This window comes from Vanellus vanellus (assembly GCF_965231255.1).
Source record: "Vanellus vanellus genome assembly, chromosome: 8".
NCBI lineage: Eukaryota > Metazoa > Chordata > Aves > Charadriiformes > Charadriidae > Vanellus > Vanellus vanellus.
In genome coordinates this window covers 1,483,828-1,555,513 of record NC_138913.1, presented here as the reverse complement: position 1 = coordinate 1,555,513, position 71,686 = coordinate 1,483,828, and the positions used below count along the sequence as shown (strand labels likewise).

At 44.2% G+C, this 71,686-nt stretch overlaps 2 protein-coding genes across 2 annotated transcripts in view; both read left to right on the top strand.

Annotated features, from left to right (window-relative positions):
* Nucleotides 1-25,668: 25,668 nt before the first annotated feature.
* GPR149 (G protein-coupled receptor 149) lies at nucleotides 25,669-58,887 on the top strand (the record flags this gene model as incomplete). The annotated part of the gene is made up of 4 exons (XM_082487296.1): nucleotides 25,669-26,634; nucleotides 27,661-27,853; nucleotides 30,755-31,212; nucleotides 58,315-58,887. 4 exons carry the CDS (start codon nucleotides 25,669-25,671, stop codon nucleotides 58,885-58,887), a joined length of 2,190 nt encoding a protein of 729 aa, XP_082343422.1.
* A 6,234-nt stretch (nucleotides 58,888-65,121) lies between these two features.
* The window catches only part of DHX36 (DEAH-box helicase 36), a gene marked incomplete at its 5' end in the record, with an annotated part of 20,347 nt that continues 13,782 nt past the window's right edge, over nucleotides 65,122-71,686 (top strand). The window contains 8 exons of the mRNA XM_082487244.1: nucleotides 65,122-65,337; nucleotides 66,073-66,194; nucleotides 67,016-67,217; nucleotides 67,897-67,935; nucleotides 69,084-69,254; nucleotides 70,196-70,275; nucleotides 71,143-71,217; nucleotides 71,356-71,522. Coding sequence (XP_082343370.1) covers nucleotides 65,122-65,337; nucleotides 66,073-66,194; nucleotides 67,016-67,217; nucleotides 67,897-67,935; nucleotides 69,084-69,254; nucleotides 70,196-70,275; nucleotides 71,143-71,217; nucleotides 71,356-71,522 — 1,072 coding nt within the window. The remainder of the gene's footprint in view (nucleotides 65,338-66,072; nucleotides 66,195-67,015; nucleotides 67,218-67,896; nucleotides 67,936-69,083; nucleotides 69,255-70,195; nucleotides 70,276-71,142; nucleotides 71,218-71,355; nucleotides 71,523-71,686) is intronic.

The window sequence follows — 71,686 nt, the reverse complement described above, 5'->3', positions numbered from 1 at the left end:
TGAAGACAGAGGGTGGCTTTACAGCCCAATGGTTTGGACATTCACCTGGGAAAGAGGGCACCTGCATTCCACTGCTCCCTAAAATACCTCTCAGTATGTGAGGATAAGGACTCTTGTAAAATGAGCTTTGGGAGAATTTGTCGGCTACCATTATAATCTGTGCTGTGGCTTTACTGGCTGGACTCCTGGGAGATACCAGACTATTGCGTGAGTACCGAAAGAATCATGACTGGACTTAAAACTGGAAAAGAGAAGTAAAGAGTTATTAATGATACATGTAGAAAGTCGAGATTCATTTACCTAAATCCCCTTTGGTGTAACAATTATTCTCTCGTCAAAGAACAAAGCCCATGCTGCCCTGTGTAGCTGAATTTAAACAAATTTAGAGTAGCTGAAAAATTTGACTGATTCTGATGTACTTGTCTTTTTCCAAGTAAGTTATTTTAAAAACTCTATTTCTTTTCCACTGCATGTCTGATAATATTTCTTGTTATACAAATGGCAGCACTGTATACTCTTCCTGGTGTCCTGAAATTCAATTACGTTAGAACATTATTTCATTCTAAATTAGCTACCAGAGACAAGAAGATGCCCGTGTCCCAGCCGCGCAGTAAGACTGGCTTAGTGGACTACAAAACACAGTAAAAACAATAATAACCTTGCATTTATTGACTCTTTCCTCCATTAGTTTAGTGGTTTTTAATAAGTGGCTGTTAAATTGATCAGCTTTTATATACTATGGGGTCTGAAATAGTATGTGATGAATGAGGGTGACTTGAAATGGGGCAAATCAAATACCTTCTGTGATTGAATTGACAGGAGGCCAAATCCCGCAGTTTATTAGACTAGAGAAAACCTTGCTTTTCTACCAAGCTACTAGAGGGAGCTTTGTCTACCATTTTTATTGCTGAGCAGAGCAGATGAGGTAGAAGTAAGCAGCACTGAAGTGCGTGGCTGGCGGTCACACATCCGCCCAGTCCTCCTGCGGGCATTGACTAGCCCTCAGAATGCCTGACTGCGTTTTGACTCCAACAAATTCAATTGCCTTAATATGACTCTGAAAAAAAAAAAAAAAAAAAAAAAACCTAAAACAAAAAAAACCCAAAACTTTCAGGGAGTAAGTCCTTGAAATTGAAAGCTCTGAAGCGGAAGTATTTTGGAGTTGCCAAAAGGCCGGGCATGGTTTGGAATGTGAAACACTATGCTCTGAGAGATTCATTAAGCTGTGTTAGCACGCTGCCGAGTCTGACATTGGGGAGATGGTGTAGTGCTTTCTCAGTCTCTTAGTTCTCCCTAGGTTATATTACAATAAGTGAAAAAAGTAAAAAGAGTCTGACCAAAACACTAAAGTGAAACCAGAAGAAGTTATAGCGATTAACTGTTTTTCCTTATTCTCATGCAGTTGTATGTTTCTTTGCTCTCGTCTTGTGTTGCTCTCTTGCTGCGGTTCTTGTTGCCTTTGTTATGTGAGTACGTTTGTCCAAAACTTTCTTTACAAACTTTTACTTTAAAGACTTTCTTCACCTGTAGGTAAGGTGCTGCTTTGCTCTTAAAACCGACCGAGACATGACTCCGTTGCGGCGTGAAGAAAGAATTTGGAGACATAGGGCATGACGTAGCAGTGAAGGGTACCTGCTTACAGAACAACATGTCAGGTGCCGGCCGTATGCCGTCCTCGTCTTAGAAAGCAGATATTCACTGCGGGTTTTTTCATCTTTCTCTGCTCGTTCAAAGCCTTCAGCCTCAGTTCTTGCTTCAGCAGTGAATGGGTGATTGCAGTCGTGTTTCTGTCATCTGCCTCCTGATGGTTTTCTTTGAAAGTATTTTTCCAGTTGTCACCCACACTACTGACAGATTTTTTTCCTCTTTAGACACTTGATGAAAAAATATTTTTGTTTTGATAAAAAATGGAAAGCTCTAAATTCCCGCTAACACTTTTGTTGTTCCTTCGCATTCCTTTGATTTTTTGGTGATGTCCTGTTGACTCTGATTAAAGAGGCTTTTCCCCTCATTATCTTTCTCACAAAAAAGTTACTGGCTGATGGAGATGAGAGGGCTGCAATATTTCAGAGCTTGCTGCGGGTACACCTGCCTCCTCGCGTGAAGCACAGTGCAGCTGCCTGGGGCTGGGAACAGTGTACGGCTCCAGCCACTGCGCGGTGGAAAGCTGAATTTAGAAAAGGCACTTAGGTTTTGGGGTTCACGGCGTTGCACAGCGGGACTCTGCAGTCATTCCTGGGCTTTTAAAGACAGCTCCTGTGCTTTTGTTTCATGGTCTGCGTTAAAGCAGTGTAATTCAATAAGACTACCACAAATTTCATGCGTTTAACTAATAGAGTATTCATGTCCTTTTGACAATTTGGCATCATAATAACACTCTAAATCAGAGAAATGTCTAACTAAGCTTCAAATCTGCAGTCATAAGGCTCTGCAATAAGCTTGATTTTTACTGGCTTTGTCTTCTTAATTCAATCCTGCTTTTATGAAACCTGACCATCTTGAGTATTTTTCTTGTTTACCCACATTAGAAAATCATGTTTACTAATATAAGTCTTCTACCTTTTCTTACAGTTTCTTTAAACAAGTGTGAGGATTAGGAAAAAAACTGTTTCCTTTTTGTGGAATGGTTAATATTTTGTAAGGTTGTCATATGGTTTAATTTCATCCGTAGGAAAGAACTGCATTCCTCCTCCCCAATGCAGACATACGAAAAATAGACTCAACCCTGCAATCTGCACTGAAATTAGTAACCTTATTTACTTTAAAAATAACCAATTCATTCATCAGTAGGGATGGAAGCGTGGTTGCTGCATCAGGGGTTGCAGAATAAGGCTATAAATCATTCTACCCAATTTCTTTTTCTAGAACTGTAAATGGTGCGTGGTGTTGGATTGTAGTATTGTACTGTTTTGTTGTACGTTGATTTAACTGAAGAGGAATGTTACCGGTTGCTGACCAAAGGTAACTGCAGGGTCCCTTTGTGCAGATGAGTGTGTTTAAATTATGATAAGGTTGTTCAGTGCCATGAAATACAGGTTGTGGGGAATTGGAATGTGGAAAACAGGGAAAGAGAAGAAAAGGCAAACAGAATACAGAGAGGCAGAGAAAGAACAAACAAAAAAGAAAAGGTGAAAAGGTAAAAAGGGAACAGGAAACAAAAAACAAAAGAGGAGAACTAGATGTGTGGAAAAATGAAACGGAGGCGTAAGACCAAAAGTTATTCAGAAGTGAGTAATGGAAAATCTATGGGAAAACCACTGTAAAAAGATGAAAGTAAGAAAGTGGAAGGAAAAAAGGTCTGTTAGTATATAAGGCTGAGAATAAGATTTTTTCTTCTTCCTGTTTCCTTTCCTGTCATCATCCCTGTCTTCTAAAGGTTCCTCTTACTATGTTGTGATGTCTTCTGTTCCTTTTTCCTCTCTCCTCCGTATATACTGTCTTCTAAGAACACTCAAAGCCATGTTTGATCGAGGCACATAGCTGACAGCAGCTTTTTCACTGCACAGTCGAGCTGGGAAAGCAGCTGATTCTTAGACCTTTTTTATTGCAGTTCGAAGACTGTTTATATTCATAACAGAAACAGAAAAAGCTATTGGTGTCTGTCAGTCAAATCATGAAGAAATAGAATCCTCGGTCTTTTCACTGGAAAAAACTGTTGATGCGTATATTACTCTTTATGTTGCCAGCTTTGACTTAAAATATAAAAGGTTTTAATTGAAAATACGTGTAAGAGGAGTCGACACTGCTTGGTCTGTTTCCTTGGGAAATGTAGTGCTTGCATTAAGCTCTTACCAATCCCAGTGACTACCTATATGACGTCTTAAACGAGACTTTAGCAGCGAGACCTGGTCTAATGCCTTCCAGACCAGAAGAATTATGTGAAAGTAGGGAATGAGCTATCTGACAGAGGGAGAGACCTGAGGAAATTGTCAGACTGCTCCAGATTTGGGGTTTGAAAGAAAACAAACAAACAAAAAAATCTGAAAAAGGGCACCTGTTTTTGGACCATCCCACGTTTCCTGGGCTGCATGAGGAGTGTCACAGCAGGTGGCGGGAGGGATCCTTCCCCTCTGCTCAGCACTGCTGAGGGCACACCTGGAGCACTGGGCTCCCCAGTACAAGAGAGACGTGGACGTACCGGAGAGAGTCCAGTGAAGGGCTGTGGAAGAGAGGTGGGACTGTTCAGCCTGGAGCAGAGAAGGCTCAGGGAGACCGTATGTCTATAAACCCCTGCAGGGAGGGTGCCAAGTGGACGGGACCAGGCTCTCCCCAGTGGTGCCCAGTGACAGAACGAGAAGCGATGGGCACACACTGAAACACAGGAGGTTCCCTCTGAACATCAGGAAACACCTTTTCACTGTGACAGCGACCAAACACTGGCACAGGTTGCCCAGGGAGGTGGCGGAGTCTCCATCCTGGAGACACTCAGAAGCCATCAGGCCCTGGTCCTGGGCACCCGGCTCTGGGTGCCGCTGTTGAGCAGAGGCTCGGACCAGATGGACCTCAGAGGTCCCTTCCAACCTCAACCAGTCTGTGATTCCTGGGCACCAATATGGCATCTGCTGTGGCTTTTAAGTCAAGGACATTAACTGTTTTACTGATCATTAAAAATTAATTAAGAAACAGCTGATGAGGCTAGCCTTGAGCCAGTTCTTACGTTAATTACAGTGTATTTTGTTTCTGTTTCAATCCAGAAAAACCCTGTTGTTGTACTTACTGAAGAGAAACACGATGAGCAGACAGTGAAAGTCGTTGTTTTTTCTCATTAGATTTGAACGAGTGTTTGCACAGACGACTGAATTAAAGTAATTTTTTAATATTCCTTCAGAATTATTTTAACAAATGAAATTAACAGTAAAATGCATGTGAGAAAAGTAAATAAGAGGAGCCTTTAAGTAATTTCTTGTATAACACTGACCCTCCGACTGGGATATTTATATTATATCAACCAAACCTCAACATTTAAGGCATAATAGACTGAAAATCAATCTGTGGGAAACTGCACGGCCCAAGGGACTTTTTAGATGAATATATCCCTTTTAAATTCTGTGTATTTACAGGAGGGTTTTCCCAGGTTGCTACTGCCTCACAGTCAATATTATGACTTTATCTTGAATGTTTTCTTACTTAAAAGAAATTAATTAGGGCAACCTAAGTTTAATGCATTCTGAATAAATGATTGCATAGAAGTGGCTATGGTTTTGAACAAACAGACCTTTTCTCCCCTATTATTACTGTTTCTAAATATTTGTACTGATCTAATTCACAGGCTTTTGGTAAATGATTTTGCCAAATATAGTTTATGTAGAATAACTCTTGAAGATAATTTGGTATACGTTAAGCACTGGAGTGTTATGATAATGCTTTGCTGAATCTATGATGGTATGATACTGTGCTGTATATTTACAAACCAGTAGAAAAAATACACTCTGATTTCTTTCATCTCAAAAATGTGAGTTAGCGTATAAAGTAGGCTAGCTGCTACAGAGCCACAGGCTACACAGCCATAAGAACTTGACTGCTTAGAGCTTATTAAATGATACTAGATTTTCAGTAGTATCAAATAAGTACCTGTCGGTGTAGAAAAGAACAGTCTTTCTGCCAACAGACTGAAAAAGTCTGTGAACGGAATTGCACTTCCTTCTAAGCAAAATCTAGTAGTCAAATAATTAAAAATTACGGATTTACAGATTGGTGTTTAATCAGTTACTGTTTCCACAGTGGTTGAAACAGTTCTTAAAATGACTAGTTAGCATGCTGTACTACGTGAAGGCGTTCTGATTGTCTTGCCTGGATGTTTCGTCTTAATACCTTCAGGGAAAAGAGTAGCAAACATCCAGCGGTGAGAAATAATCATTCCATTCCCAGAATGACTCTTGGTTGATGCCTTTCTTGTATTTGCAGAGCACAAGCACTTGGGTCCATTTTTGTCAACCAGATAACGCTCACATGAGACCATATTAGGCATTGAGCTTACTTGGAGGAATGGCTGTTCTCTCTCTCGCACCTGGAGGTAGTGTAGAAGAACCCGGCTGCATTTTGTGTCAGATAGGAGAGGAAGCAGCAGAATCTTTAGGTACGTACATAATACATACATTCCAGAAACATACTGAAGTTGAGACATCTGCCATAAATTGGGATGTTAGTCTGAGAATCCGTGACACGAATCACAGGACATGAGTGAACGAGGGGTGAAAACCACTTTAAAAAGAAATGAACAATTCTCCAGAGATTAGATTTGACATCCAAAAACTCTTGATGATTGTTTAACGCAAGGGAATAAATGAGAGACTATAACAGCTTAGGTCGCTGAATGTATGAAAAAAACTATTTCTGTAATATTGGGTAATGTAAGTGTTCATGGCATGATTGAGTGGAAATCAGTCTTGTGAGTCTAAATGGTTCAAGGGTCTTTTAGGTTGAAAGTGACACTGATGAGTCCTGATAATACAGATGGTCACACTGTTATCTTCTGGTGCGTGTTCCTTTATTACCTATATGAAATTTAGTAGGAAATGAAAGAGCTATTTTAATACCTGGTAGATAGCTTGATATTGCTATTATGAAAAGCCCTGCCAGTACTGATGGTGGCTTCAGGAGAAAAAACAAAGATATAAATCAAGGCTAATGATAACTACCTCTCCACCTGCTCTTAGGTGCTGACCCTCCACGAGTCCCCTCTCCTTATCTCAGCAGAAATTAGATCTTCCGTCACTGTGTAGGGTCAGGAAAGTAAAAGTTACAAGCGAAGGTTTCTTCTGCCGTCGGCAGAATAGCAAACTATGATGGTGTCCATAGCACGCTAATTGTCTGAGTCGTGAACTACAGAAAATCCTGTGCTGTTACTGCAGGCGGCTGCCACTCTTCGGTGCACTCGGGATGCTAAGAGAGCCGACGGCCAGAAGAGCGGGTCGGGGGCCCTTGGGGTCACAGTGCCTGCCTGGCAGGAGATGAACCTTGGGGTCCAGTATTTGGACAGGTGGAGCTTAGTCGCAGCTGCACTGTAGATGGTAGCTGCTGTCCTGCTGCGTTCCTGTAGCCTTGAATTATCACTCTCATGTAATGATTCTGCTCACATCCCCTCAGCAAGCTTCTGTGCAGCTTCTCTAGTGCCTCAGGAGGATGCGGTTTTCCGTAAGATGCCAGGAATGAACCCAAATCATTGAACGCTTCTGAAATGGAAAGTAGTATTCACCAGAAGTTCGGTTGCACACCTTGAAGTGCTTTGCTTTCCTCTTAATTTCCTATTTTCTTTCACATTAATAGGAAGGGTTCTAGTGCTCTTTCTCCTCAGAACACAGGTAGACGTTCTCACACAAAATGAATTTGATGGGGTCAGCAGAACCTAAGAACCCGATCCACGCTTTCTGTGATATGTTTTTTACTAGATGGTGATAAATAAAATCAGTTATTTTATGGACTTTACTGAGCAAATCCCTCACGTGTTTCACTGCACCGTTTGTGTTCATGTGTAAATCTGAAACCCAAACAGGAATGGAGAGCATAGCAGAGGGAAGTACTTGTAGCTTGTGATTGCAATCGTGAATGTGTTTAATTTTTGCATTAAAATTATCCGACGATAGTTTTAAAACCACTGAGAATGTGAGATTGAGTGCGGAGGGAGTTGAGACGATTTATTCCTATGTTATTATTAAATTAGTCAGTGAGAAGTCTGCTCACTTTACACCTGATTAATATGCCGTGCGCCGTGACTAAGTGTGCTTAATGAACCACACGTGTTTGCACTAGGAGAGCATGACTCACTTATACCGAGATCTGACTTTCCCAAGCTAGTCACAAGTGTCTGTTCACTAGAAAAGTAGATGGGTTATGGGCATTTTTAGGATGTGTATCCTGGCTTAAAGCTCCGCAAGCGATTTACCTACTCCTCCTGTGCCCGGGCACCGTGGCAAAGCGATGGGGATTTGGAGCATCTAGAGGAGAGGCCCGCTTTGAAATCCCTGGGGTGGGCAGTTGCATGAGGAGTGCACGGGCATTTTGAGAATTTGGTCACTTTTGGTGTATAAATGCAGACTTTGGGTTTTGCAGCCCTTTGCGCCTGATGCCTCCCAGTGAGCCAGGGCCGCAGAGCACAGCGCCCGGGTTTTGCAGTCACTCGGCGGGAGATACTGCAGAGTTCTGCCACAGTTTGAAAGGACCCGGCTGGGGCTTCTGGCCGTGGTTTGCGGCTGTCCTCCCCAGCACCTCTGCCTGTCGTTCGGCAGAATCGGGCTGGCGTCGGCTCGCCTGCTGCCTGTTTTCCCTTGTGTTGCCAGATCGGCTGCGCTGAAATGCGCTGTACTGACCTCAAGCCGGGACGGGGGGAGGCGGGGGGGGGCGTCTTCCCAGTTATGGTTGTTATACCAATAGCACCACTAGTGACAGCTCAGCCTTGCCCCATGAATACCTAGTTATGTTTTTCATCAGTCCCAGGGGGTAAGGTAAACGTACGAATCGAAAAGATTTAGTGTTTGAAAATAATGTTCTTCTCAAGCGTTTTTTCTTTTCTCTTTCTGTGAAACCTTTATCTCTGAGAGGAGTGATGCACGGCTTCCATCTAGCCTGGTAAAGTAAGATTTTTATGGCAAGACTTTCCGTAGTATCTTAGTGTCTCGCTGGCATGCTGTGTCCAGTTTATGTTGGCGCTAAGCCTGGATCCTGCAGTCTCTTTATCACAGTTTGAGTCTCAGAAATGGCAGATCAGAGAGGCTGGACCTGTCACTGCCTTTGAAAGGCTGTTTTCCAAGTGTGATCTCATCTTGTGTGGTAGGTTTGCTTTCACAATCTTGTTAAAATATTCATGAGTTCTTTCTCTTGACTAGAATCATTAAGAAAATGCTTGATGCCCGGTGCTGTAGCTCTGCACTTCCCTTCTCGCTGGATCTTTTATTATTCCTCATGTTCCTAATCCGATAATTTTTTTACTTCTGTAAATTAGCAGTTTTAAGTACCCTTACTGGGAAAGATCAAACTGCAATATCAAAGAAGAAAGCTTCATTATAAGTGTGCTGAAAATTCTAAGAAATATTTATACCTTTGTTGTCTTGTTTTTCTTGGAATTATTATATCCATAATTTGCTAATAAACATGGAGTTTAAAAGCCTGCTGGGCTCTCCTGGCTCAGATTTCACTGAAGTTGGTAAACAAAACGTCCCTGCTTCAGCATGTGCAGAATTGAGCCAAAAAAAAGGAATTATGACAAAGAAAGCGGAATTTCCATACCTAAGATTTAATTTCTTTTCATTTATTAGCTTTATAACTTGTATAAACAAAAGTATATTGCTTTGAGCAAGGCAGAGAAATAAAAGCCACTCCTCGCTAATGCCATCTTCTGGAGGACACCATAAAAGTACGCTATTTTGCATTCTAGATGTGTTTTAGCTACACAGGTAAGTTGCAACATTTAAGTGAGGAGGTGATTTCTTACCTGAGACCAGTGCTGAAAATCCTCAAGACGAACCTGCCAAGATTTGTGGCAGATAGTTTGCAGCGTGGAACAGAACTGAAAGTTTATAGGATTTCTTATATTTGAGATGTAATGCCCTTAGGGCTTATTGTCACTGGGGCTGAGCCATTACTAAGAAAACTTCTTTAATTACTTCCAGTTTACTCTTAGAAAAACAGTTTGCAGAATCAGCATATAAGTTTGGAACGTGCATCTGGAAAGACCTGCTCCTTCTTTTACAATGCTAAAGAGTTTATTTAATAAGTATATGGATTTAGGGTATAGTTTTATTGCCCATATGATGTCTTGTCGCTGTCCTTGCCAAACTGAATTCTGCAGAGACTGTTAAAATGTATTTCAATTACTCAAAATTTAAAACATTGAAATATTGAAATAGATTTCAAGGCTGAATTAAAACATCCACGTAACCTATAATTTTGTGAACGGGTGGTAAAATTATCCTGTTAGGTTAGTCAGACATTTTAAAGCCTCTGAAACTCCTTTAGTATTCTTTATCTTGTACTCATTATTCAGTAGTTACATCCAGGACTTTGTGGTTTGTTTACAGTACTATCATTCATTATTTGGGTTTATTGCTGTGCTACGAATTCTAATATAGGGTGTACTAATTTCAAAAGTACGTAAGTGAGGTAAGATCCTGTTACCTTTTTTTTTCCTGTGTTTTTGTAGAACTTTGTTTTAAAGTCACTCAGATACCTTTTAAAATACCACATCAGATACAAAAACTACATAATAAAGAAGTCAGTTCTTCCGTGTCATCTCCTATTAAGTTTGTTAATTGTGTTACTGAAGTAGGCTGAGTAGCTGAGCCTCATTCACCTGTTTATGTTGTTTAGTGCAGTCTGATGGCGACAGCAGGATGACTGTGCTAAGTGACCAAATTGCGTGTGTCCTTACAAATGCAGGAGATCTCAAGAAATACAGATAGATTTGTGCCTCAGTGATAGGAATGTGATTTTTTTTCAGATTTGAAAATGACTCTGAACTGTGAGGCAGTTCTCCATCCCTCATTCATTGCAAGTTCTGTGAGCGAGACGACTAACGAGATCTGACGGGTAATGGCTACTTGTCAGCGCCTTTTGCAAAAGAAGAAGAATCTCTTGTGGTTTTGTATCCTTCTTTGCTGTAATGAATTTTTACTCGGATTCTTGAATGGCATTTAGCATATTCTGTCATGGCCCACACTTTCTGCAGGTATTGTAGGATTAAAAATGACCCCCTTGTTGCATACATTTTTAGGATGCTTTATTTATGAGATAAATGGACTTGGGGAATGCGCTGGTGGCCTTAATTTCCTGTTTCACTGGAATTATGAGCTTCCAGGGGAGCAAGGGTACTGGCTGCTTGTCTTGTGTTCTGTGGTTCGTTTCCGATGGGACGTAGCCGTGCTTGCTACCTCGAAATGAGCTCTGTGAGCAGAGCCCCGCGCTGGCACCAGCGTGTCGAGTCTTGCAGCAGCAGCAGCTCACAGAGCGGGGCCGAGTGCCAGAGCGGTCGCTGTCTCGGCCCTCCTTGCCGCAGGGATCCTCGGCATGGCTTACTTAAACAGCTTCGTAAAACATTACCCAGTCCACTAAAGTACTTGTCGTAGCTATTAATTGCCCTGCTGCATTCCACAGAGAGCCTCCGAGCCCCGTGGGAGCCGGCAGGCTTCGAAAATCCCTGTAAAAACAAGAAATACCAAAACAAGGGGTTCTGTACACTCACAGGGACGGGCACTTTTAGGAACCAGGGTGTGACAAGGAGTTTGGTTGGATTTTGTTCTGCTTTAGGGAGCTGGGGAGCCCAGCTTCACTCCTCACGAGTAACTTAGTGGAAAAACTTGGAATTACTTATATGAGCGGCAAGAACAGGTTTTGCCTTACGGTTTTGTGTTCGCACTGTGTCTCTGAGAATCTGCCCTGTTCATTAACACTCATCTACACCCTATGGGTTCTGTGCCTGCCCTTACTGTACAAACAGGTCCCAAGAGCTTTTTCCCTATGTTTTATTAACAAAGGGAGGGGAAAAAATACTAGAAGAGAAAACTAGTACCTACCAAAAGCTTCCTTTTACTGACCGTTAGAGAAAATTATGTATCACAATGTGCTAAAATGTGACCATCCGGCTGCTACGTTGCAACAAGCCGCAAGCGTAGGTGTTTGTCACCTACCCTGTTAGATTAATGTGTATATAGCTTTTTGTGTCCGAACATATAGCCTGAGCCAAGAGTTGATGGCGGCCTTTCTTAAAGCTCTCTGAACGGATACCTGCAGTAAGCTGGGCCTTTCCTTCCCTGCCGGCTGAGGTAGGGAATAGCCCCTGTGTATGATGGGCAGGGTCCAGCGAAACCAGACCCTCGCCCTAGGACTACCGTAATTCAAATCAGAAAAAAGACGAAATCCATGACATCGTGGCTCCATGTGCTACGACTTTGTTGTGGTTCAAAACTTTGCCTTAAATAATTGTCAGAAATGGAGGAGAAAGGAGGTGGCGAAGAGGACAGCAAAGGCAGAGGTGCAACAGGGAGCGTTCCGGGCCAGTCCAGACAGACGTCGTTAAAGCACTTTCCCGAGAGGTGGGTAGCCCGGGTTCTGCTTTTTTCATACGTTTTATTTTTATGTAGCAAAATAGTATGTAAAGCAACTCGTGGTATAGATATTAACAGGTATCCCGTGAATACTTCCTTAATAATATAAACATAAATAAGTTTAATCTTTGTTATTAAAGAAACGTGTTTTGTATGTGTGTGAAAAATACTTTTAACTTTCTCCTTTTATTATGGCGGACTAGGTGCCATGTCTTCCATGTTACTTACCTAACCATAAAAGTTAATGACTAAGTGTGTAAACTGCAGGTGGGACTTTGCAGGTGTGTGACAAATTTTGAAAATCAGTCCATATTTATTTCATACACAAACAAGGACTTTAGATTTTACTTTTACTTGAAAACTTTTGTGACTGTCTGGTGTTAATTCAGTTAAGTAAAATTTGGAAGATTAAAGGCTTACCCCCTTTTAATTCTGCAGTTCAACATTTGAATAGGTTTGTACACAAAATGTTAAATGATCTCGTTAATTTCAGCAAGAAACCGTGGCCTGTCTTAAGGGCTGTTTCACTGGCTCGAGTGCTTTGTACATGTTAACAGCAAGTGACTTGCCGTTTAGACACCGTTCAATTAGTGCAACTGAAGTGAAAGTAACTTTCCCAGAACCCTTTTCTGAACCTCCACTATGAATTTGCCAACAACTGATATCTCCTATCCAGTTGGGACGGACAGATGGGTATTTAAGTCTTCAATTAATCGTGGCATTTTACCTAGCTAAGTAAAGATAAGGAAACTTCTTATCCTTGGTCTCTCTTCCTTACGTCTCTCCTTAAAGGAAAGCATATATTAACAAGTTTATGCAAGCTGGAGGGACTTAAACTGTGCTGTTAAATTAGGAGGTAAAGGTGACGATGCAGGAGAAAATCTGGGGCAATGTGATTTTGTGGAGGATTTAATTCTGAGGGAAACAGTGGCCCTTTTAAAGTGTCTATCACACAGCTGAGAGAGTAAAGCTGACAAATTGAAAAGGTTAGCAAACTAATGACTCAGAGTTTTCCCAACATCAAGAGAAATTCATTATCAGCTGAGAGGTTCAAAAGACTAACCCTGAACTCCTTTGCTGCTGATGTCAATACAAAATTGAAAAACTTTCAATTCCTTCCATCCACAGGTACTTTAACAGAGGCTGCATTCATCCATTGTGAATACTTTCACCTCTAGGTAGCTCTCCAGAGTAAGAGAGCTCCCTGACGATCACACCTACATCCTCAGTTGGGATATTTTGCTTTTTTAGACATCCCTATAAACTTATTTTTTCACAAGCAGATCCATCGTTGAAAATTTTGTGGGAAGGGCTGGCTCGAGGAGTGGAGACCATTGTTAAAGCCGGTAGAATAGTTTTCAAATAGATTATGAAACGCAAATATGATACGAGAGAAAGTTCTCTGTCATTCTAAAAAATCTAGCGGCAGGAAGATGTCTGATAGACCTTCATCCAAATCCCACTGAAACCGATGGGGATCTAACAGGCTTTCACCACATGCTCACTTTGGTATGAATTGGTACACAAGTACAAAATAATTTCTGACTTGACTTTATAGATTTGACTGGAGCTATCATAGGTAACTATTTAGGTCTCTACTTTAGTGTTGCCAGTTAAAACATTTTGCCATCTGTTCTTTGTGAGAAAGAAAAGGAAGTCATTGTTATATATTGAGCTAGTTTTGGTAAAAATCGCGCTACATAAATAGCATCACAAAATATAAACCCGAAAACAGTAAAGAGGAGGAAATACAAGTTATATCCATAGCAATGCAAAGAGCTTTAGGTGGAACTTGTGGTACCTTCCCAATGAGGAGAATACAAAGATACGCACAACTTGCACTGGCTCCAGTGGGGCAAGGAACAAGCTTTGAGCCCGTCTCCGCTTGTCGCTTAAGACTTCTGTCAGACTGATTAAATGTTTCCATGAGCGCAGGTCTGGTGCTGACTCACTCTGCTGTAACTGTTACGTGTCACTGGAAGCCGCACTGATCATCTGGGAATCCACACTGACAACTCTTGTTTTGAAAGTTGCATCTGGTTTGCATAATATATTTGGTTTCTTTGCTGGTGATCAGTTTATTTAAATTATTCAGTATTACTGCTTTTAAAATGAAAGATGAGTTTCTTCGTCAAAAAAGTATGGAAGTGCTCTGTGACTGCTTCTACCAAAATCGCAGCCTCAGCCGGAATAGTTTTTTAAAAGGTTGAGCGTACAGTTTAGGTCACTTAAAGTTCAGCTTAATGAGGTACAACGCACCCGGACAGAGAGTTTTGTCTTACGCTTGTCGGTGCTTGCAAATCAGGGAACCAGCAAACAGCCTAGTGCATTTTTTCACACTGTGAGCATCCCTTCCTCAGACAGCATCTTGGAGTTAGACTTTGCCGTGGAGAGCAGTGACACTGACCACGCCAGCGTGTTTCATCAAGGCACAGAATCCCGGGAGAGTCGAGGCCGGCTGGCAGGCAGCCCTGGAGCTCCCCATCCCACCCCTGTGCAGGCAGGGTCGGCGACAGCCGGCTGCCCAGGGCTGTGTCCGGTCGGGAGCTGTGTGTCTCCAAGGGTGGAGATCCACAGCCTTTCTGGGCAACCTATGCCACTGATTGACCACCTGCACAGTAAAAAAGCTGTTTCTTCTTGAAGCAAGAATGGAAAGACAGAGATACAGGGACTAACCCTGTTTGCAGCCAGAATTGGAAAAAATAATCAATTCAAATTCTTTTAACTGTTCCATTCTGTGCTCTCTCAGGTCATCGCTTTTCTCTCACTGAGTTTAAACCGAGCAGCTCGGCGTGTTGGGAGATTGGAGGACATAGCATGACAGATTGATTAAAGAGAATGAAATAATACCTATGGGGGTTGCTGTTGAAATACAACTCAAGTCCTTTTAGGTTTTGTTAATGCAAGTGAAAATACAGCTCTGTATTATATGACCATATATACACTTCACAGGGACGAGGCAATCAGCGGATTAGCAGCGCGTTGCCTCTGAGAAGACTTGGCTCCCAGGGTTTCCTCAGTTTCAAGAACGTTCTTAATCTCCGTTCCATAAAGCACGTTATAAAGAGGGACGCTGCCTGTGCAAGGGTTCTGGTACCTGTTCGACATCTCTTCTTCTTGCGCTGTGCGTGCTTGCTTTTCCTACAGCTGCCCTCCCTCCCCAGGTGGCAGTGGCAGGTAGCATTGCTTCAGTAACGCCTGCTCCGTGGCACTGACCTACCTTACCCTATGGAATCGAGAGCGCGTTGGCTGGAGACCCATGGTGAGACACCTCGCAGCCCTTTTGACAGTAGGCGTGAAGTCGGCTCAGTAACACGAGGCCTTTGCAGCACCAGTCAGTGGTAATTTTTGATACTGTTCAGCAGCTCCCACAGCGGGGTTGAAGGTTACCCGTCAGAGCCATGTGATCGAGAGTCTTTAAAGCCGGTTGTAGTTCCTGGGTTTTGCCTTGCAGGCCTGCGGAAAGCTGACTGTGTAAGCACGTGAGCCTGTATCCCTCCGTTGTCGGTATTGTGCTAAATTTGCCATGATCTTCTTTGAAATTATTCCGAGGTTCATGAAGGTTTGATTTTTATTTTTTCCCTGTCTTGTAAAATGTACTATTCATATCAGGAGTAAAAAAAGAAGAACATTTTTCTTACGCTGTCCCAAGACTGAACACAGAAAACATCAGACAGCTGACAAAAGAGATGGATTTTGTGGTAACTCTGGTGTTATTTTTCAGCTCCCATATATTGCTATAACTTGGTCTGACTTTAAATAATGAAGTTTCTGGCTGAATCCAAACAAACTCTTTGAAAATTTTGAGGTTCAGTAATCATCATGCATAAGGTGAAACAGTTCTGAATGACCTTCCTCTTTTCATTCTGTCTTTATTGCGAAGGCAGCTCTGAAGTTGATGGGAAAATGCCCCACTATCTCAAAATTGGGTGTCTCGTCCTTTTCTATACATTTCTTTTTCTCTGATTTATTCTCAATGCCAAAATATATTCATGGATTTTACAAAACAACAAGTGTCAGATCTTTCAGGTCACAATGCAGCAGCTTTCTGCCCCTGCACTGGAAACTCATCCTCTAGTTAGAAACGACCTCAGAACCTGGTGAGCAGTTGACAAAAATAAGAATTTTTTATGAAAACTGAGTAATGATGAGTGCATTTACAGGACACTAATGTGTTTGTTTTGCTTCTTGTTGTAACACAGGCTGTTAAACTACTAATTCAGCCCTTACTTGCGTGAAACATAACCTTATTGAGAACCACTAGGTCCGTGTGAGGTAAATGCTCACAAATGATATTGAACTGGCTGGAGAGGGACATGGGGTTTGGGAGGCATTTTTTCTTAAATGATGCATTTTCTTAAGCTCAGCTAGTAAAGGTTTGTTATCAGTGCCCATCTCAGTTTACTTAGTTTGTGCAAATACCAAACATCAGATTATACTGCGCAGTTTAAAAGGGAAGGTCGTCTGTGTGACCTGAACTTTGAGCTGATGGTTACAGATAGAGGCGCTCGGGCAATTCCCAGCGTCTCCGAAGCAAACTGTGATGCTGTTGCTGCTCTGGGGGTAGGATCAGCCCAAGGTCGGAATATTAAAATTGGTGGTGGTTTTCATAGGCTTAGGGGAATATTGCTGAGGAGTGAAAGTAACACTAGATAGCTTTGGGGTTTAACTGTTTGTGCTTTAGCAAATGCTCTGTGGAACTCCTGGGGGAAGAACGATAGTGTCCATTACCCAGAATATTAATGCTGTGCAGAAACACCAGAGCTAGAGGTGGGTAACCAGCAGAGCACGACGCAACTGCCTTGGCAGAGTGCCACATCGTGCAGCTGCCCCGCTTCGGGTACCTGGGGGGGCTGACAGAGAGAAAGCCCAAACCTCTCTTCGCGCTGCATTGCCTCGTGATCTGGTGACCTTTGGCCGTGCACAGTGGTTTTTATAAATTCTTTACAAACAAAAATCCAATTACTGAAAAGTGAAATTTGTTTAGAAGGATCTGAAACTACAATGTATCATAATCTGAAGTGAACATTTTCTTTCTCAAACACGTACCGCCTAGGGAGAGATTTCTTCTGTCATCTGCAGTATTCCTTCTTTGCCATTCGTCACATTTGATGAAAACACTGTGATGAGCTCATACTTCAATTAAATCTTTCCATTAAAAAAATAAAAAATTTTCCATACGAAGAAAGATTTCATTTTGTATTCCAGTGTCCCCCTTAGCTACCTTTTTTGCCCTTTCCAATACAAACTCAGTCATCCTTTACATCAGCAAAGCTAATAGACCTTTTTACAGTCACTCAGAATTAATTAGCGGCCCTTTCTTTATTCAGTACTCGAAAAACACTTCAAAACACATACACATTTGGTTAGCCTTTGGGGAGGAAGTTAGAGGCTACGGCTATGTTATGGAGTGTGATTTTTAGGGATTCCAGAACACAGCTATGGCAGAAGGCAGTGGCTGCAGACGCCACATGCATTCTCAGCCCATATGACTTTTCATATCTTTTCAAATTTATTAAAGCTATGGAAAAGAAACACTTATTGTATTGTTCAACGGTCTTGTACAATATCTGAAATCCATCAAATTTGCTTTGTTGCCTGTATTTCTTTTACAATATCAGTTGTGGGTTTTGTCAGCTGCATGCCAGCCTCTCTTTTTTCCTATTTTTCCAAACTTTTCCCGTGCTCCAAGTCAGAATAGAAGTCTTCCTAAGGAAGTCCCAGAACATCACTACACTCTAAGCCGTAGCAGCCTTCCCTGATGGGTGAGCTGAAGCAATTTTCCTGTAGTCTGTGCTGCCTCATTCAGGCTGGCAAAAGGCTGCCACCTTCCTGCAGAGCTGCTCCTCTCCTCGGGGCTCCTCCTGGGAAAGACCAGCACGTTTCTGCTACTCTCTTTATTAGGAGGAGGAGTACTGGTCTGCTGCACAAAAATCGTCCCCGTCTCTGTAACATATGTGCAGAATAGACAGGATTCCCTGTTTTTTATTAAAAAAAAAAAGATGTTTTCTTTGTTTTTACATGCAGTAGGCTGTGTCCTTGCTTTGGCCACATTCTTTGGGTATCATTTAGGATAGCATTTATATTTGAGGTTTCAGGGTAAAGCAACGCTTAAAACACTGGCTTCCTTGCGCAAATGTTTAGTGAATAATAGTATCTTTTCAAGAAACAGGTCAGTGTTAGAAAGATAACAGTTTTGTTGGTCTGCATAAAAGCAGTGATAACCAGCAAATACAAGTTCTTAGTCCTTTAGAGGCAGTCTTTTCAATCTTCGCTCATTAAAACTCGATTTCATCCTAACTCCTGGGGCTGAATCTGCTCAATCAGCCTTCCTTGAAGGTGAGTGGGAGAGAAGACGATGAGGAAGTAACGATGGAAAGAGAAATGGAGGGCTGAGACAACCCACTGCAGAGCTCTTGAGACTGTACAGCAGGCAGGGAAATGTGCAAACAGTATTACAAATGGCTCTTGTGGTCATTAATTTTATTACTATTGGAGAAAGTTCTACGTATACAGCTGATTTTCGTGCCGCTTCCAGATGGGGTCATAGCTGGGTCACTCAAAAGCATATGCCTTCTTCCTTTTTTCCCCTCCCTTCAGAAAGGGATAATTGTTTCTGCCCAGCTGTTTGGGTTCTCCAGTTAACTCTCTCGGCGCAGTTTTCCACCGCTCCTGCCAGATTGCACAGCATTTGCTTTTCCCCAATATGCTACATTCATTTTGCAGCATCTAAAATAGGAGTGATTACCAAGCACAATGCTACATTTACTGGATTTGTTCAGTGATTAGGTATGATCGCGCTAATACAGCTGCATTACGGGTGTTCTACTGCTAGTAGAGCTGCGCAGCAAAATTAAAAGCATTCATATCATGCTGTTCCATGAATTATATTCACAGCCTGCTGTGCTCTCTATTAGAAAGCAAACAGTTACTGTGAGGAGGTGTACCGAAGAATTGCCTCCCTGCTAGCTGCCTGTCTCCTCCTATCAGTTTGGTGATCCAGCGGCTGCTCAATAAAAGTGACATTGTGAAGTGTCTTGTGTCAAGAGAGCAATTATGCCACACCTAGCAGAATGTCTTACTCTCCCTGCTATCTAGAATTGAGCTTCTCTCCACTTTGGTAGCTGCAGATTTTGCTACCATCTCTCCGCCTTGCCATCCACTAGAGAAATAACACTTTCCCGACTAGAACTGTCCCTTTCTCCTCCTTGTATACGCTGCATACTTAATATCTCTTCCCTTTCAGCACGGCCATCCTGGAATTATTACGTTATAATTGCTCGTTTCTCTTCTAGTTGGTCCCACTTTGGACATTTGGTGAGTAACAGCACATAATCTTCTCTGGTAGTGTGCATACAGTGCAACCCGGACGGATTCATTCTCGTCTCTCTGCCATCTTGTTTATTGCCAGCCTCGCGGGGGTGCTGGCATGGCTGTCGTTTCCCATCTCATGCTGTTTATCGGCTTCTGGAAGTCTTGGGGAGAGGTGCACGCCGTGACTATACCTCACCCAGTGGACACCTTGGGCCACACTCAAACCTTGTCCTGGTTTGAGGTAAAACAGAACCAATTTTGTTCAGTAACTTCGCTTCTTAGCTGGGCCTCTTCTAACAACTGAAATTAACTGCCTATTGTGCCGTCAGCGTTCACTCTCTCAGAGAGGTCAGACCAATGGTTACAGCCGATGCCCGGGCGTGGGATGCAGAGAGGCTCTTGCTTATACTCATTGCTATAACCCCCACGGCCAACCAACTTTGTTATTTGCCCCGTCGGAGGGTCGGAAGCGGAAAAGCATAGTGGGGTCCCACCTGGAGGGAGGAGCGGACAGGACAGGTGACCCCAAACTGACCAACGGGGTACTCCATCCTATCTGTCTCATGCTCAGTATAAAAGCTGAGGGATCAAAGGGTCACGGGGCTCTTCCTTCAATGGCCGACGTCTGAGGAGGACTCTGTTCGTCTACCTGTGATCCCGATCCTGAATCCAGATCCGGAATCCAGTTCCCGTCCGTCACTGAGTCCAGCCTGTGACTGCCCCGGTGCCAGCCGGTGACATGATTGTCATCTCGGGAGCTTGATACGGTTTTGTATATATTTCATTATTTCTTTTTATTTTATTATTAATATTTCATTAAAGTAGTTTAGTTCCTTCTAAACTCATAAGTCTCTTTATTTCCTCCTCTGCCTCTCTCTTTGTAGAGAGGTAGAGGGGAGCATCTGTCGGTCCCATCTGGGGTCCCTCGGGTCCCCAGTGGTGGATTTGGCCTAAACCATGACACAGTTTTACCTCCATTTGTCTCTTACTAATTCTGCAGTTCTCCAAAAACCTTCAGTTCATTGCAGTCTCAATTTGTCGTCTGTATTTACAGCACGGAAGCCTAAACCTGAAGGTCGGGAGCTCTGACTATGGGCGCTGCCCATCTGCTGAGATCGGCGCTGCCTCGCGGAGGGCCGGGCTGTGACCTGCTGCTGCGAGTGACGATAACCCCTTGGTTTCAAAAGGAGCATCTGCCCAGCAAGGAACTCTTCTGCTGCAGTTAGGGCCGGTGCAGCCTAGCCCATAATGAGCACATAAGTTAAGTCATATTTTTAGGCTTAATGGAATTACTCTTGATTTACATTGCTGTAATTGCTCCAAATCAGTAAGCACCCTTTTCCTGCAGCGCAGCAATACAGCTGCAGCGGAAATGGATTAAGAATAAGAATATCTGCCTTTTATTAGAAGCCACCATTGATTTAATTCATCTGAGGCAAATAACTAGATGAAATAATTAACTGCAGTTTAACCATCTTGTATCTGAAAGTGATGGCTGAGTCCAGTAGACCAAACCCGATCATTTAGTTTGACATCTTTTTAAGAGTTTGTTAAAAAAAATCTAGAAAAAGTAAAACATTTTCTTTCACATACTATTGAGGAATAAATTACAAAGACGTTTATGGAATTTTCTATATATACATTTATGCCTGGCACAGAGGTGGTATCACCTTCTGAAATGAAATATTTGTACAACTGCTGTAATAACCTTTTCTCTCTTGAGTGACAAAAGGAAGAAAAACCGTAAGTCAAAGCTTAGCTTAGTGGTATGAAAATAAAATGTGACTCATACACTAAATAGGATAAATTTTTAATACCCTATTTGTTGGTTGTGTTTTATGAATGGTGAATATTTGATTCTCCTTACAAGCATTTCTGAATTGTTACATGCAGCGTGTCTCTTAGAAATCCCTTCACAGAGTGTGGAGTAGTGCTGACTCTTCCTTTAAAGAGGTGTCGTTGCGCAGTGCTGTTTGAAATGAGGCCAGAGAGGAGATTTCCATGCCTAATGTATTTTTTCTTTGGAATCGTTCCTTAGCAAAGAGAATTCGCACCAGGACAGAGAATATCTACCTATGTTGCAAAGGACAGTATTTGTATTAGGAGCCTCCCATAATTCAGGAGGCTAAATGCAGAGAGGAGAGGGAACGGGTAGTAAGGATCTTCATCCCCACCCAGGCCTGCCTTGACACCGTCCAAACCAAGGACACAGCAGCAGACAAAGGTGCCTTTTTCTTTCTCTTGGTTTCTGCAAGATCATCACCCGTGGCTTTTTGGCAGTGCTGTGTTATTCCATTCTTGCACTATTTCTTTAGAAAATTTGGGAGAAGGGGGGTTGTGATGACGCCGTCTGCCTCTCTGCTCGCTTACCTGTCCTTGCCAACCCCAGACCTAGTTGTGTCGGTTCACACATTTCAGGGGAATTTGGGAGTGAAATTACACTTGCAAAGATAGTGCTCCTGTAAGTTTTGAAAGACCGCAGTATAAACTCATCCTTTAGAAGAGATCAGAGAGTCTAATTCGGATTCATTTGCCCCAGACACCAGAGGAGTTTCAGAGCTTAGGCCTCACTGGGCGTGCAAGTCAAGCACCTGGAGGCACAGCTGCGTGGAAAGTCACGCTTCTCTTTGTAGAGTTGCTTGTTTCTTACTACAGCCGAATTCTCTCTTTAGTTTTAAGATGAAACTCATCTTTCTGTACATGTTTTATCACAATTTATCAGTCACGTTAAACAAAGAGAAATAAGAAGGGAAGCCGCTTGAATTCATCGCTGATAAGTTCTTTGGTTTATACCTATGAAATGACCAGAGGAAAGAACATTTCACCGTATTGTAAGTTATGGTGAGAGCTGCCACAGCGAATGGCAAGGTGCAGTTCTTACAACAGAATACATTCTGTGGGAAGAGAAACTGAAGTGAGTAATATGTCATGGGTATAGCCTTGAATGGGTACAGCAATAAATAGAAGTGACTTTCTTCTTAAAAACACTGAGGAGCTTATCATTCCAAATACAAAGGGAAGGCACAGAATGGCCCGCTCTCACCAAAGTGTCCAAAAAGCTCCGGGCGGCATAGAGGCTGTATACGCACAGCCGATAACGCAAGGTCTACTAAGTACATGAGGAGGATTGTACTGATGGAACTTTCAGAAAAATTGTGGTTCATGCCTGCCGTCAGGGCTACTGGATATCCAGTGTAGTTATAATGACTCAGGATACAGGAGAAGAATTTTCCGAAGTAGGGAAAATAGATTCCCAAGCGTCATTAACATTGTTTCTAAACACCTGGCAGTAATGCGGCAAGAGCAGGTGAAGATGAGACGGGCAATGGAAACAGGGAATTTAAGAAGGAAAGTAGCCGATTAGTAGATGATTAAGGGCTTGGAGCATCTCCCTTATGAGGAAAGGCTGAGAGCGCTGGGACTCTTTAGCCTGGAGAAGAGAAGGCTGAGGGGAGACCTTATTATGGCGTACAAGTATCTAAAGGGTGGGTTGAAGGAGGATGGAGCCAGGCTCTTTTCAATGGTTCCCAGTGACAGGACGAGGGGCAATGGGCACAAGTTGGAACACAGGAAGTTCCGTTCAAATACACGGAAACAGTTCTTTACGGTGAGGGTGACAGAGCACTGGCACAGGCTGCCCAGGGAGGGGGGGAGTCCCCTTCTCTGGAGATGTTCAAGACCCGCCTGGATGCAGTCCTGAGTGATGTGCTCTGGGCAATCCTGCTTTGGCAGGGGAGTGGGGCTGGGTGATCTCTAGAGGTCCCTTCCAACTCTGAAAATTCCGTGATTCTGTGATTCTGTGATCACATATCAGGAAGCACACACCAGAGCGAATGAAGCTGGTTTCCTGCAGTTTAGCATCCAGGTTAATTGACATTTCAGCTGAAGGTTTCTTTATGGATGGAGTATTTATAAAGCCTCTGCTTTGTTTTCGCTAGTTTCTAGTGAAGAGGGAACTCGGTTGCAGCCTGCAGCAGATCAGCTGCTCGTTTTCATAAAACTTGCAGGAACTTAATAGCTTCTACACCGTCAGATTGAGGTGAAAACAATCATTTTGTCAGAAGGCATTGTGGGATGGGGAGTGAAAGAGTGAGACATGTGCAGGCATATGTCCACATTTTGGCATGGTCATGTGTTTCCTGAGGAAGACAGGCTAAAAAATAAAGGTCCAAACAAGGGTCAAGGATGCTTCTTTCTCTTCTTATCTCTTGACTGCACTTCTGACCAGGCTCACACTGTTAATCTTAAGATTTAGAACACTGTCCTTAATTTAAAGTTGACTTGCGGGGGCAGAGGTGACTGTGATTTGTAAATAGAAGGAAATGAGCCCTGGCCTTTAGCTGGCGCAGTGCAGATTAACAATCAATAGTCCAGCAGGACAGATAAATCACAAAAGCCAAGTCAAATCCTGTACAGTTAAAGGCCAGATGGGTCGTCCAGATCCAGGACTGTGCCTTGTGTGGAAGGCAGGATGGATGCTCCTCTCTTTTGCAAACTTCTGACATGAGGGTTGACAGTTGGTCCTGATAAATAATGCGGAATCCTCAAGAGGCAGCTGCGGTGTGAAAGGGAGAATGGAGAGGCGATGGCTCCCCATCAGGCTGCAGAGGAGGAGCGTGGCTTTACGACAGGTCCCGCACTGAGGGCAGTTCTACGGCTGTACGGGGCACATGGGGTTGACTGGAAGACCTAGCCTGTTTGGGGGCAGGAGCCTGCCCAGTGCCATGGCAGGGCAGCGTGGGAGTTGGAAGCGGAGGAGGGGTTATCCAGATACGTTGTCGTTGCGCGTAGCTGCGATCCTTGCATTGTGGGCTCTTGTCACACAATACAGCTGCGGCCGTGCGTTCTCTTCCGCTGCCTGTCCCGTTTGCGGCTCTGAGAATTGCTGCCTCCGCCCCTGCCCTGCCCTGGCAGGAGGGAGGACACCCGAGCAATCCAGCTGGTGGCTTGACACAGCTGATGCGTTGCGAAGTGTGAAGAATTGAGCAAGGATCAGGCTGTTAATAACACAGATTTCTAACTGAGTGGATTTGTACAGTTACCCAGACTAGCAAGTATTTGCAGCAGCCTTACAATATTACCCTGAATAAGAAAATATTTGTTCTGCATCCCCGTCGCGTATTTGAACTCAAAGTGGTGCCAGAAAGAACAGAGACGCAGAGTCCTCCAGGAAGATTGCATGGAACCTATCTGTCCACTTAACTGCTGAGCGTTGGGAATTTTGTCAGCTTATAAGTTTCACCACTATTGCACTTTCTGAAGGGAAAACATTCATAATGTGCCAAAATGCAGTTGGCTGTGATTCTATCCATGTGTTCAGCTAGAGCAGACAGGAGACGGTATTTGAATCATGCGGGGAATGAAAGTTTTATAAACCCCAGACTGAGTTGAGATCCCACATAGGCAGGCAACACCTGGCTGACATGCGTGGCAGTTACCTGTCATTAGCGAAAGGTTGTCCCTAGGTAACCGTACGGTTAGCCTCCGTGTGCGATGTGTGCACGTACACATGTACGCTTGCAGAGGGAGCAGGAATACCAAGCGGCAGAGCAGACACACCCCTTCTGTTTCGTCTTCATAAAAGGCTCCTGCGGCTTTTCCCCTTGCTCAGCGTGGAGTACAGAAGTGCAAAAGAGTAAAAGCAGCACTCCAGCTCGCGATGCACAGCCCTGGAGCAGCCATGGGCTTTACGGGAATGACATTTACGGCTGACATCAGATCGGAGTATTTGCATTGGATTGCGGTGTCGGCAGCGGAGGTGTGGCTTAGCAGGGACACTGTTTCAGTCTTCTGATCCAGCTAAGAGGCAGCTCCGTCTGAGAAGATACTCACTCCCCTCGTCTCTGCTATCCTGCTTGCATCTGACTCCTCCCTCCTGCAGCTCAGAGCAGCGCAGGGTGAATCCAACAGCCTCTCATTTCTACTATGTTCCTCCCTGAGCTACTAGAGCTTGAACGTACCTGATGTTCTGCCTTCGTTTCAGCTGAACTCGTGAGTAAGGCACATTGCCTGATATCGGTCAAAAGTGAATGGCTTGTTGTTACCTGAAGAGCCTAAATTAACTGTCTTCCAGTACTGAAAGGATTATGAAGAATTGCATTTTTTCCAGCACCTCTGAGACTTCATTGTTGCCTGATTTTTCGAGAGCATGAGTTGTTCTGGTTATCAAGGGTGCTTTCACCTGAATGTTTCTTCATCAGATGCCACAAAAGTCTAGGAAGACAGAGAAACTTGTGATGTGGAGCTAACAGTTCTGGTTTCAGCTGGTGAAAACTTGCAGAGTCAGTGAGAGGGCAAAGAAAAAAATTTGCCAAGGACAATGTCGCTAACGCCTAATAATTTGTCACTCAATGGGACGAGCTTCGCTGAAAATCAGAGCGTTATGGATAAGCCTAGCGGGCAGAGAACTTTGAACGTCTCTCTATTCTGCTTGACTTTTATCATTGCATTCACAGCACTTCTGGGCAGCATTTATTCACTAGTTTCCCTGCTGAAAATGCAAAACAAAACCACGGTTTCAGTGATTGTGACCTCTTTGTCAATAGATGATTTGATCAGCATTGTGCCAGTGATTATTTTCATGCTCACCCAGTGGTCAAGTTATGTCCTCCCCCAGCCTCTGTGCACCACCTCAGCGCTTATATATTTATTCCAGGGCATTTCCAGCAACCTGAAAGGGTCTCTTATAGTTTCTTACAACTTCTACACCGTCAACAAAACGGAGACAATGAGCTGCAGCATGTCCAGGCGACGAGTGAGCGTGGTACGGGCCATCTTTACCATTTGGATTTTCAGTTTGCTGATCTGCGTTTTGCCTCTCTGTGGTTGGGGCAAGTACGTCCCCACCTCCTGGGGTTGCTTCACTGACTGCGCCAGTTCCTACATCTTGTTTTTATTTATTGTCTACTCACTGTGCTTTTGCCTCCTCACAGTGCTCTCTGTTCCTCTGACTTACCAGCTGTTGTGCTCAGATGAGCAACAGCTATTTCCCATGGATTACCAGGAAATCTCTCGAGGCTACATCACCCCTGGGACTCCTGCAGGCTGCAGTACTGCTACCCCATCTCTCTCACCGGTGGACCCTGTGGATAAAATCCTGAAGCATTTCCAAAACGCGTGTCCAAGCTCGGAGGCAGTTTTTAGGAAAGGTGTGGCTGAGAGCGGTGCACTGGAGCCCCGTTGCATGAACAGCGTACAGAGCAGGAGCTTCACGGTGGGCTTTGCCCAGAAACGATTCTCGCTGATTCTTGCATTGACAAAAGTCGTTCTCTGGCTTCCAATGATGGTAAATTGTGCGATTGCTTTACTTTCTAATGTTTACTTACATTTAAATGGAATGTGAGTTGGTGTGCCATGTATTGAAACAGATGATCAGTAGCCATTGCAATTGTTCCTTACAGTATAGTTTTGTGCCAGCAAAAGTCCTTTTAAGCAGGTCTGTGTCACTGCCTGAATTTAACTGGCTTTCAGCAGGTTTGGCAGAGCCTGATTCATCAGTGTGTTACTGTCATCGCATCATTTGTATCACCTGAATACAGGGATGAATAAGGTCCACCCTTTTGTATTGCCAGCTCTCTGACAAGCCCTGGTTCAGCATTACGGGCTCTGTGATTGTACTAGGCGAGCTCTTCTGCCCCTCCTCACGGCTGTGAGTCACGTCCTTTGCCGGACTGGTTAAAAAATAGGAGTTTGTTAGAAAAATGAGGTTTGCTCGCATCTTTGTAATCTCTGTAGCGTTGGGGTGGTGGGAGGGCATGCTGTCCGTGTGCATGCACTGGTATATTTGGGAAGAGGTACGTCGATGCGTAATTAGAAAGGAGTCTGTTGAGAACAGGGAACATGGGTCTGGGGCGGCGTTGTCCCTGTCCCCAGGATGTGTACAGACTCAGCATCTGAGCATCTCTCAGGGGTGAGAGAGCGTCACAGAGCAGCTGCAGCACAGCCCTGGGTGGTGCTAAGTTCTCTCTCCTGTTCCCCATCCGGAGTTGGGGCTCCTCAGTACTATGCAGGAGGGACTGAGCTCGCAGTCTCTTCTGAGTTGCTTGGATTGCGAGTTGCTTGTTTTAATCGTGCTCAGGCATCTATATTTAGCTTAAGCAAGGGTTTTTCTGAGAAATGCAGAATGAGGAGGAGAGCCTCTGTCAGTGTGTTTTCTCCACTCTGTTAGAAACAAAATTGTTAGGCTCAGCAAACATTAATGACAACCTGTGTCTTTTAGTTGTGTCATATTCACAGTGAGATGTTCTGTTTATTCCTGGAAGTATCTCATGTGCCTGAAGCGATTTAAATTTCAAAATCCTCTGCCTTTCAGATACAAATGGTTGTCCAGCACATCACTGGTTTTCAAAGCCTTTCCTTTGAGATACTCAGCTTCCTGCTGACTTTGCTGGCTGCCACAGTCACCCCGGTGTTTGTCCTGTCAGAACACTGGATCCACCTGCCCTGTGGCTGCATCATTAATTGCAGGAGGAATTCGTATGCAGTGTCTTCAGAAGAACTCAAAAGTAAGTGTGGAAGGGTGACACGCTGCTGGAATGTACCTTGTAGTAAAGAGCATTGGAAGTTAGTGACAGTACAGTACTTTGTACTCCTTGAGATCATTTACCTGAGTTATACAGACAATATGTGAGACTCACAACATTAATGCGAGACAGCTGGATGGAAATAGCGGATGCCAAGGCGCAGGAGCTTGGCTGATTTTCCCAGGTCACTGTCAGATCTTTTAGCAGTCTCTGATGGACTCTCAGTCCTAGTTTCGCTCCCCTCTCCTACCCAGGGAAAGAGGTATATACCAAATCCAGCTTCTACTAATCAAATACATGGGACATGCTAAACATGTTTAATATCATGGGGAAAAAATCCATGTTGATTGTGAGCAATAAGAAGTAGAGGAGCTATTGTTTGTACACCTGCACTGTCGCTACTAAGCAGAAATCACAGCGATGCCAATAAGCAAATAGCAAAGGAGGTGATTTGTGGGAGGGGCCTGTCTCAGTGTGCTCCTGCTGCTTGTTGAAAGCTGAGGAACTCCTACACAGTTTTTGCCTAAAAATATTTCCCTGCATGTTTATAAAGTTTACCTTGGTGTAACAGAGGATGCCAGACCATCACTGGTAACCGTCTTGGAATGCTCTAAAGCCCTGTTTGTCTCTGAGCCTCCAGGAGGAATCCCTGCACACACTGGCTGCCACGGCCTGTCTCCCGCGGTGACACGACTTTTGTTCTTCTCATAAAGAACTTGATCATGTGGTTATACTCAGTCAGAAAGAGAAGACAAAGAAATACAGCTGTCACTCCATGAACTTATCTCCAGTGAAAAACACATTTAGGCTTCTGCAAACATGAATAATGTCATCATATTTGTGGCTAAAAGACTGCATAAGGCTTTCCTGTGCATTTCCTGGCCGCAGTTACTTATGAAATACCTCAGTCTCCAGTGTTCATATCTGCACAGAGGGGTTGTATTTTGAATGACAGATGAAAATATGTTTCCAGTATTATTCCAAGAGAAGTATTTCTTATTAATTTTTTTTATTGAAGCTTGTTATAGCTACTAATATAAGTTCAGTATCTTGATTAGTGCTTAATTTCTGGGACGACCAAAAATGTACAAACTTAAAAATATTCAGCTCTTCAACAGTAGGTAATTATGGAAGGTTTGAAGCACAGAAATCTGCCACAGGATATTAAATACATCTGTCCCTGTTAGATCTCTGTTAACATAAAATAAACATGCTCTGGTAAAAATATCAGTACGGAAGCCTACAAGGAGGGAAGATAGAGCAATAACAGAATTTTAATTTATGTTCATAATTATTTCAAGAATAACTTAACAGAAAAATATTTTTTATATCCTATTTATAATGCTGCAATTATATTAGTATATAAAATGATAGACTTATGCATTCATCTTTCAGAAGTGAGAGTTGCAGTGCAGTTTTGATACAGTTGTCCCCTGAGGCCTAGTCCAAGGGGAATTGAAATTGCTGGCAAGTTTTATTTAGAAAGCTAGAATTGGAATGGAATGGAATAGGATAGGATAGGATAGGATAGGATAGGATAGGATAGGATAGGATAGGATAGGATAGGATAGGATAGGATAGGATAGGATAGGATAGTTCCATTGGAAGGGACCTACAAGGATCATGTAGTCCAACTGCAAAAGCTAAGACCTAAGTACTTCTGAGGATCTGGGTGTTTCGCATTCTCTGGAGTGAAAGTCCTCTGACATCAGTGGACAAATTCCTGACATTCACTGCATGTTTAGGGAGAGAGAAGGCTCCTGAATCCTAGAGAAAAGCCATTCTCATTCATGGCTTTCACTTGCTTTGAACACATTCTCCAAGTGCAGAATGGCTTGTGCTGCCACTGATGCCGTTTTGACCGCTTTCCCAGAGAGGATGACTGCAGCTCATCAAGAAGGCAGTTTATTTCAGATGTATTTAATAATGCGATTTAGAGAGGTAAAGGTACAACAGATGGGAAAGTAGCAATTATAAAATTATTTAAAATAAATCTGTGACTTTTAGATATTTATACTAAAGACTGTTCTCAAGTTATAGTGCAATGACTGCTGAGGTCAGAATTTCACCCACAATTAAATATGATCTGGTAAGCACATAAACTGTTGAGTAGAAATAGAGATTGTATAAATGTATCCCCATACCTTTTATTTTATAAATTAGCATGAAAGGTTTGGTGGGAAGATTATTTCATTAGTTAAATAAAAGGCACTTCTTTAGTTACTACATAATGTAAAATGAAAAGGGGGAGGATGGAGAATCTCAGGTGATTTGTGTTGGAAAGGAGAAAGAATGAAAGGGTATAAATAATGATTGAGAATTTTTATTTAATTGTTCAATTACTGGGTAAGATTAGTTGGAGCACTGAATTTAGAATGGAGAATATACAAAAATTTCATTGTGTAAATACTTCAAATATTTAATTTTTATCATAAAATTCTGTTTTTCTTGCTTGATTATTGATATTGATTCTCAGAAATGTTTTATCATTTTATATAATTTTTTACCTTTAGGAATATAGCTGAAACAGGCTCTGAGAAAGAGAGTATTACAAAATCTAAGTATTTTCTTGTGTGTATCCCACAAAACATCATATATCGTGTGTTTTTGAAAATGGCAGATAATCTACCAGTTTCTGGGAATCCATTAACTTTGGAATGTGTAATTTCTGAATTCATTAAGAAGGCAGTATAATAACATACTCTCTGAGAAGTCTTTCTTCTCAACAAGTCATTCTTTTTATGGATAGAAAATTGCCTGTTTCTAGCAGTAGTTAAATAATTTATTCCACGTTTTAGAATGTCATTTTCATTGGGTGTGTAATCTCCTTTTTCTTCTAGATTTTGACTCTTCTAACATCACGTTTCTTTCCTTTCTCCTTAGCCAAACGTAGGGGTTTCGAATTCAACCTGTCGTTCCAGCAAGGCTATGGAATCTACAAAATATCCCACGAAAACCACCGCCACCACGCTGGCGATGATAAATCCGAGTCCTGTCACAACCTGGTGAGCTACGACTGCCGTAACTCCAAAGAACCTCGCCGGGGAAGCGGCGATCGGCCCCGCGCTGCGGAGGCGGCGTTCAGCACCACGGCCCTGGCGGACAGCTCCCGTGGCGCGCCGGAGGGCCCCCAGCCCCGGCCGGAGCCGCGGCGGGAGAGCAGCAGCGAGCGGCCCCTGCCCGGCACGGCGGGCGCCTGCGGCAGGGAAGAGGCCAGAGAGTTTGAGAAGTCGACTTTCTTTGAAGGACCGGAAAGGAGGTTGTCTCATGAGGAGAGCCACAAACCCGAACTCTCAGACTGGGAATGGTGCAGGAGTAAATCAGAGAGGACCCCTCGGCAGGTAAAAGATGAATTTGCCCTTGCTTTTTCCTGATAATAAGAATTACCTTGCAAAAAGCTAGGAATAATTTCTACTTACGCTGAAGTTACTATTAGTAGGTAGGGGGAAAAAGGAGAACTGCAAAACCAAACATGAATGGTAAGTCCACAGATAAATGCAGATTTCAATCTGGGCACAAAGATTGCAGTTAGATTCAAACAAAGAGATTCCAAATATTATATTGTTCATCCCTTTCCTTTAGATTGTGGACAGTTATTGGGAAGAAGAAATTCTGAGAAATTTACTGGTTTTCACGAGCTCTGAGAGAAAAGTGAAGGTGGAATCTTAATACATTAGCGCTTGAAATTGAAAGACTTGTGAAAGGTGTCTGTAACCCACCTTGTGCAGTTCTTTGCACAAAGGTTCTGATTCTGTTCTCTCACATTTGCTGTGCACTGTACTGAATCCAACAGAGCCTTTCACAGCTTGTGAGAAGAGGAATATCAAAATCCATAGCCTTTAAGGACATGCTGTCTAAAATCAATAGCGAGTGCTCCAATCTTGCTATGTGACTCTTTCACCTGAAGGTGTGTCCTGTTGAATGTATCACCATTGACGCAAACGTTGGGGTTTGTTTTCAGTTATAAGATTGCAAGATTATGATGTGTTCCAAGTACAAAGTCTTCATTTGCCTGTTCCTTGCTGTGCTGATTGTGGCATATTGAGAACAGCAGGATCACTTATTTCTTCAGCTTGGAGGTGTTTTGGTTCTGCCATGACATACCTTGTTGTTAGTGCCCATACTGGGAGGGCCTACACTAACTTCTGGCTAGAGTTGGCTTCAACTCTAAAGAAGAGCTGTGAGAGAGAATTGCCCCAAACTGCCATTTGTAGAATGGCAGACTGAAATTGGATTCAGCAAAAGGACAGCTATTGTCACATGCAAGAACATGGGCTTAAAGGAGAACTGCCAAGCCTTACTTTTATTTTTTATAATGAGTTTTCGTTTAAGCAGCAAAATGTCACAACAACTGCTGCAGGTTGAATGCTGTCAGTGAAAGAAGGGAAAGACTGTTAGCTATTCTTTGTCAACTGCCTGTTAAGTGGGCAATGAGTATGAGGATTTTGTCTCCTAAAAATTCATGATTATGAACCAAAGACCAAACACTATCTTGAGGCACCAAGTGAGCCTGCAGCGTGACATCTGTAGTGGAAATAGAAATGAGCAATACCTATGTATCCCTATGGAATTTACATGCTGCTTTTGCCACATACTGGGCTCTAAAAAGCATCTCAGAGTGGCCTAAGGAGTGAAAAGAGATAATACTGTATCGTGCAGTTATCTGCTCCTTCTGTGTGCGCCTTTCCCCTGCTATGGCATTTATGCTCAAGCACACAATTTTGCTCTGCACAGATAGTGTATATAATGGTCTTCTGGCAACATAGATATATATACCCATTTTCAAGATAAACCAGGGCAGTGAAGTGTACATAGAAGTACAGTTTTCATGTTTTATATGTGACACAGTCACAGGTTCCTATTGCTGCTGTAAATTGACTCTGAGACAACTTCAAATGTCAGTTCTGCCTGCTCACCTTTGGAAGTATCCCTTGGTGGAATCCCAAAGGAGCCAGTATTGACTTGTGATTTATTATGCATGAGCAACCAGGAGACACATGCAAAAGGACTAAACAAAAGAACACTGAAGTATTTTAAAAAATATTTTATTGTTATTTGAGTACTAAATAGTAATACTATTTGAGTTTGATTGAGTTTTCATTTCATTTGATTAAATTTCAGGGGCTTTTGTAGTATGTAGCAAAATTCCTGCTTTTTTTTTTTCTGCTATATTTGCACAGTGAGAAGTTCATATGGGCCATAGGAAAAGCATATCTTCAGTTTTTCTCTAGGATTGTGACACTGAGAGGAAACAAGACCTTGTACCTACCTCCTGAGGAATCACCAAAAACTTAATTGAAAACTTAAATGCTCAGGAGAATGATTTTATATACGGCAAAGGCTGTTTCTTGTGTTGTGTGGAAGCAGTTATTCTCCCACTGTCCTTCAGTGGTGACAAAAAGTGAAGTATCAGTTGTCTGTCAAAGGGGTTTAAGTCTCTCCATTGAAATAAGCAAAAGTCTCTGTAAATCTGAGAAACTCATTTCCAGGTGATGTGGTTGCATGTTTATGCCCTATTCAAGAACAATAGAAGATGGTCAATAATTTTCCCGGAAGGCTTAGTTTTTCCCTAGCTGTCCTGACAATGTTTGGAAGGGGGAAACTTGCCTTAAGGAAGTTGAATTTTAAGGTCCAAATGGGAGGGAAAGACTTGACCTTGCCTGGGTTATGAGAACCCCATCTTCTGGAACGAGTGCTGACTGGGCTAGGTGAGGCTGTCGTGCTTTTGTAGTGTTTCCTGCTGAGCCACAGATTCTGTTAATCTTTCCAGTGTGTCACTTCAGTCGGTCCAGTCCTTGTTTATTTGAATTCTGATACCTGCTGATGCCTAGAACCCCAGTCCTTCCTCCCAGCACAAACCAAAGGTGATGCAGGAGGCAGGAATTTGGGGCACAATGAGGTCAGAAGCCAAAGCCAGTCTGCCTGGCTGAGTGTTAACTAGACTCTGAGGGTTTCAGCGTGCGCTGTGGAATTCAGTAGATGTTCACTTAATAGTGAACATTTGGTGGGAGTGGGGTAGGAGCCTGTGTGAAGTCCACAAGACAGGAGCTGCAGAAGGCTTTAGGTTGGAAAGGACCTCTGGAAGTCACCTAATCCAACCTCCTGCTGCAAGCAGGGGTGGCTTCAAAGCTAGATCAACTTGCTCTGGACCTTTGGCACATACATAGGTAAGATGTATAAGATATGTTTTATATCTAAATAAGGGAATCCCCTCTCCCTCTGATAAATACAAGTTTATGATTTGAGTCAAAGTAGGAATTTGTTTGCTATTCCGGATTTGATTGATCATCCCTTTCATGAAAAAGCAAATGTTCACTTCTGTTGCAGTGCGCAGTGATGAACTACTGTGTTTTTGGGCAAAAGTAAATGATGACTCAACCTGGTTTTAATCTACTAGTTCTTGCTAACCCCTTGTGTGCCATGTATTGTCTGGTTAATAAAGTCAGTATATCACTAGGTTCATCATTAACTGTGGCTCTCCTTGCAGTAGTTTCCAGTGTTTAAAGAAAAAATTTAAAAATTCTTTTTCCTATCTCCTGTGGCTGCTGTTTCAAATTGCTAGACCTATGACTTCCATTACAGCGGGTACGAGCATCTCTTTGTGAAGCAGCTGGCAATGGCTTCGTGCGGATGGCTTTATTTGCTCTGGGGCTTTATATGTCGCTTTTGGACATACTTCACTACTTGCGTTACAAGGAATCCCAATTCATTCTTTTCTGACATTTTCCAACTTATAACCCAGTGTGCAGTTGCCAGGCATTAAGGCTCCTATGGTCTCAAAGTTCAAGGCTTCTGAGTTAGAGCCCTCAGTGTTTCTGACATTCAGCTTGAGCTTCCAGAGCTTCACAGCACTGACATTTGCTTTGCTGCTGAAAAAGGGCAGAATATAGAACTCCAGCAAGCATTGTAAAAATAACTTTAATGCATTTCTCAGAGATATGTTGGATGAAAGATCAATTTGGGCCAAACATTAAGTAAGTTGAAAGCCACCTCTTTTATGTATCCTGTCTGGAAGTCCTTTAGTATCTAAGAAAAGTCACTTTCTCCTCATCACTCTCCATTTCTCACCTTTGCTAAAAAAGGAGTCTTTCCCTAGGGTTTATTGGCCATGTACTTCTGCTTAATTTGTCAATTAAGCTAGTCAACTGTAATAAGGTACCAAACCTTACAAAGAAATGGATGATTATCCTAATAGGGTAAAAGTTCCTCATCTTCAGTACTTGCAGGCTATAAATGCTTGATCACAGAAATAAATATAGATGTTCTTATTAGAGTAGTTCCAGCTTTCTTTTCAATAAGCAGAACTTGTAATAACTTACAGTAGGTGGAGGAATAGCAATTACACATGGGTTTTCAGCTTAGCTGTTAAGTGATGTAAATGTATCCTTAGGTGCTGAATTTCCACACAGCAAAGGGCATAGATGCTCAGCACGAGAACTTGAGAAAACCTTAATCTCAGTCCTTCTGCACGTACTTGTTGAAAAATGGGCAGTGAGTTGTCTTATAGAAAATAAGAAAGTGCTTTTCTCACATTAAAATTCTTTTGTCATCTCTGTTGTACTACCTGGTTTGAAAGCTTTTGAAATTAAGAGCTCCCATGATAGCCCCGAGAGCAGCCGGGTCAGGGTGCTCCGTTTCTCTGATGCTGTTATTGGGGTTCCCCCTCCCGTTGCTGTGCTTCTGCGCTCCTTTATGTTCATGGAGAGAATCTTTTACTCACGTGACCAAACAATTTGCGGTTCTGCAGCAAAATGGTGAGTTTATCGCCTGGATAAACTCTACTGAACTTCCCACGTGTCAGGTTGGCCCAAATGCACGTACAGCCCAGCGGTACTATGAGCTGCTGCACCTCCGGTGACGGTGGGTTTGACAGGGCTCTGAAGGATCGCAGATCCTTCGCCTGCCACTTGCCTGCTTAGAGACAGTTTTGTCTCTGCTTTCTGGAAGGAGCCCAACCCCAATGCCACAAAAAGCCAGAAGAGATGTGTTATAGTTTGAGAAATCCACAACAATTTATTGTTGTTTAGGCAATTATTCTCTCACCCGCTGACCTCTCCCCACCCGGGAAGGGGAATCGGGGAAGAACAAGGAAACACGGGGGTTGAAATATAAACAGTTTTAATAGAATAAGACTGAATAATTAACATTAATGACACTAAAGAACTAGTGTTGATCCCGATACCAATATAAAATTTGCAAGTATTATATTCAGCCCATTCTATCCGTAGAAGCTGTGCGCTCCCAGCAGGGACAGCACATGTGGGACCCTGCGAGCGCTGTAGCTTTGGGAGGAAGAGAAGGGCTCAGGGCTCCGGCACCGGGGCAAGAGTTCTCTGGATCTCCACCATCAAGGGAGAGGGAGCACTTTGCAGAAAACTTTCTAATTTATATTGAATGTCATGTTCATGGTATGAAATAATCCTGTTGGACAGCTTGGGTCAAGTGCCCGGGTCTCGCTCCTCCTTGACCCTGCACATGGCGAGCTCAGAAACAGAGACCTGGAAACCCACACACATGGCTATAAAGTAAATATTTTCACAAATTCAGACACTAGAGTCTTCTAAAAGTGCAGTTTCCCCAAGCATTAGAAGAGAAATTAGTCCTGTGTTGCTCAAACCAGGACAAGATGCAATGTTTTCGTGTCAGGTTTTTTGTGGTATGGGCTGGCAGTCCGTGGGTGGAGTAGGAAGAAATGTCTGATCAGGTGAGGCTGACCCTGAGGTAGACTGGGAGTTTCCCTGCCAGGACTTCTGTGCGGCAGCCGAAGGGCGGCGGGAGCTGGGATGGGGCTGGGGATGGAGTGGGGGACGGAGGGGGCTGGTGGAGCCTTTCTGTGCAGTAGGAGAGAGGACACATAGAAGAGGAGGAAGGAAAGGGAAGATGCAGCTGCTCGCCAGACTACTGCAGTAAATCCATCCTTGAACCTCTTTTATAAAGCTCGTATCCATACTATATCACAGTTCTAAAGAAATGCAACAATTTTTTTGGCTCGTGTTTGGCCTTTCTTCTAGTTTTCTTTTATTTTCATAGCCAGAGCCTCATACATTGCTGTAGAAGTACTGCAAGTGGCAGAGCATTCGTTTCAGCAGAACAAAACCTGATGGCAGCTGAAGGGAGACATCACAGCGTGGCTCCCTGTGACGGAGAAGCAAGTGGAGGGAGCAACATGGCAGAATAACTGCAGAGCACATTAATGAGGGTGTATATTTCTTTAATACTGGTTTACATATTGTAAGACTTTAGATTGACGTACCTTCCTGCATGTCAGTGTATGAAAAGGTGAAAAATGTCCCCTATTCCACCCCTCCCCACAAGCTCCTTCCTACCGTGTCCTGTCTACTTTTTTCTTTCTTTCTTTAGCACTTTCCAGTAAATTTACTCAGCCCTTTCCCATAAAAGCTGTGGTTTTGCCTCTGTTTCAACCTGGGGAAAATGAGTGCAAAAATAAAGTTTCCATAAATCTGGTATTGCTGCAAAGCCAGCACATGGCAGTGGCCGTGCTGGTGAAATGAAGGCGGAGGTGGGAATACACATGCAGTGCCGTGTACTAAATCGCAGTGTTTACAGGCAAAAATATCTTCTTGGGCTGCATCCTGAGGGTAGGGACATAGCTGTGTTTTTCCCATTAACACTAATGGAAGTCAGGAGGCTGAAGCACATGCCGTGCCCTGGAAATGTGCCCCCTTACATTTCTGTCCTACAAAGCCATCTTGTACATTTCCTCCCAGTTCTGCTTCTATAGCAGGAGGTGTTCAGAGGTGTTAAATGGTTATAGTCATCATGCTGATGGTCATATCCGTTATTCTCTTAGTTACAAAAAAATGTTAAATTTCCTATTTTGCTACCCCCAAACTTAGTGTATGTTGGGCAGATTGGCCCAGTGTGCATACCACTTCTTAATAGTAAAAAAAACCTCTGAGGCAACAGACTTGCTGAAATCTTATTGAATTTTGTGTGACAATTTCCATCTTGCTTGAAGCCAGTTTGCACTGGTTGGTAATGGTAAGGATCCAGTGAAAGACTTTGCATCTCTGATGCAAAATTAACAGAGTAAGGAACAAGGACTGCTAGTCTCCTCTCAGTGTTAGGTCAGGTACAGTTGGAAATAGTGTCTCGTGTTCTGGTATAACCAAACCTCATCTGCACTGTGATTAAGGATTAAAATGTGAAAACCTGTGGGCTTGGCGAAAGCCTGGTTGGCCACCGTGACACGCGTTCGTTAGTGTCAGGTGAACGGAAGTTGGGCAGCACTGAGGACTCTGCGGTTCGAAATTTAAACCCTGCCAATAACACGTGCAACTGGATCCTTGTGAATATGACTTTGTCTTTGCTGATTTTAAAGTTGTCTGATCGCATAGTGAGAGACAGGCGTAAGGATTTCATAGTTAAACACACAAGGCTGCAGTTACTGAAGACGTGGTCCTCACTGACAGCCTCTTCCCACCCTGTACGAGGGGTGAGGGCTGCAGGCTGCCCTGCCGACTGCACGTCAGCAAGCAGAGGCGTGGTGCTGGAATAGTGTTAAAAAGCACATCTGTCTCCCATAAACTAATCTCTTAGCTCAGGTAATAAACTGGGGTTGGGTTCGGAAGTTAGGAGGTCAGAAGCAGATGTGGGTAGGTTAACTTTAGCAACTCAAACTTTATCAAAATGGGGAAGAAATCCAACCACATTTTACTAAAGTTTGTAAATAGCAAGGTTGGGCAACAATGAGTCTGATCCAAAGCACCCCGAGTCCAAACATCCCACCTTTTAGTCAGGTAAATATTCCATTATATTTAGTGGGGCTTTGTCACAGTCTGCATAAAGCTTTCATTTGAAAAACTGCTGGTATTTCGGATGTCTGATGCCAGCAACCACTCTGGTACTTCAGGGGAAGGTAACTCTTGCAAGGACTGCGTATTTCGCAGCGCTGCGTGCTGAGAGGAGGCGTAGCGCCTGCCAGCTGGCCGGCGCTGCTCGCGTGCCTGAAGGGATTCAGGGAAACAGGGGGAAAGAAATCTCTCCGTACATTACTTCTTTTTCACCCTCTGAGCAGCAAGTGATACTTGCAGAAGGCTGCCCGTTTTAATTTGTATTGTGAAAGCAGTATTTTTTATATTGTTATTTTTGGACCTTAAGTAAGCAGTGAGAAAGATTTAGCTTTTCGCAGAGCAGGGTGCCAGACAATATATGTGATGCCTTTGATTTTCTGTCGAAGCTGTGTGCTACTTGGAAGATGGCATTGCCTTGGCGTGATAGTAACGATGCCGTAGCTGGTTGTCTCCTCATCATCTGCTCTGTGAGTAAAGAGTTACTCCATCAAAGCGATTTCTCTGGAATAAAAGTGGCAGGAAAGGAGAATGAGGTAGCGGGTTTTATTTAATGCCTATATAGGCTAGCTGTAATTGAGAGGGAGAGAAAAAACGGTATTTGTCATTTCTAACTCTTGCTCAGCTGCATTTTTGAAAGATACCTTTAACATCTCATAAAATACCAGTGTATCTCCCTTTCCTAAGGAGATTGGGTGTAAATATATCGTATACTTTTTTGCCTACAGTTAAGTGCCTTCAGGCAACAGCAATATCCCAGGCTTGCAATACGTTATAGGCTTTCTGATTATTTTTTTTTCTTTGACTTGATACCTCGTCTATGGGTTGCCTCAAGCAAACTCTTTCAAGAGACTCTCTGTACAGAACCTATTTATGTGCCCTGCAAAGAGAGAGAGGGGGAGGCCGCGTAAATTATTTCACTTAGGAGGAGTCAGTGCTGTGTCTCTGTATGTCTGCAGTTTGAAGTCTTTTTAGCAGTGATAAATTCACAGGATCTTTCTCACTCCAGGAAAGTTGTAAACATTCCAGTAAACACCAGGCACAGCATAGAGGCTGAGTTGTGAATGGACCTGAAGATTCTATTTGCTTTCCACTGCCCTATCCAGCTATACCCGTGCTAATCTGCTGTGATATTCTCATCTGGTCTCTTCCTGCAGGTGGTGTTCCCTTGGTTGGAAGATCAGTGCAGCATTTCACCATCATCTTCCAACTTTGCTCCAAGTGGGACAAAGTGATGTGGTCCTTGAATGCTTACCCGCTCTCTGCTCGCAGTTAAACTGCTATTGGCACTCTTGAATTGCACGAACAGGAGAAATACTGAGAGTAGAAAGATTTGCCCAGGAGGACAAGGCTGAATATAGGGAAGCTCCTATAGCGCTTCCCTCATGCTGGTACCCCAGAGGGAAGCAGCTAGCTTCCTATGGCTGCTCTTTATTCTGTCTGATTCAGATCTGTTGCTTAACCAGGGTTTTGTGAATACTGGATACAAATATGCATGCACGCATGGGACTAGAGGAAAGAAAGAAAAAACTGGGCTGTGGAGAAGTAATGAGGATAAATAAGCCTTGTGGAGCTGACCAATACCACTGTATGTCAGAGACTCTTACAGGAATCAATCCTGCAGAAAGCTGGCACTGATTGATATCAGTGTTCTGTCTCTGAGAGAACAGACAATGCTACAAACAAAATCAATATCACACTGACCAAGGGATCCTTGTACATTGCCCCTAATGCCACTTAATTGAATAGGAGTTGCAAAAGCAGTGCAATTTAGACACCTTCCAATAAAGCCATTACATTCTAGGCTGATATGTTCTCCATTTTTAAAGGCTTGTGCTGTTCTTCAACATATTTTTCTTCATTATATTTTCCTAGTACGTAGAAACACCATTTCAGTTTAACTTTACAATATGCGCAGCTCAGCAGAAAGCCTGCATATGATGCTTGCAAATGAACTCAGAACTTTTTTCCAGGACTGGCAGTACACGCGTCAAATAGACTTCATCAAGTCTGGTGAAAAGGGTAAGGCCCAGTTTTGCAGCTATTACAAAAAAAGAAAATGAATGTCACCAGATCATCTCCTGTGCAAAGAGTGACCACTTCCCAGTAGCAACGTGCTGGAGAGAGCCGGACCGGGCAGCCTAGGCTCTGATTTCTGTAACCACCGCACACTGCCTAATAGGCCTCTTCTCTCTTCTGCTCTACTAACCTTCTTCAGGCAGTTAATAATGCAATTAGTCCGGTCAGTCAAGACCATAAGAAGTCATTTTCGAATGTTCATGGCTGGAAAGCTTTGGCAGATGTATAGAACTGTGCAAAAGCCATGTTCTTTAGAGTGTGCTGTGAAGGTAGCAGAGTTGCACCTTTCTAAAGCAGGAAATGTCAGTTCTGTGGATACTAATGCTGTTTTAATTGTGGTCCAGTTATAAAATCATAGAATCATAGAATCATAGGGTTGGAAGGGACCTCTGGAGATCATCTAGTCCAACCCCCCTGCCAGAGCAGGGCCACCTTAGAGCAGGTTGCACAGGAACGCGTCCAGGCGGGTTTTGAATGTCTCCAGAGACGGAGACTCCACCACCTCCCTGGGCAGCCTGTTCCAATGCTCTGCCACCCTCAAGGTAAAGAAGTTCCTCCTCATGTTTAGGTGGAACTTCCTATACTCAAGTTTGTGCCCGTTACCTCTTGTCCTGTCACTGGGCACCACCGAAAAGAGTCTGGCCCCATCCTCCTGGCACCCACCCTTTAAGTATTTATAAGCATGGATCAGGTCCCCCCTCAACCGTCTTTTTTCCAGACTGAAGAGACCCAATTCCCTCAGCCTTTCTTCATAAGAGAGGTGTTCCAGTCCCCTAATCATCTTGGTAGCCCTATGCTGCACCCTCTCCAGCAGTTCCCTCTCCTTCTTCAGCTGGGGAGCCCAGAACTGGACACAGTACTCCAGATGTGGCCTCACCAAGGCAGAGTAGAGGGGGAGGATGACCTCCCTTGACCTGCTGGCCACACTCTTCTTGATGCACCCCAGGATGCCATTGGCCTTCTTGGCCACCAGGGCACATTGCTGGCTCATGGTCATCCTGTTGTCCACCAGGACTCCCAGGTCTCTTTCTACAGAGCTGCTCTCCAGCAGGTCAGCCCCCAACCTGTACTGGTGCAGGGGGTTATTCCTCCCCAGGTGCAGCACCCTACACTTGCCCTTATTGAATTTCATAAGATTCCTCTCCACCCAACTCTCCAGCCTGTCCAGGTCTCTCTGTATGGCGGCACCGCCTTCTGGTGTGTCAGCCACCCCTCCCAGCTTTGTCTCATCAGCAAACTTGCTGAGGGTGCACTCTATCCCCTCATCCAAGTTGTTGATGAATATATTGAACAGGACTGGACCCAGTACTGACCCCTGGGGAACACCACTCGTCACTGACCTCCAACTAGACTCTGCGCCCCTAACCACAACCCTCTGAACTCTGTCTTGCAACCAGTTTTCTATCCACCTTACTGTCCATCTAACCCACTCTTCCTAAGCTTGCCTATGAGGATGCTGTGGGAGACTGTCGAACACCTTGCTGAAGTCAAGGTAGACCACATCTACTGCTCTTCCCTCATCTGTCCATCCAGTCACACCATCATAGAAGGCTATCAGATTAGTCAGGCATGATTTCCCCTTGGTGAATCCGTGCTGAGTACTTCTGATAGCCTTCTTTTCCTCCACGTGCCTTGAGATGACGCCCAGAACAAAATGTTCCATCATCTTTCCAGGGATGGAGGTGAGGCTGACCGGCCTGTAGTTCCCCGGCTCCTCCTTCTTGCCCTTTTTGAAGACTGGGGTGACATTGGCTTTCCTCCAGTCCTCAGGCACCTCGCCTGTTCTCCAGGACCTTTCAAAGATGGTGGAGGGTGACCCAGCAATGACCTCTTCCAGCTCCCTCAGCGCTCTCGAGTGCATCCCAGCAGGGCCGATGGACTTGTGAATATCTAATTGACCTAACTGGTCCCTCACTTGATCCTCCTCAACCCAGGGGAAGTCTTCCTCTTTCCCCGTTACTTTCTCCAAGGCCTGGGACTCCTGAGGGCTCGGCCGGGTAGTAAAGACCGACACAAAGAAGGCATTCAATAACTCCGCCTTCTCTGCATCCTCCGTCACCACGGCTCCTGTCTCATTCAACAGTGGGCCCACAGCTTCTCTGGTCTTCCTTTTGCCTCCAATATACTTGAAGAAGCCCTTCCTGTTGAGCTTGACATCCCTTGCCAGGTTTAGTTCCAAGGTGGCCTTGGCTTTCCTTGTTTCATCCCTGCACACTCTGGCAGCATTCTTGTAATCTTCCCAAGGGGTTAGGCCATTCTTCCACTGAGTGTAAACTTCCTTCTTCTAATTGAGCTGGTTCAGAAGCTCCCTGCTCAACCAGGCAGGCCTCCTGCATCCCTTGGCCGATTTCTTGCTCTTCGGGATGCACTGATCCTGAGCTTGGAGGAAGTGGTCTTTGAATACCAACCAGCTTTCTTGAGCCCCTTTGCCTTCCAGACCTCTAGTCCACGGGATCTCCCCAAGCAGTTTCTTGAAGAGATCAAAGTTAGCCCTCCTGAAGTCTAAGGTTGTGATTTTGCTTCTTGTTGTTTTGTGTGTAGTACCCAGTTGACAAAACCCTTATTTCTTGAGACTCATTGATACTGTGCAGTGGAGATGCAGGGATGGAGCTATCTACAGCTAGGAGCAAGGTGGTTGCCTCAGTGCAGCACTGGCCTCATTGTTCTGCTTTTTAAACCTCAGGTAGCTTCTCCGCTGACCTTTCTGTAGGAACGTAGGTATACACATAGACCATGACAGCCTTCAATTGCATCGTCAGTTGTTGCCCACTTCCACTGTACCACACGAGGAAGACACACCAGATAGAAATACAAGAGCCATAATTACTTGGCGCAGGTAGGCACAGTGTGGGCATTTTTATATTTTCAGATGCACGACTTCGCGATTTAAATGTTCCTCTAGTGTAGTGTTTGAATATCTCTGTTTCCTGTGCAAACCTCAAATATTTATCTTCATGCAAATAATTAAAACTAACACTGAATTTTTAATTCCGTGCACTCTTTTTTACCTGAAAGTGCAAATAAATTATTAGAAATTGTCATAAATATCTCACACTGCGTTGTGAGAACAAGTGTACAGAATTACTTAAGGACCACGTCTGTACTTGTTCTATAAATCTTAATAACAATAACAAACATACAGATCAAAACAGACACACTCGTTTTCCCAGTTATTTTTGAAAGATCAGTGGAGGGTGTGCGGCAGGTGTCCTGACGGCAAGAAGTTTGGTGAAAGCCAGCCACATCAGCCCAGCCCGTCAGGCGAGCCTGTTTCCATAGTGAAGAGAGTTGTTTCTTGTAAAATCAGCTGTTCTGTCTGTGAAGAAGACTATTGAAGTGCAGTAGATTTGAAACAGCAAATCTTTGCATGAAAGTATAGATTGTTTGTAATAATGCGAGCATAAGTAGGTGCAGAGCATCTAGACGTCTGTAGGACACCAACAGTTACAGGCAACAGAGAACCTGAAGCTCATGGCAGATGACTCCCGTGAAGCCCCGCAGTAAGGAGAGCCGCGGGCTCATGCGAATGGCCTTAAAGCCAGATGCCTCCTGAGCTTCTGTCCGTGCTGCACCCGTACTGCAGGGGGTGGCGAACGGTGCCGTATGCATTATTTGTGGAATATTAAAGGGCTTTCTGTTTGCGCTCATTTACTTGAGCCCCAGACAACTGAGTACAGAAGTTCTGGTATGCGGATGCAAGTATTCTTACCTTGGATGTCTCTTGCACTTTCTGGTACTAATTTGGTCCAAATAAGGGTCTGTCCACGTTGGGCAGGCCAATGACAAATACTGGTTTTCAGGTCATCTGAGGTGAGCTTGTCTATTCTTGTCATACCCTATTAGCTCTAAATTTACTGCATTCAGCCTCCCAAAGGGCAAATCATTGCAGTAATTAATTTTACTGCTGCTAATTTTTATTTTTAGGGAAATGGAAGACTAAGCCTCTATTTTAAAATAAACAGAAAACACATTGTCTCTGGAAAGAAATGTTGGGATCCTTATTGGAAACATTCTAAAAATGGAACTTTTCAGCTAGAGCTGTATTCCACCAGAGTAATTAGGAATGCAAACTCATTAGAGCTTTATTTAGGTTGCTGATATTTCTGTTTGGGAAGGCGGCATGGCCCGATGGGAGTGATGTTGGACTGGGACGCAGCAAAACCTGCCATCTGTTCTTCGCTCTCCCACTGTGCCCTTCCGCAGGCTTGGGAGAGTCTCTCTCCATTCCGGGACCTCACATCAGAGCTCTCCTACCTTGTCCAGAGACGAGGTACATACACCAGTGTGATCTCTACTTCACTGTGATGCTAGTGTTAACACCTATCTGATTATTCTAGGGCCTGTGCTTCATGGCATTTGAAAATTAGGAATCACCACGTTGTGCTTGAGTCCCTTGCCCAGACACAGGCGTGTAGACCCAGCTGAGATGCCTTAGGGTGCCCCACTTTTCCTCCAGCTGCTGTTTCAGGAGGCTGTAGATCTCTCATTAGTCCTCTGTTATATTTGAAAGTTTTCTGAGGATATATCAAATCCTCTGCGGCATCTCTGATGGCACTAGGCAACCATGTCCGGGCAACTGGTTCAAGCGTTAAATGTCTGCGGGCACAGCCTTCTTGCATAGTCAGGGAGGGGCGCTCCTAACTTAGGTGCGCTGGAGTATCCTCCAAACTTACTGTCGTCTTCCCTTGATCATGTAGGAATTCCACTCTCTTAGGCATTTCCTTTCTTCCCTCGGTTAACCTTTTTTTTTTCCACTGGACTTTACCATGCTGCAACAGCAATTTGTTGTCTTTAAAATCAAACTAAGGTGTGAGCTATATGTGGCTCTGAACAGTTTATCTTTGATTTCAGTGGATAACAAGTGTTACCTAACTAAGGATCCACTTCTGGAACAAGTCAGCTTTGTTTTCAGGAGATGAAGTATTAACTGATAACTGTGTTTGGAAAATGGAGCTGTTCATGCTTTCCTTCCCTGCTGTGCAGTCATCTGCTCCCTGAAACAAAAAATCACTAGGAAATCCTGGGATTATCCAGACTGGACAATGGTCTCTGCAGGTGCTAAGCACTGGAGAACTGGGACCACTGAGTTTAAGAGCCTTGTAACAGGATAAATCCAGTTACACTTAATATAAAATGCAAAAATACATAGAAATGTTTGGTACTTGAATTATTAATACATTGGCATTAAAGAATTTTCTAGACCTCCTCTAGCAGAATAAATTCTGGATCACTTGTAAACTAGAGTTTTAAATTCTTTTGAACATCACATGAAAATACATCAGAAACAGTATTCAGAGTTGATTGCAGTCGTACGTTCTTGGCTGTTCTGTAAGTGCCCAGCTCCGCAAATTGCTGATCAGCTCCTGCAGACGCTGACGGGGAGCAGAGCAATGCCGTACCCCTTGGGAGGCACTTACCAGCATGCGGAACGGGGGTCTGCTTTGGCAAGGGATGAAATGAAAATTTTCTTCGAGTGTGCTTGCAGCTTAATACCCCTAATATTTCACATAAGTGTAAGTATTTCATGGCAAACCAGATAGAAAAGGGTGGTTTGCTTTGGTTTCTGCCAGTTTGCAAGGACAAATACAAAATCAGATTCTGTGAAAGTTGCCTTCCCCTTTCCTTCCCTTCCCCTCAAAAGAGCCATAGGGATCAAAAACTTGTTTCCCGTTCAGGGAAGGCTGCGGAGTTTGTAGGTTCCATAAATGGCCTTAGTAGGATCATTTAAAAACTGTAAGTCAGATGCCTCTTGGTGGGCCCTTTCTCACTGCTTGGGACATTTCCAAATGGAACCCTTTCTGCCAGTGGGGCTCGGTCACATCCCCTGCGGAGGCTGAAGCCTCCCCTGCGTGGCCATCTCCTCCCCCGTGAGTCCGGCTCAAACGTCAAACGCTGCTGAGGCCGCCGGAACGGGGCAGGGGCGCCCAGCCTTAGACTCCAGTGCTCGTAAGGAGGGTTTGCCTCATAGCAGCAACTACTGCTTTCTGGCGTCTGTGAAATCTGGAAGGTGGATGATTTAATTTAATAATGAAAGGATTTGCTTTATCAATTATGCAGAGATTTCTCTGTTCAGTATGCATCAGCACTCCTTAAGGAACAAGTACATTTGTGATTTATTTCATTGTAATTTTTTGTCCTTGCTTGTTAAAAATGCATGTGCTGGTACATGTAGTCCTCCAGTGAAATCCCTGTCCCAGATTCTAACAGACAGAATCGCCTCCAGCCGTCTCGGGCAGGAGCTGCACAGAGGATATGGCCGGTGGTGGGACGTGATGGAAATAAACACTCGCCACAAAAAGGAAGAGTGGGCAAGGGAAGGGCCAGCTCCCATCGGCGGGAGCTCGTGGCAGACGTCACGGCGTTAGAGGTCCTGCAGCATTCCCGAGTGACAAACTGCCTGTGGATATATATTAAGCAACTTTGAAAATTACCAACTTGCTGTTTCTGTGATGCAAACCTGCAGGAAGCCGTCCTCCAGAGGGATGGCTCGGATTTAGTGCTAGTCTGCAACTTTTATGAGACCCGGCAGATATTTTGTGGGATTCGGTTAAAGCTGGCCTCAGCATAAAGATAGCGATTTTGGCTTACAGAATGTTTTGGTTGGGGAATGCTGTGGTTTTTTTAATTGAAACATTTGAGCATTTCCAAACTGAAACCTTTCCTTGAGTCCAACCAGAAATTAAGAAATTCATTGTAAAAAGGTAAATATTTTATATACGTATATGCATGTGTTCAATGAATAAATAAATACTTGTATGTATCTACGCATGTGTGCCCACAGAGAAAAAGTATCTATAGGTGGATGTAAGAACCGGAAGAGACTTAATATTAAATCTGCTGTGTTCAAGCAGGTAAGTGTCTGATCCTTCCTTCACCTCTCCTGGCTGAGAGAGAGTAAGGTCTCAGAAAGACAAGTCTTCGCTGCCCAGGATGGGAGTGGTGGATAGCGAGGCTTCCTTGTCCTGGGTAGTTACCATGGATGCCAAACTGGTGTGGGATGCATGAGAGAGAAAGAATGCACTTCAGTTCTGACCTGTCTTTGTGATAGTACTACAGATCCTGGTATAACTAATTCCGATAGAACAAGCACAGTACTGGAGTCGCAGAAAAAATTCTACGTTTTATTTAGGAATCATTACAATGATATATGTGTATCTAATACTCCGCAAAACTGCTGAGACACAAAAACTGCAAAATGGCACGTTGGTTGAAAAGATAGGGTTTTATTTTATTTCACAAAGCTCTTTGCCTTTGTGCTAGTGCCCGATTCCTGCATGCCTTGTCAGAACAGTGTCGTGGTTTAGGCCAAATCCACCACTGGGGACCCAAGGGACCCCAGACGGGACCGACAGATGCTCCCCTCTACCCCTCTACAAAGAGAGAGGCAGAGGAGGAAAAAGAGACTTAAGAGTTTAGAAGAAACTAAACTACTTTAATGAAGTATTAATAATAAAATAAAAAGAAATAATGAAAAATATATACAAAACCGTATCAAGCTCCCGAGATGACAATCACGTCACCGGCTGGCACTAGGGCAGTCCCAGGCTGGACTCAGTAACGGATGGGAACTGGATTCCGGATCTGGAGTCAGGATTGGGATCACAGGCAGAGAGAGTCCTCCTCAGACGTCGGCCATTGAAGGAAGAGCCCGTGACCCTTTGGTCCCTCAGCTTTTATACTGAGCATGAGGCAGATGGGATGGAATACCCTGTTGGTCAGTTTTGGGTCACCTGTCCTGTCCGCTCCTCCCTCCAGGTGGGACCCCACTATGCTTTTCCGCTTCCGACCCTCCAACGTGGCAAATAACAAAGTTGGTTGGCCTTGGCTGTTATGGCAATAAGTATAAGCAGGAGCCTCTCTGCATACCATGCCTGGGCATCAGCTATAAACAATTGGCCTTATCACTCTGAGAGAGTGAACACTGTCTGCACAATATGCAGTTAATTTCAGTTGTTAAAAGAGGCCCAGCTAAGAAGCGAAGTTACTGAACAAAATTGGTTCTGTTTTACCTCAAACCGGGACATTCCACCCCTTATTCCATACCATTTGCATCTTGCTCAGATTACTATTACTTTTATACATCAAATTTACACACACACAGTTATATGTGATATGGATATATGCAGGTCACTCATCTACGGTTTATGTACAAATTTTTAAGTCCAGTTAGTTCATGATTGCAGGATCTCATCTCAGGGTAGGAAAGATGGTACAAAATTCATTGTGGTTTATGCCCATGGGTAGCATGTTCATCTTGAAGAGCTTGCTGGACGCCACTTGATGAAGTTAGCTCAGGTTTCATCACCACTGTGTTATTCTGAAAAACACTTATTGAACACTGTTAGTATTATGTAGTGATCAGCATCATACAGCTCAGGATTGTGTATTCTCACCAAGGGTTAAATTCCCTTGAGGTACACATTGAACTTCTCCATCCTTCAGCATCACCCACCAAGTACATCCAGGTCCTTGGGCAAAAACAGTCCCACGAATGGGTTTGCTTTTGCCTGAAGCAGGAAAAACCCAAACAGTTTTCCCTAACAAATTCCTTTCATGCACCACAGGGACTTTATCCCCTTCTACAGTATGTAAAAGGTCTGATTGAGCAGGACCAGCTCGATTGATGGATCCCCTGGTGTTAACTAACCAGGTAGCTTGTTGTAAATGTTTGTCCCAATTTTTAAAGGTTCCACCTCCTATAGCTTTTAGGGTGGTTTTTAACAGTCCATTGTATCGCTCAATCTTCCCAGAAGCTGGTGCATGATAGGGGATATGATATATCCACTCAATACCATGTTCTTTTGCCCAATTACTTATAAGATTGTTTTTAAAATGAGTCCCATTGTCTGACTCAATTCTTTCTGGCGTGCCATGTCGCCACAAGACTTGCCTTTCAAGGCCCAGGATGGTATTCCGGGCAGTGGCATGAGGTACAGCATAGGTTTCCAACCATCCTGTGCTTGCTTCCACCATTGTAAGCACATAGCGCTTACCCTGGCGAGTTTGAGGGAGTGTGATGTAATCAACTTGCCAAGCTTCCCCATATTTATATTTCAGCCATCGTCCCCCATACCACAAAGGTTTTAACCGTTTAGCTTGCTTGATTTCGGCGCATGTTTCACAGTCATGGATAACCTGCGCAATAGCGTCCATGGTTAAATCCACCCCTCGGTCACGTGCCCATTTATATGTTGCATCCCTTCCTTGATGACCTGAAGTGTCATGGGCCCACCGAGCTAAGAATAGTTCACCTTTATGTTCCCAGTCCAAGTCTGTCTGGAAAATTTTAGCAGCCTGATCCGCTTGCTGATTGTTTTGATGTTCCTCAGTGGCCCGACTCATGGGTACATGGGCATCTACGTGACGTACCTTTACGACTAGGTTTGCTAGCCGGTCGGCAATGTCTTGCCACAGCTCAGCAGCCCAGATGGGTTTACCTCTGCGCTGCCAGTTGCTCTGCTTCCACTGCTTTAGCCACCCCCACAGAGCATTTGCCACCATCCATGAGTCAGTATAAAGATAGAGTATTGGCCATTTTTCTCGTTCAGCAATGTCCAATGCCAGCTGGATGGCTTTTACCTCTGCAAATTGACTCGATTCACCTTGTCCTTCAGCAGCTTCCGCGACTCGTCGTGTAGGACTCCATACAGCAGCTTTCCACCTTCGATGTTTTCCTACAATACGACAAGACCCATCAGTAAACAAGGCATACTGTTTCTCATTATCTGAGAGTTCATTATATGGTGGAGCTTCCTCAGCACGTGTCACCACCTCCTCTGGTGGCATCCCAAAGTCTTTGCCTTCGGGCCAATTTGTGATCACTTCTACGATTCCTGGGCGATTTGGGTTTCCTATTCGAGCTCGCTGCGTGATTAAGGCAACCCACTTACTCCAGGTAGTATCGGTGGCATGATGAGTAGAAGGAACTTTACCCTTGAACATCCAGCCCAGTACTGGTAATCGGGGCGCCAGGAGGAGCTGTGCCTCAGTACCAATTACTTCTGAAGCAGCTCTAACTCCTTCGTATGCTGCCAAGATTTCTTTCTCAGTTGGAGTATAGTTGGCCTCAGAGCCTTTATATCCCCGACTCCAGAATCCCAGGGGTCGACCTCGAGTCTCCCCTGGTGCTTTCTGCCAAAGGCTCCAGGTAGGGCCATTGTCTCCGGCTGCGGTGTAGAGCACATTTTTAATGTTCCGTCCAGTTCGGACTGGTCCAAGGGCTACTGCATGCACAATCTCTTGTTTAATTTGCTCAAAGGCTTGTCGTTGCTCAGGGCCCCACATAAACTCATTTTTCTTTCGAGTTACTTCATAGAGAGGTTTCACAATCTGGCTATAACCTGGAATATGCATTCTCCAGAAACCCACAACACCTAAAAAGGCTTGTGTTTCCTTTTTGTTAGTAGGTGGGGACATAGATGTTATTCGGTTAATTATATCCATTGGGATCTGGCGACGGCCATCTTGCCACTTGATTCCCAAAAACTGGATTTCTTCAGAACCCTCCCCCAAGCTATCTGACTTGAGGTGGTCTTTGTCGTAAGGGGTAGGGGAAGGAGTTGACCTCTTCTTCTTCCTCCTGGTTACCGGGGCAGCTTGTACCGATTTTGATGGAGTTTGAGTAGGTTTGGTACTGGTTGTAGTGGCTGCAGTAGCTTGTGCCGGGACAGGCGGCGGAGGGGCCGGTGTTGTTGCGGTGGGGGGGGCGGCTGCCGGTGGTGCCGGTGCCGTTGCAGGCGGCGGCGGCGGCGGCGGCGGAGGCGCCTGTGCCGTTGCAGGCGGCGGCGGCGGAGGAGGCGCCTGTGCCGTTGCGGTGGGGGGGGCGGCTGCCGGTTTTGCCGTCGCTCTGGGGGGGGCGGCTGCGGCCGGGCCGGGCGGGGCCGCGGTTTGTGCCGCTGCAGATCGCCGAGCGGCTGCGCGGGTCTGAGTGGCGGCAGCGGACGGTACCCTATAGCTACCCCAGCACAGATGTTTCACAATAAACCACCCCTGCACCACATTCAGAAGCACCAACAACAAAATCACGATCTTAACAAGGTACCAGTCCTTATCCTCAGAGCCCAGAAGGTTTCCATGCCCCAGCTCTGAGGGTGTCACATTAGCATAAGTATCAAAGGGCGAAGTAAACATTCCCCAGGTAGAACCGACAGTATAATTAATAACAGAATCCATCACCTGATGCCCGAGATATACAGGTAGAGCCGTTACCCAACTCATCGTGTTATACATCTGAATTGCAAACCACACCAACATAGCACCTTTAAACCTTCCCATAACAAGACAAAGAATAAATGAAGTTTGCAATGCATTTGACAGGTTAGACCAAGCTGACTGCATTAAAGTCCAACAAAGCTGTTTAAAGGCATGATACATGATTTTGTCTAAGAACGACATGATGCAAGCTGTCTGTTCTAATCTCTGAGCAAGTTGGAATCCAAACTATTTGGACAATTTATCACAGCTCTGGTGGAGCACTGTTCGTGCCCCACGTTGGGCGCCAATTAATCTGTCGTGGTTTAGGCCAAATCCACCACTGGGGACCCAAGGGACCCCAGACGGGACCGACAGATGCTCCCCTCTACCCCTCTACAAAGAGAGAGGCAGAGGAGGAAAAAGAGACTTAAGAGTTTAGAAGAAACTAAACTACTTTAATGAAGTATTAATAATAAAATAAAAAGAAATAATGAAAAATATATACAAAACCGTATCAAGCTCCCGAGATGACAATCACGTCACCGGCTGGCACTAGGGCAGTCCCAGGCTGGACTCAGTAACGGATGGGAACTGGATTCCGGATCTGGAGTCAGGATTGGGATCACAGGCAGAGAGAGTCCTCCTCAGACGTCGGCCATTGAAGGAAGAGCCCGTGACCCTTTGGTCCCTCAGCTTTTATACTGAGCATGAGGCAGATGGGATGGAATACCCTGTTGGTCAGTTTTGGGTCACCTGTCCTGTCCGCTCCTCCCTCCAGGTGGGACCCCACTATGCTTTTCCGCTTCCGACCCTCCAACGTGGCAAATAACAAAGTTGGTTGGCCTTGGCTGTTATGGCAATAAGTATAAGCAGGAGCCTCTCTGCATACCATGCCTGGGCATCAGCTATAAACAATTGGCCTTATCACTCTGAGAGAGTGAACACTGTCTGCACAATATGCAGTTAATTTCAGTTGTTAAAAGAGGCCCAGCTAAGAAGCGAAGTTACTGAACAAAATTGGTTCTGTTTTACCTCAAACCGGGACAAACAGCATCAAAACGTTGTCTTTCTGAAGATGATCCAAGAAACCAGTGGCTGTAAGTTTTCTGTACCTTCTTAAAAACACCTCTGTGGAAGTGCTTTGAAAAGAGAACACATAGCATAAATTGTGTGGGAGGAGTTGCGTGTATTTCTTTTAGAAACTAGGTCGTCTTTTAAATGCGGGAATACAAAGCATGTGAGCGAAAGAGCATGGGAAGCGCGCAGTGGAGCAGTACCCTTCAAAGAGCGTTTTGGGCCCAGGCTGGGGAGGGTGAGACGGCAGATGTTCAGAAGCAGCACAGTGCATCTCTTTCTGTTTTCACTGAAGTAAAAATGAATCATAACCCGAGAGCCACAACTGCGGATGCTCTTGTTCACGCTAAAATAACGCAGAGATGAGCTACAGGAACCTGGGTGGGTAAACTGAAGGCCACTGTTAAGCGTTACTCAAATTGCTGCCCATTCCTGTGCCATTAGAACTGTGTTGCGTTGTAAGGCTTAAAATCAGGAAGCTGAACTGTAGGTAACAACGGGAGTGGAAGATAAAATACTTGATCACAGGATGTACCAGTATAGTCTGGTTTGCTGGTAGGTTCCTATTTATTGCCATGGATGTCCCATAAGAAGAAAAAATGGATACTTAATAATGTCATCAAGGACAAAATAAGGGTCACATTCTGTTCTCGTTAACAGTAATTTATACTGAAAGTAATTCCAGGATGGCTGTACATAAAACCGGAAGGGCATTCTTCCCTCTTTTGGACTAACAGTGGGTTTATTCATTGCGTTTTTCTGCTGGGCTGCCTGACTCTGGGACACCCCGAGCCCCGGAGGGAGCCTGGCGGTGCCGTTCTGTGCCCTGCGCATCACTGATGAGCTGAGGGGCCAGACCCCGTTCTCGGTCACTGCCCCCTTCCCAGCTGCGGCCCAGAGTCCTCTCCGGTGCTCTGGCTGCAGGGGGACAGTCGCCTTCTGTGGCTGCAGCGTCTCCCTCCAGCGCGGAGCACGGAAATTGGGGCACCTGGGCCTGGCCCAGGCACCGCGGCTTCCCCTCAGCACGCAGCCGTGCATTTTCAGTTCGGTAGCTCAGATCTCTGCTCAGGTGCTATTTCTGCCTTCCCCTCTCGTGTAGTTCCAGGATTTGATTTAATTTTTAATAAACTCTGCGTAGGAAGTTCTGTAGTATCATGTACATGCTGCTGGATTTTTTTTCAGTAATTAGCTGGATTTTTTTAAACTTTGAACATTTTGCATTGGTGGTGAATGGGCTTGTTTCACACACATGTACGCGGTCAAAGCTTGCAGTTAGTTAGTCCAGTTTCCCTGCTACTCGGTTGCTGCACGGGGGGAGTTGAAGCTGTGATTTGAGAGCTGCTCTCTGCAGGGGCAGTGGTCACTAGGCAGGTGCCCGGCACACTCGGGAGTCTGTGGCATTATGGTGCACGGTTTGCAAAGAGCCAAATGGGTTCTCTACTTGTGGAAACAGGTGAAAGCGTCTGTAGTTGAACAATATTTCTATTGGAATTGTTCTCGTGGAAAATAATGTAGTTTACTGGCTTCCTGGTTAGTGACTGGGAAGTGGCATAGAAGACGTGGTATGTCCCTTTCACTTCTAAAAGTAAATACTGATTTCTCAACAGAAAACAGACTTTTGGAAGGAGCTGTGAAATCTGTGGTCATTGGAAAATTTCTCATTCTCCAGAGCTGGAGTATTCATTCCAGCACTGAGTGAGGATTACTCATTCTCCCTCCAGGTGTCTCAGACATATCCTCCATCTTCTTGACATTCAGTTGGACAAACCTGCAGTGTTTTATTAAGTAGAACGTAACCTTGGACTGAAGTAATCAGTTCTTATTTAACTTCTTTTTTCATACTCTTGAGATGTCTTTCTGTATAATCTAAGTGCCGTTTTAGACTTCTTCAGACCCTGAGCTTGATTACCAGCCAGAAATGCAGACACTTAACTGACCCTGCAAAGGACTTTCAGTTTTGATTGCAGAAACTAGACAGGGGGCTGGAAACAGAGCTGTAGGGCTCGTGTCCAACAGAAACACCATTCTAAATGTGTGTTACCAAAATTGTTAGGTGTCCAGGCTCTATCTATTGCAATATTCGAGGCACTAACCTTATGCATCCATCTGCATTGCTTAGAAACAGTAGACTTTGCCCACTTGATTTTCCCCAGAGCTGGGTTTGTCGCTCTGTCCTCTGGTGGCCTTGGTAAGCACCTGGGATGGAAGACAAGTGGACAAGAGCTTCCTCAAGCTGAGAAAACAGTTAGTCTCACATCCCTCCTTTCCTGGAGGAGTGATCCTAATTGCTAATTACTACAGAAAATGTATGTGCCATCACCCAACTCTGCTTTAAAAAAAGGCTCCCCCGTCATTGCTTTGAAACAACGGCGGCTGGCGCTGACCCGTAGGAGAGCTGCACTTGCGGGAGCCCCTGTGCCCACCGCGGCTCCGTACTCGGGCAGCAGCCCGGAGCGGGCAGTGAGCTGCTGTCGTCTAACACTCACCGATCCAGGACCTCTGCCGGCTCGATGACACAGCCTGGTAGCTGCCTCTGCAACTGCACATTGGAAGAGCACTTGAGGACCATTTTTCTCTGAGAAATCTATTAAGGAGATTATACAACTTTGATTTCCTTCCAGCAGGGCAAGCCAGCTCCTAGGGTTTTGTCAGGCAAATTCCTTTGTCGAAAGACCACCTTAAGTCACTGTCTGGCAAGATTTTTCTACGCAATGAAACCTAATTTCCTTTTCATGCTCTTTAGTGAAGGTGAGGTAATGTGGCACTTGATTTAGCTGTGTGGTGTAAAGTTGTGCCTGATTTGATAGAAGTCTCATCACAACAGTTCCCTTTAATAATCAGCAAGTAATTGCCTTTCCCGGTTCCCTGTGAACAATTTCTCCTTTCCAATTGGTATCCTAAACCTCTCTGTTTTTACTCACTTTCTCAGTTATACTGGAGTTCAGCGGAACTGGTGCAAGTGGAAGGGGTCCTTTCCGTGCTGAAACGATGCTAGCGCTTCTCCCTGCTGCCAGCTATTAGACCTGGTCTTTCCACCTCCTTCTTCCCCTCTATTCGCACAGTTTGCCCAAGACAAATCAGCACCCAGGAGGAGGACAATATTGGAGCTTCTGCTTCCGAGGGTAAGCCCAAGGCTTCCCCCTGTAACTTGCCTGGGAAAGACCAGCCATTTCTGAAGCTCTGGTATTCTGCCGTTTGTCTCTTGGCTGCAGGTAGATTAATCGCAACGCTCCCAATCGAAGAGGCATATCCTACTCTCCTAGGCAGCTGTGTCCCCCTCTCGTTGTAGCCCTCCCTTGCATGGCCAGGAGGAAATGGCGGTGCTATCCAAACTCCTTCAATGCCTCAGACTTAACGCATCCCGATAAATCGACTGTCTGTCTTCCCCCAGTTACTCTCCCTGTATCACGCTTTGTCGTTTTTTCACCTCATGCTTTGATTGCTGTAATATTGTTTCTTATTCCCAAATCATCCAGAAAGTCACAGGCTACTAAGGCGCGTCTCTGTGCGTGTGTATGTGTGTGTATAGAGAGGGGACGGGGGAGGATGAGGTTCGGGCTGGGGGTTGCCCTGCCAGGCGGCAGCAGCAGGAGGCAGAGAACCACCTTGGCTGGAGAGGGAGCTGCAGCGCAGTAGGGGTAAGGTGGAGTTGACATAAAAATGTGGTCTGGAGATAATCAAGGTGGATTTACAAGTTCATCAACGGGTCCCCAAACCAGCATGGCAACAGCAACACATAAGACTATGCGGGTTGATTGACCTGGCAGTGTTTCAGTACCCTGAGCGCACACTTCTCCCTAGTGCCTGTGTGGGTGCAGGGCTGGATTCCGCAGCTCCCCCTAATTTCAGCGGTCTTCTCTGTTGTGCATCTCCCTCTTAACCAGCGCAGCCCTTCCTTGTGAACTGCCCTGTCCCAAAGTCAGCACTTCACTGCCTGCCAAGGCGTCTGCTTTTGGCAAAGCTGCGGTTCATTTTAATGGTATTTTTTAGCGAATAAGAGCAAGTTTTCAGATGCTAATCCCTGCCCTTCTCGGCAAGCAGTCAAAGCCCAACTGTAGCAAAGCAGGTGAGGATGGAGCAGTAGATGAGCCCTCAGTGAGATTCTCCAGAACCCGAGTCCGATGTTTCTTTGCTGTGTGTGTCTAAAACTGCCATCGCTATGGTTCTGTCAAAAATGAGTCGCCGAATGGACGACACAGTTAAAAATGGAAGTCTTTATAGTGTGAGAAAAAAAGTCAGGATCCGTCCTGCAGCACTGCAGAAGGGAACGCGTAACAACCTGCCACTGAGTTAGATACCACAGTCCACATAGGAGCAAACCACGTCCTCTGTTCTCCTTGCGGGCCCGCACAGTGAATTCTTTGTGTAACGCCTTTATTTATTTACAGCCTCTGAAACGCTATTTTCATTGCACCAGCTAAAAATTCTTGGTCTGAGCATGACCTTCAGTAGTACAGAGCTGTAACTGAATTTTTTTTCTCTGCCTTCAAGTTCATGAAAATTTCTTTACTGATAAATTCAGTTTTGTTCTAGTAAAAATCCTGTACTGGCTTCTAGAACCACTGGGAGGTGGGGTTGGGAGGGCCCTCTGGCCGTCAGGGTAGTGGAGCTGTAAATCCTTGTTACAGATTTCCAACTGATACCATTGAATGAACATTATTTACATCATAAAAATAAACAAAAATGCACAAAAAGTTTCCTGAATAATATCTGACCGGTTGTTTTGGAAGGTTTAGCTCGGTAGCTAACCCACCTAACTTCAGGCACTTAATTTAGTTAGGGCGCCCAAGGGAGACAGACGCTGTCAGTGCTGGGTCTTGTTTCGAAGAATCCGCTGGTGTCATTTCTTTCCTTTCCGTCACCATATGAGAAGCCTCAGGAGATCAGTATCTTGATCTGAATTAAGCAGAGTGAAAAAACTTTCAGAGGTACCTGTTAATGCCGGCCAGAGAGGGGCCTGCTGGTGCTGCCTGTCCCGTCGTGGACTGGCTGCAATGAAATGCGAAGTCTGTAGACTACTGTAATAAAATCTCTGTGTCCGTAAGCTGTAGCTGAGTCACAGTCACTTGGGACTTCATTTTTACACTGCAGTGTATGATTATAAAACACTTCTTTCTACTCTTTTAAAAGTCATAATGTTAAGTTAAATACCAAGTTTCTAAAATACTGTAAGGAAAACTCTACAACAGTAAAATAAATTAACAAACTAAGCTTAATTGCCTTATTTATAATGGATTCTAACTTCAAAAATTAGCATTAAATGATGGTCATTCTCTCTCTTTTCAGCGGTCAGGTGGGGCCTTGGCTATCCCTCTGTGTGCGTTTCAAGGAACTGTATCTCTTCAGGCACCTACGGGAAAAACCCTCTCTTTATCGACGTATGAGGTAAGCACTGAAGGGCAAAAAATAACACCCACGTCAAAGAAAATTGAAGTATATCGATCTAAAAGTGTTGGTCACGAGCCAAACCCAGAGGAGTCTCCTAACACCTTTGCTGACACAAGCGTTAAAATTCATTTAGAGGTTCTTGAAATTTGTGACAACGAAGAGGCGCTGGATACTGTGTCAATCATCAGTAATATCAGCCAGTCCTCCACACAGGTAAGGTCTCCATCCTTACGTTACTCACGGAAAGAAAACAGGTTTGTCTCGTGTGATTTAGGGGAAACTGCCTCCTACTCCCTCTTCATACCATCAAACAATCCTGACAGCGATATTAACATATCAATCCCAGACACTGTCGAAGCTCATCGGCAGAACAGTAAAAAGCAGCATATGGAAAGAGGTGGTTATCAGGAAGAAATACAGATGTTGAATAAAGCATACAGAGAACGGGAAGAAGATGGCAACAGCAATTAAAAGGCATTTAATCTAGACGTTTAAACTGATTTGACAGACATTGCTCCTCTTGACTCAAGTTACCCTACCAAATACAATGTCAACTGTTTTTTCCTAACATAAATCAATTTTGTTTGGGTACACTGTTACGTAGATTAAAACTTTTCATGATATATAGATGGGATAACAAATCCTTAAGTGCTTTACAGCTTTGCATAGTGATTTTCAAGTTATTTATATATCTATTTATTTGAGGAACGCTTGCGTCTAAAAGGAATCCTAAATAAAGTCTTAAAAACCGGCTTTGGTTGCTTGTTGGCACTGGGTGGTCTGTGGGGGGGAACCTGCAGAAAATGAGGGAGTGGCTCACGGGTGTGAAGTTACAACAGTTTTGGCTGAATTGTAATTCTGCTCTTACTGATGTGCCAGACTTGAAACTTTTATCCAAAAAAATGTAGCCCAAATCTAAGACCAGCTCATTTAGTTGACTAAGTAGAAGACTAAAAGATATGTAAATTGTTTAATTTTCTACTGCCATGTAAGTGATTCATATGTAATACTTATGTAAGTGGCCATTGTATAGACCTTTGAATATGGGTGGCTGAAATGTAAGCATGCACATTTTGTAAATGCGACATTGTGAAACTTAAGAGTGTTCTTACGGCTTGATATTTCTTTGATCAAATGTGGCAAATTGGTTAATTTTATGCCAGTACTCTGAAGAGACCCCTTGTTGCCTCCGTGATCTCTTACCAAGTTAAGAAGTTTCCCAACCTTACAGAATATTTGCGCTCAATCCAGACAAAGGCAGCATTTGCAGTGTTCGAAGAGCTAGGATGTCAAAGGTAATTTGAATAATTCTTCATGTCTGAGTTGTCCCTGAGCAGGGAATAGTTTTACAATGTCATCTCCCTCCTCAGGGCCCGTGCGAAGCAAGTACTTCTCTCAACACGGCCACGAGAGCAGGTGTGCCGTGCAGATAGTTGCTGCAGTCCCAGTGGCTCACAGCAAAAACACTGATTTTTTTTCTGCCATATATATTCTGTCAGTGAACCTGTCACTCGGCCTTGGATGGCCCCTCGTGCTTTAGACCTGCGTCAGGAGCTGGGGGTTAGGACCGATTTGGGACTCCTTAGGAGAGGGGGAAGGAGCTATTCAAGGCGGCCAAAGTTACAGACCGAACTTGGACATCGACCTTAAGAGAGCGGGTCTGGTTACCTGCGTCGGGTTCCTGCCCTGTATCGCCCTCAGGAGGAGCCCATCTTCTACTGACTTATAAGGAATATAGAACTAAGTCTAAAACCAACCTTAAACCAGTGAATACTCCGTTTTGTGTCAAATTCAGACAAGCCAAGGCAGAAACAGTGAATGGAGTCAAGTCTTACATTAAATGTGCTGCGTACGCTTGGAATGCCAGTGCGTTTTGACTGAGAGCTCTTTTTTCTGAGGGTTTGTCATTCATTTCAGTTAAGCAGAGGTAAATATACTCCCAGGACTTTCAGCAGTTCGGTTAAAAATTAGACTGCTTCTTTAATGAATAGATTTCATTTCCAGTGGTATGCGTGACGACAGATGTCTGCAGTTTTCCACTGAGTGGGAACATGCAAGGGAAAATAAGCGCAACCCTATTCAGGATTTCTTTATGGGTTATGAACAGACAGAGCAAAAGGGCCAAATCCTGTGTCCGTTCGCACTCAGCATTCGATAGGGAGGCAGGAAAACAAGCAGGCGACTTCCTACATCGCCAGCATAAATCAGGTCGGCCGTTGCGATCAGCGGGGCTGTGCCGCTGTGACAGTGATGTAGCACTCAAGAAAATCGGGGTGGAAGACTGCAGGTCGCTGTGGTAAAGACGGATCGCTCTGCGAGTTGTGCTTTCCGTGTGCTGCCTTTCCAAGGTGAAAACAAGGGTTCTTTCTCATAAGATTGCTTCAAGGCTCTTAGTGCCAATAAGATGCTGTGTTATATTTCAGATCTAACGAGAAACTACGGTAGAAGGAGCAGTCAGTGGTAAGTCTGTTGAAGAAGTCTATATCCATACACGCAGGGCAGAGGGACACATTCTGCTGTCTCTGAACGTGTTGCTTTGCTTCGTGTTCTGCAGAAGGAACGCAGAAGGTGTCTTCATAGCAACAGACACACTCCGTCCAGACAAAAGTAGCGCAGTTGTGATGGAGGATGCGGTCCGTCACAGCTGTAGTTTGCTCAGGGGCTGTTTTCCCTGGAAGTGATTCGGACTATGTTAACAAGATTACGTGCGGATGTGCTCATCCCATTTACAAAGGGTTAAAATTTGGAGGCATTAAAATTCCACATGGCTGCGACCCAGAGCTTGAGCCAATTGTAGAGTGTTGTCTTGCTGCTGTAATAAGACATAATATTTTCTTTCATGAATCTGTAAATTTGATAATGTACAAATGTCTGATTATTTTATTTTTTGCTCTAAATGACTTATATCATTAAACAATTTAAAGTGTGTGAAAATCCAAGTTGTAATTATTGAGTAGGTATCAGCTCCTTGCACAAAGCGCCAGGAAACTTGCTGATTGAGAAGATTTGCTCCTGGTTGGTTTATTCACGTAAGCGTGAAGGTGTCTTCATTTATTTCATGAAATGTATTTGGACTTAATTTTTAAAACAATTCTTTTATAATAGTTTTTAAGGCAAACAAATTTCTTCCTCCTGTGTTGTTTTTCCCCTGTCTGACCTTTTAATGTATTTCAGTGACAGCCTGACATTTGAGAGCAAAGTGTTTGTCAGTGACCGTTGGAAGGTGACTCGAAAGAGACCTCATCTCTGTTCAGACACCGCAGCGACTGACGGAAAAAAGCCCTTGGAAAATATGACCTGAATCCGCGCCCGGACTTCCCCTGCTCTTAGGACGTGGGTTGTTGAATAATGCAAAGGATAGAAAACAAGAAAGTGGGAAATGATTTTTGAGGTAACCTTTGGTAAGCAGTATATCCAGTGGGTCAGAGTTTCCTTTCAGCGGACTCATGTGCGCTGAGAATAGCATCACATCGACAGAGTTACAAGAAAAATAAATCTGTAATAAGCAGGGCCAGGCCCAAGAATCCAGATGCCTCAAAGGATTGTGCTTTTGAAATAAAAGGTACAGCCAGGTGCTGAAATGTAAATTTTCTCTGCTAATCTTAATAGAAAATACATGTTACAGCCTCATACTATTTCAAAATAACAGTAATTTCATTAAAAAATAATAAATGTTACTTATATGTTATTTTACCTTTATAGATTTGGGGTTGTTGCATAGATTCTGGAACATGATTTCACTACCCAGTATGTATCACTGGAATGATTTCCAAGGGGAGGGTTTGAGTGTTACGTTCCTCTCTCTTAATGAATTTTGCAGATTTAGGTGTGTCAGAGCAGAATAAATTCTGCTTTTCTGGACTCGAGCAACAGCTCCCAAAAGAATTACAGTGCCCGTATCTGTACGCTCCTCTATGTCGTACACTCTGTGTTGTATAAAACAAACTACTCATGAAGACCTCCAGTCCCTGCACAAATAACCTTCGCTCACGGAGACAGCCCCAGTGGCTGCGGTGCTGCCGGCGCGCAGCAGCCAGGTTTGCTGGCCGGACCGAGCGCTCTAACGGGGGATCCTCTTCTGTTGTGTCTCCCCCTTGCCAGTGCTGCCTGCCAGCTTTCCTGGGTCCGCCTTAGGAGTCTGACTTCAAGGAATCTCACTTCAGAGTACGGGAAGGCGAACGCTGTCTTCTGTCCTACGCTGCTGCGTAGAGAGCGTTATGTACGGCTGCGTTACTTTCCGTCACGATAGTGTGTGACTGAGGCGGGTGCGAGCAGTGGGTAGAAGGAGTTGAAAAGGCCCAGTAATATGCCAACCACTGAGATAATGTCAAGAAAGGCATCGTCACACATATTAGAAAATGATCCATGCATGAATAGATGCACGATTACTATCTTTCCAACATCTAAATCTACAAAGTTACTAAAAATACTTGAATTTGTAATGTTTTCTTTCGAATGTGTGGGGTTTTTCGCAGTGTTAAAAAGACATGGCTGAAATGCAGTAGCTACGTGCAAGCGTATGGAAATTTCCTCTTACACTAAAATCCCATTTGTTTCAAAAACTGGCGGGAAGTGTACCCGGGCTGGTGGCACGTGTTACGGGTGGTCACCGGGGGCCCCTTCACTCTGGGCGTCACTGGTTTCAGATTAGCGTCAGGCACGTCTCCTGTCCTGGTGTATCTAAATAACCGAACTGGAGACAGTCATGGCCCCAGTTTCTGTTCACCTACAGGCTAACGGCGGCCGGGACGGCAGGCCGCTTTGGGTGTCGGTGATGTGGCGCCACTGACGGGAGAGTTCATACCTGAGCAGCGGGATGTGTTTTCCCGTCTGGGATCCTGCCTCCAGCCGTTGGGATGGACTGGTGCCAGTCTGCCTTGCTTGCCCTGTGGAGGTGCGCCAGTGACGTAGTTCATCAGGGGATCTTCTAACATTTCTTTAGATTTCAGAGTTACTTATTTTGTGCTAATTTTCTTTGGCTCTTTTTTGCTGCCTAGTTGGTGCCGCTGTGAGACCTGAAGAGTGCTGTGCACTGTTAGTTACGTAGGAGGCCGAATGCGAGGAGCCGTGGAGTGCGCTTCCCCAGACTGCACTAACGCGCAGCTGCAGGATGAGAAGAGGAGAAGTAAGAAAGAAGTATGTTTCCTCCCAGCTTCCTCATTTCTCTCCCACGCTCCTTCCCGTAATTTGCCTCTCAGATGATCTTCCTCAGGATCCTCCAGTCCTTGTACTCTCTGTTCTTGGTCCCCTCCTTTTCCCTCTTTTCTCCAGGTAACCTCACCCAAGTTCAGCTGCGCGCTCTGCTGATGACTCAGAGACCTTGCTCTCTATTCCGTACTTGGCTTTTTGTTCAAATTAAAATCGGAGCTCCTCTGAGATTTCCTCATACCCCAAACTGGGTATAGCTAAAAAAAGACCCCATGATGTTTCTTGCAAAAACCCTCTAGTGCGAGACCATGGCGTGACGCTGTGCCAGTTTGAAGACGTACAGATCAGCTCTGGGGGAGCGGGTAGGTCCGTGCAGGACGCTGCGACGTGCCGCGGGTCATCCCCAGCGCGCTGCAGTTTCCTCCTTGGAGGAACAGGCCCCGTTGGCTGTCTGCCACCCACCGCCCTGGTCAGTAATGGGAGCTCCTGGGGCTGCCCTGTCCTTGGGGTCCCTCACCTGCGGTGGCCAAGTGAAAGGCTGCAGATGTACGTGGTGACAAGGCGCTGCCATTTTGTTTGTGTGTCTTAAAGCCATGGAAATAAGCATTTCCTTAAGCCCAGAAAAGGCTAAGCCTAGCAGCAAGGCAAGTGGCTCGGTGGATGCATAAAGCAATTTGTGGGGGGAAAGGAAAAAAGAAAATGTAGATCTTTAACTTGAGCAGCTTCTTTCTTATTCTTTACATAGTTCGTAGTTCTTTACGCAGCCAAGCGCTGGGAGGCGTTGGACGAACTGTAGGCAACCGGTGGGCAGAGAAAAACGTGAGAATGGTTTCCTTGGAAAGAAGCAGTCCTTTACCCAAAAGAAGTTTGAAAATCAGTGCGTAAAACTATTTCAGAGAACTGAATGCGAGTAATTTTTAAATGAATATAAATCCTACTGACAAAGAAGAGGCAAGAGAATATGTACATAAATGAGATTGAAGAAGCATTTATAGCAAGGAAACAAAAAGAACATTAATTAACTCTTCAAAGAGTAGTAATTTGGTGAATGATTTTATCTACTTTAAAATGTATAATTTAACACTCCAGAGAACTTGGACAAAGTATAGTATGTACAGCAGTGCTCAGACATCAGACCCAGAACTGGTGGCTATTTAAATATGTATATTCTAGTGAAAAAAGAAGCCGGAGGAGTACCGGAGTGGTACACCCGCAGGGTAATACCCCGTAGGTGATGATGGAGACCGACCTTAACGTGTCCTCAAAACCTTATCTGCAGCCTCAGAAAGGGAAATCAAGACTTAGATGCGTGAACTGAAACAAGAAGAGGTGTTAACGCAGGATGAACGTGAGTGACGTGTTGCAGCGACGATATTGCCCGATTTGATCGCTGTTGTGCTTGGGCCGCCGCTGCTGCCTGAGGCGGTGCCGCCGGGGGACTCGAACCCGTGGCCCCGCGGGCGGGGGGCGGTGGCGCGGGGCGGGGCGGCGGGCGGAAGTGAGGCGGCGGATGCGGCGCGCGGCGGCGGCGGCGCGGAGGGCCGGCTGCGGGCGGCCATGAGCTACGAGCACCGCCGGGACTGGGGCCGGGGCCGCGGCGGCGATGGCGGGGCCGCCGCCGCCGCCGCCGCCGCCTCCTCCTCTTCCGCGGGGGGACACGGGGGCCGTGGCGGCGGGCGGGGGCGCCACCCCAGCCACCTCAAGGGCCGCGAGATCGGGCTGTGGTACGCGCGGAAGCAGGGCCAGAAGAGCAAGGAGACCGACCGGCAGCAGGTGAGGGGCGGCGGCGGGGGCAGCGCTGTTCCCCCCCACCCCACCCCCGCACCCCCCCCGGCGGCCGCCCCCTCCCCAGGGCATTTCGTGCCGCTGCCTGGAGGAGTGAGGGGGAGGAAAGGCTGCGGGAGCCGGGAGGAGCCGGGGGGAGCCGGGCCGGCGGGAGAGCGCGGCCTCGTCCGTCCCTCAGGGGTGTTTCCGATCGGGCTGGAGAGTCTCGCTAGGTTGAGAATGACGCTGAAGTGTTAATAACGTCAAATCTGTCGGTATTGCACTATTATTACTATTTCTGTTATTTGGCTGAGAGAGTTGGGGGTGTTCAGCCTGGAGAAGAGGAGGCTCCGGGGAGACCTCAGGAGCCCCTTCCAGTGCCTAAAGGGGCTCCAGGAGAGCTGGGGAGGGACTCTGGGTCAGGGAGGGGAGCCATGGGATGAGGGGGAATGGCTTTAAACTAAAAGATGGAAAATTTACACTAGCTATAAGGAAGAACTTCTCTGCTGTGGGGGCGGTGAGCCCCTGGGGCAGGGTGCCCCGAGAAGCTGTGGCTGCCCCATCCCTGGGGGTGCTCAAGGCCGGGTTGGACGGGGCTGGGAGCAACCTGGGCTGGGGGGAGGTGGCCCTGCCCAGGGCAGGGGGTGGCACTGGGGGGGCTTTAGGGTCCCTTCCAACCCAAACCCTTCTGTGATATGCTGACTACATCTTGATGAAAGCTGTATTTTATTTTATTTTTACTAGAGAGCTGTCGTGCGTATGGATGAACGCAGGGAAGAGCAAATTGTGCAGCTGTTGAATACTGTCCAAACTAAAAATGAAAAGGAGCAAGAAGCCATGTCCTGGTGGTCTGGGGATGAAGAAGGGTAAAGAGAAACAATTACTAATGCTTTTATTTACTTTGAATTGAACAAACTTCCCACAAACTGGTAGGAAGATATATCAGAAGGTGCTCACTTATAGTTTGTGAATTAGGTTAACAAATATCCTCACTTTTATCTAAATGTATTGTCAAATAGTTGGTTGTAACCATTGCTGTAAAACTCTCTTCCAGATTATTGTTGAGTTGAGGATGTTAAATTTTTACTTAAATTCATAAAATCCTCTAATTCTATCTACTCAGCAGGCCTGCAGATCATGGAATTTTTCGGCTCCCCTGGCCTCTGGAATTACTCTTCCAGAGGTGGCATTTGACTTCATTTTTCAGTTATTGTACAGCCTTGAAATGTTTTTTCAGCCTTTGTGAAATAGGGTCTGTTCTTAACACTTACAGGATGTTAAACCATGGCAGTGAAATGGGCAGCCACGTGTGCTGCTCTGAGCGCAGTGAAACGGGGTGTTTGGGTCCCCGTTCTGCTGAGTGATCCAGCTCCAGGGCAGTGGTTCTGACAGCAGGTTAGGCACTGATTCTCTGGAGCTGTTTTGTTGCTTTGTTACCTTCATTTGGTATAGAAGGACATGTTACTTTTCTGGATACTGATGTAAAATTTTTGATGGCTGGTAATTTTCAGCCTATAATTGTTTTAATGGCATATGCCATATTCTCATCGGCTGATGGTCAAGTAACTAGTGGCTGTGATGTCTCAAACAAATTTCAGGTTTGCCTTACACAGTTCAGTGTACTCTTCGCAGTGGCCAGGCACGTCTTTGGATAACCTTTTAAGTTTGTTCTCTGCACTTATTTCAGACCTACTCCAGAACAGCCTGCAAAAGTGAAACCAGATACTGAAAAAGCTCCTGCAAAACAGAGACCAGTCTTGGAAAAAACATTTCTTGATCGGGATGTGGAATATCTCTTTGAAAAAAATGAGCAAGATACTGATTTAGATGAGCAGCTTAAAGAAGACTTAAAAAAGAAAAAATCTGATCCTAGATATATTGAAATGCAGGTACGTTTCCATGTGTTAAATAGAAAGCTTTTGATTGGATTTTTTGTTGTTGTTGTTCTTTTTTTTTTAAATTAAACTAACCGGAAAACATAATTTCTTGCAATATATTTACTAGGAAATCATTCTGGCTAAAAGTTACCTTCAGAATTTACAAAATGCATACCTACCAATAGGACAGCGATTAAAAAACAGGCTTTCAGTGACAATTGCTGATTGCTCAAAATCTGAAGTTTGAAGCTTATACATTGTTGAGATATGTGGGGTTTTCTGTTTGCTTTTGAATGGATTGTATCCCTGCATTCATGTCTAAAACTGAAAGCACAAAAATGGACTCCGATGGAATTGCCTCTTAAAAACATAGTTTATGATGTTCTAACAGCCATGTATAAAGTTGTCGGATAAAACAGTCTCACCGTGAACAGGCAGTTCTCCCTTTGATCCAAGGCCCTGGTCTTGCAACCATACATACATACCTCATCATGTACTGAACTTGGTTTTAAATAATTTTGCTAAATTTAACGAAACTGAAAACATGTATGGAATTAAACTTATTTCTAGTGGGCCTGTATTAGCCTAACAGTTTGGCGTGTTATTTCGCAGTTTAGCTTAGATCATAGATGAAATCTGTTTCAGTGTGGAAAAGATGTTTAACAATACTGTTACTTTCTTTTTCCCCCAGAGATTCCGAGAGAAACTCCCCTCATATGGGATGAAACAGGTAAATGTGTATTTCATTTGAAAGAATATGTGTAACTGCTGTTCTGTTTTAAAACAGGAGGAAACAGTTGCATAACTGGGACTAACAGGAAACCTTTATTGCCTTTTATGAAGGTGCTGAAGCTTCCCAAGTTCTGAAACTGGATTTGACTTCTTTCCAGCAAGTAGCTCAGGTTCTGTGCTTCGTGACATGTACGAAGTTACTCTAGAGCTAGATACAGTTTTATCAGTAGGGGCAGCATTATTCATGGAAGTGGGATTGAATGGTAGATACACTGAACTACTCTTTTAAAATCTAGGTCTTTTCTTCTTTCTCTGCCAGTTAAACTTCTGGAACATTCCTAGTCACTTGGATTTTATGTAGAGTAATTGACCACTGCACAAATTATCATGCATTCTTTTTCTTACATATATAAAATTGTGGCCATTTGTCGAACATTTGCCCAATTTAGAATTGCTGGCTGTTACTGCCATTAATTTCTCAGGCAGAATATAAAATCAGTGACAGTATGGGTTGTTATTAGTAGATAATAATTCTTCGTGTGATGTCACCTGTATGAAATGGACATTATGAGTATTCTGTAACTTTCTATAGTTAATGTATTTGTCATAATGAGGTCCTTCCGTTAGTGTTTGGTTCTTTAACAGGGAGCGTAACTATTTTCAGTCCTTTGGATTGGGAGTGTAAGAAATATGTTCCTGTCAGTACAAGAAACGTTAAAATGTTATGCTGAAGATGTTCAGTTAGTACAGTCTTGCAGTCCAACAGAAAACGCTTGTTTTCGGTCACCAAAGATATCCAGAAGGCAAGTAGGGGGAGACCAGTCAAAAAATGTATTTCAGACTTTTATTTTAGTTATTTTATGTTGTTTTCATATCCCATCTTAAATATTTAAAACTAGTATTCAGATTTTATATGCTTTAAGCCTTACATGTTTGAAGTGCAAATGTGCAGAAATTACTTTGGTGTGATTTAAACTAAAGTTGGGGTGTTTTTAGTATTTTGAGAAAAAGATGAGTATATGTTTCTTCAGTTGCTGCTGCGCTTTCTTCTAAGTTCACCACACGGTAGCAGAGAACTGTCAAAATCCTTCTAAAACCTGTTTTGAATAATAATACAATAAATGTTTTCTCTTTGTTTGGAAACAGGAACTTGTAAACCTTATAAACAATAATCGAGTAACTGTGATAAGTGGTGAAACTGGTTGTGGAAAGACAACACAAGTTACACAGTTCATCTTGGATGATTACATAGAGCGAGGGAAAGGTTCTATGTGCAGGATTGTTTGTACTCAGCCGAGGAGGATCAGTGCTATCTCGGTAAGTGCAAATTGACAAACTGAGTAACTTGGACTTGTGATTTTAAATTTATTTTTTTTTTATCTCCCCACCCCCCCCGAGGAAAAATTACTGCCTTACTCAGAATCACTGAATAAAAATGTTTCTTACTGGGCCTGCGCTCCATGGGCAAGTTTGTGAACTGAGTGTGTAATCTGCTAGACAATTTGGACTTCAGATCTGAAGAATTCCAAATGACCAGCTGGGTGCTGGGCACCTCTCAGAGAAACTCCTTTGCCGTCACATGTACTCGTACTAAATTTAAAGCTCAAGATAAAAATTGAGCCCGTGAAGACAGCAGACAGTGAAGATGGCTTTTGGTGTGTTTGTTTTCAGTCATCTTAGATTCTATTGCAAATAACACTTGTGTTAAGAAATACCAAATTAGTGTATTTTAAGTTTTGGTTGTTAATAGAGTTCTGGCACTGCCAGCCTCATTCTTCCACAAATTTAATCATGGTTTATGTCTGTGACTTTAATGGATTTGGGCAGCACAAATATGAATTAAGGTAAACGCTAATGTTGTGTCAGGCCCATTAGAGGTATATTAATGAGCAAGAAAGAATTTGGCTTGTAAGTGTAAAGTACTTACTCTTGATAGTTTAGTATCAAATGATTATAGAACCTTACGTCCCATGAGGAAAAGCTTACCCAGCTGAAAGGGTGAATGTATTGCTAATGCCTAAATGGTTGTGTGCCTTTAGAATATCTCCTGGGTTGCAAACCTGTTCTTGGGTTGCTGACAGAAAACTCTGTTCTCAGTGGAGGAGAAAAAATTATTTTCAGGGTGTTTCTTTGTTTACGTAATATCTTGGTTCTGGGTATTTCCTGCTGATGAGTAGCTAAATCACAGATCAGCCTTGTGGGATTCTGTAAGTTTGTTTTTTTTAATGCACTATTTTGATTTTATTTGTTTTCCTAAGGTGGCTGAGAGAGTCGCCGCTGAAAGGGCGGAAGCATGTGGTAACGGCAAGAGTACAGGGTACCAAATTCGTCTACAGAGGTGAGAGAGAGTTGGCGGTTCTTGTGCATTGGTGTACAGTAGTATCTGCTGTTAGTTGAGCAAGAAAATTTGAAAGGTAGTTCTTAACAGAGATGACTGCTTTCATTCTGATATTTTCTCTGAAAGAATTCCTGTGAATAGCTGGTGTAGGGAGTAAGGTTTCTGAAATTCAGCAAAAATTTTGAGTGTGATTATTGTATTTTATGCACTGTGTAACAGTGGCTAGCACCATGTTGTACTTTGTCTAGTAATTCTGGGGAAAATTATGTATTTGCTACACTTACCTATTGAGTAACTCCACTGTGATCAGGTAGTAAAGTCAGGTGCCTTGACAGGAGTCTATAGACCCAGTGCCACAGAGCAAAAGCTATTACATTTGGAGTCATCTCTAATTTAAAAAAAATACCTGAGATGTTACCAACAAATAACAGAATCTCAATTATTGTTGAGGAAAAACTGCTGGTGAGAGATGACAGCTTAGTCCTTTCAGCAGGAGTTTATGCAATCTCATTTATATTTTTCTGTACTATTTAATCAAGCATATTACACTGCTGTATATTTTACCTGTCATCTGTGCTGAGCTTGGATAGCTACAAGAATTTGGGGTCAGAGGATCATCATGCAAATGATGAAAAATGATGTCTGAGAAGTCAGGGCTTCTGTCAAATCACAAGTAGTTCGTTCCCCATCAGCAAAAATGCTGCAACTGTGGCCTAATTCTTTGTTCCACCAATTGAACTGTAAGTGAGCAAATTAGAGAATGAGGTATAATGTCTGTAATGACTATCTGCATTTTGATTTTAAGCTTTTAAAGTACTTTGCAAAACACAGAAGAGAACTGAGGAATTCTTAATGTATCTCTTTCAGTCGGTTACCAAGGAAACAAGGTTCAATTTTATACTGTACCACTGGAATTGTCCTACAGTGGCTCCAGTCAGATAAGTAAGTTTTTCCTATTTAATAAAAAACCGAATACAATTATGAAATGGCTTGACTACTGAGCTGTTTCTAACAATCTCTGCTCTGCTTTTTTAAATTTTGCTAAAAACAAATGTTTAACTTCCTGCTGTCCTATTTTAGGCACTTGTCCAGCATTAGTCACGTAGTCCTTGATGAAATTCATGAAAGAAATCTTCAGTCAGATGTCTTAATGAGCATTATTAAAGATCTCCTGAATATTCGTTTGGATCTGAAAGTAATACTCATGAGTGCTACTTTAAATGCAGAGAAGTTTTCGGAGTATTTTGGTAGGTGAAATGCTTCCTGTGAATGTTCCTCTTAAGTAATTTAGGCTTTTACAGTGTAATGTAGTTCTCAAAGTTTAGGATTGATTTTTATCAAAAGAGGTAATGACTTTGATTTTAGAAATAGTTGCCAGCTGATGGAGATGCTTGTTCCCTTAATTTTATTT